Raw genomic sequence first — 60,948 nt, 5'->3', positions numbered from 1 at the left:
GGATTGATAAAAGTGACATTAAAGGTAACACTGACCTGAGTGTGTGACAACAAACCTCTAGAAGTCACCAGAGGAGGTGTAGGCGGTGGTGGAGGTCTGGAGTCGACCGGAGGGAGTGGAGGAAGTGGAGAAGGCGGCGGGTTGGCGTTGTTGAGAGGGCCAGGAGTAGAGGGCCCAGAGTGTCAGCGAATCGATTGCGATCGCGCCTTAATTTTAGCATGATTCCCCAATCGAGCTACATAATTATGTGATCTGGTTGGAGACAACAAACAAGAACGCCAGAGAATCAACAGACAGGCAGAAAATACGAAAAAACTTAGCCGTATGAAGAGCACAGGAACAGGAGTCATGATGGCTGCCGGAAAAAGAGGGCGCTAGCCAGCGGGACAAAGGGGAGGTTATCTACTTCCGGGAGGTTATCGGCCGTAGTTTCGTTTTCTCCACATAGGCGGATAGTAGTTTGCACAGGACAGGAATGTCAGACCCCTGCCGGAGTCTGCACTAGTTGGGTCACGGTTAAGTATGTGTAATTAAAACAAACTCCTCCTTTTGGTAATTCTCATTGAGGGAGATGAGAAGATGTCAGAAGAACGCCTATGGCGAGACCTATCCCAATAGTATTTAAGACACCGAACAGAGCAGAGATGCCTATCCTCATCTTGGGCAAGATTATCAGACAAAGGTCTGACCCTCAGAGAGGGGGAAGGGACCTCGGGGTCTTGGTTCTTAGCCAGGAACTCTGTGGATGACACTCTTGGACCTGCTGAGAGCATTTGCCAAGATGTTGGCCTATCCTGCTGTGTGTCTCACTGAAAGTACAATGCCTTTGCTGTGACAGCCTCGGTCCGCAGGGAGAGGTCTGACCAAATTAGATATTTCAATCCCCTTAGCTTATGAACACCTTGCTCTAGTGTATAACTTAAAAAGGTTCATTAAAGTGGCTTGTTTTGTGGTGATGGGTCGCATGTGTCATACATACTCATTTACTTTATAAATAATTTCAATTTTGTATCTCCCTAAAAAGATGTACTTACATATACATAGTTGCATGATGTCATCTTGTGAGATTTATCTCAAATGCTTTTCACACTCCTGTACCTAACTTAAGCCACATGTATCGCTGAAAGTGCTTAGAACTACATAGTAAGCACTGTATAAATGCACTTTCTTATCAACAAAAAGGTAAGTGCTAAACAAACACACCTTATAATTATCATTTATACACAAATGAAGCTCCACATACAACCACAAGAAATAATGTGAAAACAAAGATGTTGACTATTTTTGTACTGCCGCTACCTTCTCACTTCCACTCTGCACATTTCCCACACTGCTGAAGATCACAGCTTGTTCCACACAGGCGCCAGCATGCACACTTTAGTCACTGTCCTCTCAGTCTTCTCACACCTTGCGCACACGCAGATGTGGTCATTTGAGTAACAAGAGATCAGTTACACAGACAATTTTGTACTTTTTACAATCAAATCTCCATTTAAAAGAACACACACAAAATCAGTTACACAGACAATTATGTATCTTTTACAATGCACGCTCCACAAAGCCAAGCACACAAGATCAGTTACACACACAATTATTTACATTTCCCAATGCAGCCTCCCATTAATTAAAAGAATATGCACTCTTTTTCATTCAATCTCCCATTCACACACTCAATGTGCACTGGGCACCAGAAAAAAAAAAATTTCAGTATCATCTCCCCACCCACCCACATCGTCCAACCCACACACACTGAGCACCAGTCCCGTCAAAAAAATCAACTTGTGGTCACTGTCACAGTCTCCTCAGCTGCTTCCAAGCCAGCCAGTTGCTGTGTCAAGTTCTGACCATCCTCCTCCTCCTCACACGCCAGTTCCCGGTCTGTGGTCGTGGCCGACACGGTCTCTATCTCAGAAATGCGTTGAGTCAGCTTGGCCTCTTCTTCAGCCTTGAGGCGGAGCTGTTCTTTGTACTCCTCCTGCTCTCGCTTCAGGACCTGGAGTTGGCGCCTGAGTGCCATGCTCTCACTACCTGTCTCCTCCTGTGTGGGACAAACACCACTGGTTTGACAGTGACATGTTTTACTTACTGAGCTTCATATACACAGCTCTGTTGGTCCTTACTGCAGTCAGCTAAACAAACAAAAAATCATGAACCAGAGCTCTTGCTGCCTGTCTCCTCATGAGGGACAACCATCATTTCTGTTCAGTTTTTGATTGTGTGATGACTGACAGGACTTTCTCTGAACTGACAATTATTATTTTTCAATGTATTCATTAAAACAACAACAACAACAACAAAAACCACCTCTTACCAAAATATATCCCCCCTTAACCTCCTTTTTTCTGTCCACAGCTTCTCTAGCCTTCTGTCTTGCCTTGCCTTTCCAAACTTCTGTACAAATCCTGGAAATACCCTCAGCCCATGAGCAATCTGCTATATGCCCCCAGCCCAACAACCATGCACTCCCTCATCCCTCCCCCCAAAAACCAGGTCTATTAAGAGAGCTCACCTCATGTTCGTCATCGTTGGTGTGGGTGACGGTGATGGTGGTGCCGTCCCCTTCCTCAATGATGAGGGTTCCTGGCCCCTCCATGGCCTGCTGAAGGTCCGTGTCCACCTCCGTCACCACTGAAATACACTGTTCTCTCTGTCATGGGCACACTTTACTGCTGTACTTTTATTCTAATTATATATGGCATTGATATATTTTCTCTATACTTAGGGATATATAAGGCAATAATATATTTTGTTTACACTTATACATGGCAATGTTAAAAATGGAATGTTAAAATGATGCTGTGATGTTATTTGAAAGTAAAGAACCCAGCCTGCAAAGGGGAAATAAAAACATGAAAATCCCTGAACAACTATAAAAAATCTACTTCTTAACCATATCATTGCTGGACACTGCTCCTCTGGCCCTTTCCCCAATTCACTGTTTCCAAAGGCACTCTCTGGAGCTAACTCAGCTTGCTTTGACAAGTCCATTTAAAAACTAAATTAAATTTTTTTTTTCATGTTGAATGCAATCTTTTCATGTTCTTGTACTCTGTGTAAGGTATAATAATAGTCCTCATCACACCAAAAATACTGCAATTTATACGAGTTAATTTACAGCCACACACAGCACTAAATTTTTACTTATTTAATTATGATTTGTCTGTCATGTGGAAAAGGAAAATTGTTAATTAGCTCCCAACCCATCCCCTCAAATCAAATCATGTTTGTTTGTAGCCCACCTGACTGCAGGAACAGAACGAAACATGTACACTGTGCGTGCGTGCGTGCGCATGTGTGCGTGTGTGAGATCCTCACTACCTTCACCATCAGCGGCCCCGACAATCTGTGCCTCCACAGGCAGCTCTGTGCCGTCCTCAGCCACGGCCACCAACACCGGCCCCTCCTCTGTCAGCTCCTCTGCCCCCTGGTTGGACACGATGGTAATCACCTTCTGCAAACACCAGCACTTTTCAGTGTCTCAAGGAGGTGGCACTGCGTTGGGACAAATCCATTTGCACTACACCATATCTGCAAGGCAAATGCCTGACCAGCAGCAGCAACAAATGCACTGTCAGGCCTTGAGTGAATGCATATACATTTGTGTGCATTATATCTGGGTAGAGTTCTTTTACAGAATTTGAACAGGCACAACACTTACGTTGCCATGTGTTCTTTTTCAGTGTCAAGTGTGTGCTGCCCACAAGGACCTCGGTATATGCCTCATCTGATTTTGATTTTCCAGTCAAACTTGGGAGAAAGAGTGAGATAAGGATTTGAACCCCAACCCTCACAGACACTGTACTGAGTCAAGTGTCTCAAGCATTCTGCCACCTTCCTCCAAAAAGAAAGACATCCACACTTAATTGTATCATTTTGTTCTGTCACACAATGGATTTCTTTGTGTGAAATTTGAGCAGCTCTCTCCACTAAGAGCACATCGCCACAGAGCAGATGCCATCTTTTTCTTTCTTTTTTTCCCCTGTCTCCAAGTGAAACTATCAATGTCGATTTTGCTACAGAACTTTGCCTGGGACAACTTTTTTCTTGCCATAGGTTATTAAATGCACGCTATGTGCATGCTGCACATGGGACCTTGGTTTTACCGTCTCATCTGAAAGACTAGCACCCAGATCACTACTCAAGGTGTAGTGTACAGAGGAGTAAAAATCCCGGTCTGTGTGGGAATCAAACTCATGGACACTCACTTCCTAGACAGACACATTTCCACTGGGCCACTGCTCATGGCTACAGCTGATGAACTCATGCACTGGCTTTATGAGTATGTTGCCTACATGAACATGACAAACATGGTCATGCATACAAAAACCCCTAGTGAGAACTCAAGATCCTGAAGCACACCTGAGGTACCATTCAGTGACTGGCCAAAAAATAGACTAAAGTGACAGCCCTTCGTTGCAAAGAGGGCATAACAGCAGTAAAAGACATGAAAGTCTACTCATATGTAATATGTATACAAGTGAACGTGGGAGCTGCAGCCCACCCACACAGAAGAGAGAAGGATGCTGTGACTCACCTGCCCATCCTCTCCCACCACAGTCTCTAGCCCGGCTTCTTCATGGGTACCATCCCCCAGACCGTCTTGGCGGATGTAATTCAGCGCAATTTTCCCTGCCTCTGTACCAATCACACAGAACAAAAGACAGTCAATTACACAGAACAAAAGGCCGTCATGTATTTTGGTACAAGAACATCATGACAACACAATAAGACAGCAATGCATCCTTTTTTTTTCAGTCCTGCATTTTGGATTAATAACAACACTGTAACATAATGAAACAGTAATCCATTAAAAAAAAAAAAAAATCAGGTTTCAATTCTTCATGTTTCATTTTATCACTGATGTTGTTACACTTTGGATTTTTAGTTATGGATAAGTTTTAATCACACCAAGGAAAATTTAAAACACAGGACTGCACTGAAAGTTACGGAGTCATCTGGTTCACAAAGGAGATGATATCAGTTGCACCTTCACTGAATGTGCTCTGGGAAGGAGGGTGAGAGATAATGTGTGAGTGTAAAAGTGGCGCGCGAGTGCATGCACTAACGCTTATGTATGCATGAGTGTCTGATACAATAACCATGTACACTGGACCTACCTGTCAGTGTGATGGTCTGTCCGCTCTCCACTGCTGACGTGATCAGACCTCCATCTGCTGACGATATCATGGCTATCCCTTGGCTCTCCAACCAGTGAACTGCTGCTTCAGACGTCACACCTGTCAACACACCTTGCATCAGCACTGGTACACCACAACAAACACTCTCCACATTAAATATAAACTACATTTCTACTTACATCAGCACAACTTTGTCACAACAAACACTCCCCACACAAACTACAATGCTGCTCACACCCTGCATCATCAGCACAGCTACATCAGCTGAATCAGTGTTATAACAACCAAAGAGTATGACCAAGAAGAATGTAACAACTACTGAAAACACACAGTGACACTGTTGCTCAGCATGCTGCTGTTTGAAAACACCACACAGTGATTTGCTCCATGATGTTCACATGGGTGGCACACTGAACCGCACTGGCAAAGTGGTCATTGTCACGGACTGATGATAATGCAGGTTTGAATCCCAGTGGAGGTGGGTTTTTCGACCAGCTCCTACCCAGAGTTAAGTGTGCCACAGGCTTAAATGGGAAGACCGGGACCACATGGTTGAGTATCATCATCTTCACAAATGGGTCTTTGGGTGTGTTGCTCTAATTTCATGACCAACGTTGCAAGGGTCTGTATCTCTCGGGTCTGGTTAACATCGGGATATCACTATGACAGGAAGCATAGAGTACAGCCTGATCACTTAGTCCCAAACCTAAATGGACCTCCATTGCATCCCTCCTCCTTCGTCATCAATCAAAGTGACTCGACAACTTGCAGGGTTTCCTCTGGTGTGTGGCCTCCTGGCAACCTAACATTAATTTCCCTGCGTACTGCCGACATTGTGACAGACGAACCCAGGCGTGGCCATGTCTGGAGGACTCGGAATGAACAGCATGTGAGTAATACCACTGAAATGGTGTAGATGATGGAATAGCAACAACAACAACAGCAAAAGCATTTTTCTGTTGTCTCTCTTTTTTGTGTAGAAAGAGATTTCAGTAAGAAACAGACAAGAGCTGCACCCATGTAATTCTTTAGTTTTCACAAAGACAACAACTCACTGGCCGTGTTGATGGGGGCTGTGGCCTCGGCCAGGGCAGCTAGTGTGGCCAGAACAGATGTGCTGCTTTGTTCAGAGTCACTGGACACCTCTGTCTTCACTGCAACATCATTAGCATGTGTGCAGCACTCACAGAAACCAGCCAAACTGAAATCAAAGCCTTCATTCCTTGCATCAGATATCACCAGTTAATTCATTCAACACAGGAATTATGGGGGGGGGGGGGGGAGAAGAAAGAAAAAAAGATATACTGTAAAATGCAATGGGTTTTTATTAAAAAATTAAAAAAAAAAAAAGTGAACAGAGCTGTGACCTTTGATCTCCTTCTTAAATATTTACAATATGAATGAATCTTATAAAAACGGAGTGAGGGGGGTTGGCTGGTTGGAGGGCTGGTACAGATGTGACCAGTTTTAAAATTGTAATATTATTATTATCATTGTCATTATTTTTAATAGGGACTATTTCAGCCCAAAGTAGATACGCATTTTCTTTGCAGCCTTGATTCCTGATGAATAACAAGCACCACAGACAAATGGTTTATGCCTTGGACTTTCAATCTGAGGGTCATGGATTTGATCCTGGTATTGACGCCTGGTGGGTTAGGGGTGAAGATCTTTTCAAATCTCCTATACTGACATTATGTGCAGACCTGCTAGTGCTTCTATCCTCTTTGGGGAGTTGTACAGTGAGTTGGGAAAATAGGCTAGATGGAAGGTAGATTCAACAATGAACATTTCAATTAAACAGAAATGCATTTACAGAAAACTAGTTAAAGGACTTAAATGGGAAGGCATTAATTCTACATGAGAAAAATGACTGTAAAAAATCAAAAACATTAATGTTCCCAGCAACTGTAAATGACACATTCATGTAATGCTTCATTAGCTCACAGTGAAAACTGACAAGCTGATCTGTAACTAAAAACGGCTATCAGAGAAACTCAAATTACAGCACAGGCCAAGCAATACTACCTCCTGATGTGGTGACAGTCTCCGTGATGATTGGCTCTGTCGTTTCTATTGTGATGGTGTCGCCCTCTGCCACACCACCGATGTCTGTGTGTTGAGCTATCTGCAGCATCTGTGCGATGTCTGTTCGGCCATTGGAAATGGCAATGTCCAGAGGTGTGCGGTCAAACTGCAAATGCCAAATGATCATCAGGGTATACACGCTGGCTTTGCAAAGACATTATTATAACTACAGCATTGACTAGCATTGTAAAGTCATTGTTAAAAATGCAGTACTCACCCTAACATTGTGAAGTCATTGTTCAAGTTCAAAGCAATTCATCCTCGCTTCTCAGAAATAAACAAAACAAAAACAAAAACAAACCCCAAACAAAAACAAACAATATTCTTCTCTACCCTATCACTGAACAGGATGAAAGAGTAATTTCCCTTCCATTTTGGGAGATAATCAAACAAATGAATAAAATATTCTTCTACAGTGACAACAAGCAGACTTTCTTTGCTGAATAAATATGTGGACTCAAGCTATTTCTTTTTTCAACACCAGAACAGAAAAATAAACAAAACAAAAATACTGCCAACACACGATGAAACAATGGAATATCTACACCACATTGTATAATAAAAAAGATCAGGCTGTCACTAGTGAATATGATGTTGATGATGGCAACCAAATAAGGATGATCACTGTCATGAAGTTCACAAGCACTGCATTACCTTGTCCTCACAGTTCAAATCAGCTCCATGTCGCACCAGCAGGTCAATGATTGCCACGTGGCCCTTGTCTGTTGCCCAGTGCAGGGGGGTCATTTTTAGCTGGCACAACAGAGGAGGGGAAAAACCAACATTGCAATCACAGTTTCTCTATTTATGTACAAATGAATATTGATATCACATTTGATTTTCAAGAAGAGGAATAATAATATTCGCTTGAAACTGATTGATAAAATTCATCTGTTTTGAATCATGGTATTTTTCAATTCAATTAATTTTTCTGGAACTACGCATGCAAAAAGTATCAGTCCTTAGTCTTCTTATGGATGCACGAATTATGCATAACCCCTTACTACTGTTAGACCCCCTCCCCCCTCCCAAAATCCAACAAGTCTATGAAGAATGTACAGAGTTATGCAAAAAAAAACCAACAAACCCAAACAAAAGCACAAAGTATGCAATTTTAAAAAAGACTTGTGATGAAGTTATGAAGAAGACAATATAATTACCCTACAGCTTTTTGTGAAAACCATATTTCCTTCAGAAATGAATGCTGTTTCAAAACCAAGCTACCTTCCTCAAGAATAGGATACTCATGGACTTTGAACATACATAATTTACACAGCTATAACACTCTCACATACATGCTTAAGAACATACAGATATTAAAAAAGGAACTCACTCATGTATAAAAATTTACACACTCACAATACTCTCACACCTACGTGCACACACATCAAAAAAGATACACAGACTTTGAGCAAGCATATATATTTTCTTACTCTTACAAATAGTACACACATGCACACTAAAGTTAAGAACACAATTACATCAAGAAAAGAACAGTAAACAGTCACAAACTTTGAAAATGTATAACTTTATACATAATACTCTCACATACAATGCATGCACACTTATCAATACATGTACATCCTGACAGATTTTGAACATGTATAAATTCACAAACAAAACTCTCTCACACACACATGAAGAAATGAACACAGTCTTGGACAATACACATATTTACAAATTTAATACAATACTCTCACACATATACATACACTTGACATCCCACATCCACATGACGAGTGAAGTCTGCACTCACCATGTCCTTTGCCTCGATGTCAGCAGAGTTGGTCAAGAGCAGCTCTACAATGTCCAGGTGCCCCTCCTGAGCGGCCACATGGAGTGGGGTTCGATCCACCTTAGTGCGGGCATCCCGACTGATCCCTGAGCGCAGCAGGACTTCAGCCGTCTGGTGATGGCCAAACTGGGCCGCAAAGTGCAGCGGGGAGGTTCCCAGCTATAAGGGACACACCAGTCATCAGCAACCCCACAGTCTTACAAGATATTGACTAAGACTACTTTGTGAGTTAATCATCTCTAAAACAGTAAAAGAGAAAGAGAAATTGTTGATTTGTTTGCTGATAAAAAGGTGATACACGCATTAATTCCACAGATCAACACAAAGTCTGACCAAGCTCCAAACCCATTTATCGTTAATCCAAGTGATCTAGACTGCATAAAACAGAAAATAAAGGGAAATCAACAAATCATATATATAATAATAAAAGGCAAAATACAATGCAGACATTTCAATATATTCAATTCAATAATCACACATAACCAGTAATACATGCATTCATAATCATATACACACAGATGAAGGGGGGGTGGGGGGGAGAAGGAGTGCAGGAGGGGAGGGGTGGCGGGTGGGGGTGGGGGTGGGGTTATACAACATATATGTGAAATAATAAAACAGAAAACAAGATGCATGTATATTTACCAAATTTATGTAATTTGATATTGAAATATTCCATTTAACCCCTTGACTGCTGCTGACACATATACTTGTCAGCTCACTGAGATAAGACAGGTCAGTCATTCATTCTTCATTTGGACTTCTCCCACTTGAAATTACATTACTTTTGTTCAGAAAATCTATCAATCATTGATTCCCCCCCCCCTCCCCCCGGCCGCAAGTAGAAACTGCACTTGAATCTTATAACACACTGATCTCACTTTATTGCAATGCAGCAGTCAAGGGGTTAAACCAACCGAAGCCTGTTACTGCTCTCCAAAAATATTAATGTACATACATATGATAGTTGCGTCCGACTATGACAATCAGAACAGCAGAGGAGGCAACTGCTGTTCCGACTATTTGGGCTAGAATCTGATTATAGTGGAGAGTGTCTTGCCCAAGTACATCCCCACTCCCTCGGCAAAGAGGGTTTTAGGACAGTCGGCGTTGGGATGGTTCCCAAAGGCCAACCAGCCCACAAGGCTGCAACACTCAGAGCCAGTGCAATTTTGCCTCCTAGTTTGAGAGTCATAGTCCTTCACAAAAGACTAAGCTGTAAATGGTTTCCCATTGACTGGAGAAACCACTGATAATACAGCTTTCACTTTGCTGTTGGCCCAAATGTAAACTTCTGTAAATCTGTGATATAAGCCGAGTGTTGGGCGAATGTACATACAGAGAGTACATAAAAATATACAATCGAAATCTGGCAATAACACACTTGCTTCAATGTTCAAATCAAGTAAACTCGCGCAAATAAAACAAAACCCTGAATATAAAAGTCTTTTCCTCAAATCCCCCATTCTTCCACACCCCTCTTCACTGCTCCCACCATGCATATACCTCCCTGAATGGAAAAACACAACAACAAAAACAACCAAAAACTTGTTAACATAATAAGTGAGCAAACAAAAATGAAACTGAAATCTTCAAGCAATCTGTAGTGAACAGTCCTCTGAACACCACCACCCTGTAAACATGAAGGATAAAACCCACATGAATACAATAAAGACCCTCACCCAGTCTGTGGTGAAGGGCGCTCCGTTGGACATGAGGGCCCTGACAGAGTCAGTGTCTCCGCGCTTGGCGGCGTCCAGCAGCCGCTTCCCCAGGTCCACCAGTGACATACCTGTAGCTGGTGCCAGCACCTGCACACTGGCCAGTTTGGGTGCAGGCGCCGCGACTGTAATGCTGCACACACACACAGAGCAGGATGAGTGAAAAATCAACATACAGATGTGTGTGGGTGTCACTGTGTGTGTGTGTGGGAGGGAGGGGGGATGGAGTGGGGGTGTACTGCATGTGTGTCACACTCGAAGTGTGTGTGTGTGTGTCTGTGTGTGTCTTGTCACTGAAACATTCCATTTGTCTTGTTTGTAATTACTGATGATAAAGCCCTGTGCTGCTCATTTTTGTTACCATTCTTCCCCCACTTCATTTGTCTTGTTTGTAATTACTGATTATAAAGCCCTGTGCTGCTCATTTTTGTTACCATTCTTCCCCCACTTGTTGATATTAATTGTTAGCTCTCTGGATCTCTCTGCTAAGGAGGTAGAGGACATTATATATAGTTAAAATAACACAAAAAATAAATAAACAAAAAACAACAACAACAACTAAAAACAAAACTGCTGTCCAAACTTCTGTGCCACTTTAGTGACTTACGTAACTGTAGCAAACCTACACCACTTGTATGTATTAGGAGCTTCAGATTTGCCATCCATAGCCAGCATGGATAGAAGATGCTTGCTTCCTGATTTGATACAAGATGCTTGCTTCCTGATTTGGCTTGTGTAACAACCACTAAGGCCAAATGGTGCAATGAAAGTCACCAAAATACTTAGTTAATGCTACAACTAAAACCTCAAAATCTGCAGAGGAGAATTCATTATCAATGAACTTGTCAACAACCACTTTCAATTCAGTTTAAATCCCTGAGATTGCTTTTACCTTCCAAATACTGACTGAATCTAAATTCTAAGAATCCGTTTTCTTTTGAATACATCTTGCATGAAAATCTACTTGTCTATAGTATCTTCGAAATTTTATTAAGACTTTGAATGAACTGGTCTATTTTATCTTAGAAAATTTATGACCTTGAATTTGAAAGAAAACGTGTGAAGACAACTTTTGTGCTATGTACATCTGATGGATGTACATGCGTAATAATTATATTTATCAGTTTGCAATATTATTCTTATAAGTTATATGTAATAATTAAAACATATACTGATCTACTTGTGCAGAAATCCAATTTTCTTTATCACTTTATCACTATCAGTTTATGGTTTATCTATAAGTATAACTCTATTTCCTTACAATTTTCTTTGTGACTGTGTTTCTATAGCCTAAGTATCCTAAAATCTGGGACCTACTTAAATGAAAAATTTCAATTAATTTTCCATTGAAGGATCCAGCTCTGAAATTCCCTCAGGGGTAGCAAATGTAACAGGGCAGGGTAGCATTAGCAAAGACAACATCAAACCAAAACCTATTTCATACGGTAGGACAGCAACATCTCCATGAATTGAAACACAAGATAAGACTCCTGTGTACATCAGCATTCTGCTTTTCTAGTGAATGCATAGAGACATGGATACTCACAACAGATTTGGAACTTACACAAATTCAAATAATGGAAATGAGGTGTTACAGCAATATACAAAGCATCAGATACACAGATCACATCACCAATGAATAAGTGCACCAAACCATCAAGCAGCACATTGGACCTTATTAAGATCAGCTGACATCAGTCAACAACAGAAAGTTGTGCTGGTATGGCCAAGTAACAAGGCCCAAAGGCCTTGCCAAAACAGTCTTCTGAGGAATTGTTGAGGGACAGGAGATTGAGTAGAAGACAGAAAAAATGTTGACAACATTGCAGAATGGACAGGAAAACCATTTGCAGAGCGCCAAGCTTTGACACACAATTGACAGACCTGGAGGAATCTGGTGAACAGTTCTGTGTGGCACACCAAAGACTATTTACCGAGTTTAGGGAAAAGAAGAGAAGAAGCATGGTTTTGGGGACCAAAAACAGAAAGAGTAGCTCTCTGATTGGTACTTAAGCTGAATGAACACAAAATATGTCACTGAACTGAAATTTCCATTTGCAACGATAAAAAAAAAATAAAAATCTGGCAAGACGGCTGCATATAAGTACCGGTATAGTGACTGAATCTGTATCAAAATTAAGTACAATAGTCGAAAACTTCTGAAAACAGATGAATCTTTTAATTGTTTGTAATGTCCCTTCAACTAACACTGCTGTTAAAATAAGTCCCTTAATTTAGAATACTGAAAAAGCAAATTACACAGTATTAAGTCAACTAGTTGAACAACAGGCTAAATCTGTCACTTTTAATTGTAGTTGAGTTTTATCTGTCGGTTTCTTTTACAGCTTTCGCTATTATTAAAACTATGGTGAACTTTATTCCTCAATCCATTTTTTTTCCTGTGGAGTGTGCTTACGTGTTGAAACAACCTGTACTATACTAATATAGCAGAATAAGCTGTATCTTATAGGTTACAAACACACACACACACATATATATATATCACTCAGTCCAACTCCAAATAAACACACAGATCTACCCACCACTGATGAGCTTACATACCTGAGCAGTACTGTTACTAGAATTAGACACAACTGGGGATCAGGCAACTGATCAAAAGCCTCTCAGCAAGGTGAGAATTACCTTCAAAATTGTGTAACAATGTAACTTGTAAGGAAATCCCCCCAAATACAGCACCAAATGACCAACACCAAGCTGAGAATATATTCTTGCTGTGTATTGCGTATGCTATCCTGTTGTTTATTTTGTATGGCTCTGAAAAATCATAACAATCAATAATAATATTGTGAATCTATACAGCTCCTAATCTCTAAATAGGGATCTACATGCTTTACAAAAATGGATAAACATACACACACACACACACAAAGAACATGCGCACAGACACACACATATATATGCAAACACACAGACAAGAAGTACACAATGACAATAAAAGGGTGGGGTAGTGGTTAGAACTACATTAGTTAAAAGAAACGGGTTTTCAGGCAAGACTTGAATGAAGTTAAAGAAGAGTTCCAGATCTGCACAGGGAGTTGGTTACAGACAGTTGGGCCATGAAATGAGAAAGAATATAAACAGAAAGGTGAAAGACTGTTCTGGCCGAGGGGATGAGAAGCAGATGAGTATCAGAAGAGTGGAGCTATTGGGATGGGATATATGTGGATCATATAGATCTATAAGATATCTCGGGGTTATGCCAGAAATAGATGAGAAACAGCCTCATGTTTGCAGATGAATCTGTACTGAACAGGTAGTCAGTGAAGAGATAGTAAAAGAGGTCTCTGGCATGATGTGTTCCTATTAGGGTGACCTGCAGACCAATCTGGCGGCACTGTTCTGGACCTTTTGAAGATTTTCATAATTTCAAGATGGTGCTTCGATGAACCAGACTGTTACAATAATCAAGCCGAGACAAGACCAAGGAACAGACCGGTGATGAAGCTTTAGTGGAAAGGAAATGTGAATGGTACTGATTTTTCTTATTTCCAAGTAGGTTGCATTACACATATTGGATACATGATGCTTGAAGTAAAGTGTAGGATCAAATGTACCACCGAGATTACGGACTAACGAAGAAAAGGCATTATCATCAGTGCCAATAAAGATAGACCCAGGAAGAGAAGGGATATTCTAAAATCCAGATGCTGAGATTGATTAAATAAGTTGTCAACCTTCCACACGAAAAACCTTCGAAGAAACCTGCGAACTTTCTGGCTAAATACCATTTCCTATCAAGAAGTACCCGCCCACGGCCCAGTACAATTGAAAGAACATAGAGGCCATTATTATAAGGTGATGGATGGACTGGCAGAAAACAGTCGAAGGAGAACTAAAAACTCTGAAGCACACCTGAGGTATTGTTCAGAGACTGGCCCAAAACAGACAAGAGTGGCGAAGTGTGTGTTGATTTTGTACACGTGTGTCGATAAGGCCTGGAGTTTCATGTGCAGGGAGCAATAGGTGTAAACACGATTGAAAGTATGAGAATATATAGAAATCTTTTGTTTCGTGCTGAATAAAGGAACAATACCTAGAAAAGAAAGGACGTAATTTAATACACTGAAAGCGATATGAAGTCTCAATAGAAATTTTAATATATATTAGGCACGGAAAACGCCAACACGTGTTGATGCTGGAACAGGAAGATTAAGTCCGCCATGTCTTTCAAAAGGATAAACGGAAGTTACACATACTTAAAACGGTAAATGCAAAGATTATAACTTCCGCTCTTAGTGAATCGAAAACACAATGTAATTAAAAAATATTAACAATTTTACTTACGTGTTCTGCGCCAGTTTGGACGTATAAACTACCCGAATCTTCAGAAACAAACGACGTCTTTGTTCCAACAGTAAACCCCTCGCTTGCTTGATGCCGCAGCACAGGAAGTCACAGTGACGTACAACAAGTAGTTCTTCAAATCACATTCATTTCTAAATTATGTGTCTGAGATTTTTGCAAAAAAGGAAGAAATTTTTAGAAAGTGCAATACAATACAAAAATATCAAAGATATTTTGAATATGCAATTCGATCGTTACACGCGCGGAAGAATTGACAGTTCTTGGGTTGTGTTCCTCCACTGTGCATGTTGTGTGTATGTGTGCGCGCGCGTGTGTGTGTGGAGTCAGCAGCTGTGCAGTCAATAATACAGCTCTTTGTACGGTCATTGATGTTGATAATGGGCGTGATCTTCATGAAGAGAAGGTTTGACCCCAATGAGTTTTCATTATGTTAAGCCCATAAGTTTTATTTGCATATTAGCACAGTTGTTCTGTAAGAACCATAATGGTTCTGTTGATTTGAAAAGGACAAATAGATCGAACACACTGTCATTGCTACACTGATGGTGTTCTCGGCTGACGTACTGTTTAGGAAATTAAAAATGGGAGAATTGTCGCAAGCATGATTAGATCACCGATTTAGCAGTTTTCGTGTGTTGGTTATTACCTGTTACTGATGACCAGGTAGTTGTATTTGCAGAATTATTTTACCTTGGGGCTTTTCTGTTTGATTTTGTTTTCACAGCATCAGTAATGCACACACACACGTACACACACACACACACACACACACACATATATATATATATATATATGTGTGTGTGTATATATGTGTGTGTGTATATTATATGCACCAGTACATGAATGTTCACAGTGCCACATCCACACATGCATACACACATACAAAGAGTGAAAGTAAAGTAGTGAAGATACATAATCCAAATGTGCACATTTGTTATTCGCCAAAGCAGTCATGTGGTGAGAGAGTGAGTGGTGAGGGCAAGAAGTGCAAAGTGCAAAGAAACTGGTGTGAGGTGGGAAGTAGATTTTACTCTTAGTCTTATCTTGTGGCAAAGTTGCTCTGAATGCTGCCTAGCCTTGACAACGAGAACCTTGCTACTCTTGCAGCAATGTGAAAAAAATTGAAGCAGCGTGAAAAAGAGAAACATACCTTACTTCAATACTAGTGTGTAAAAAAAAAAAAAACATGCCACAGGTTTCCACACGGGAGTTACAGAACTACTAATCAGATCAGATAATACTTAATGTTATGTTTGACAGAGTTCTTATTTTGTCTTTGATGGAAGGACTGTCCAGGATTATCGATCGCAGGTTAACCCCTAGACTGCTGAATCTTGGTGAAATTATTAATGAGATCAGTTAGGCAGGGGTTTGAAATGTACTTGCAACTTTTTGTGTGCATACCAGTTTCAGTTTCAGTAGCTCAAGGAGGCGTCACTGCGTTCGGACAAATCCATATACGCTACACCACATCTGCCAAGCAGATGCCTGACCAGCAGCGTAACCCAACGCGCTTAGTCAGGCCTTGAGGGGAAAAAAAAAGAAAGAAAAAAAGGTGAATAAATAATAGATAAGCTTACATAAATAAATAAATAAATAATAATTATAAAATAAAAAAGGTAGTAGTAATAATAATAATAATTAAAAAAAAGGAAAAAAAAGACAACAATGATGATAAATAAGCAAATAAATGTAAAACATGAAGACACACATTCACACATACACCCACACATGCATAACAGATATGCACCAAACATGCAGTTTCACAGATATGAAAGCACAGTCAAATACATATAAACATACATGAGCTCCAGCACACACACACACACACACCACACACATTACCCTGCACCTCCTCTACCCCCCTTCTCCACACACTCATTTCTAGTTTACGTATCGCAGCTTCCACGGCACACACACACACACACACACACACAGACACACACACACACAGATGAACACTTACTTGTACAAGCACACACACATACGCCCATATCTCCCAACCCCTACCCCACACACATATATACAAAGATATATATATATATATACAGATACGTTCCAATATCCTGTTGCTCCCACAGTGTAGGCATGCATACACTCACATACCTCATCCTCTACCCCACCTCCCCACCACACCCCCACCTCCCCCTCACACACACACACACACACACACACACACACACACACACGCACATGCACAGAACTCTCCTGACACTTGTGTACACTTACACTCTCGCGCATGCACAAACGCACTCAAAAACACAGACCCACACATGCACACAAACACACACATACACACACGCACAGAGGCTGCCACTGATTGGCCGCAAGAGGGATGGGAAAAGATCTCTGATGCCAAGAACGTGGCGTCTGGTGTGTTGCTCAGTCTATTGTATTTGGAAAAGCCCACAGAGACTCTGTTTTGAAGAAATTTGCGCAATGTTGGTTTGGAAATGATGCCGATATTTGTTTGATTTGCAAAGCATCATGCTCTACCTTTCATGTTAGACTTACGGCCACTCCCTCTCTCTGCTTTTATTTCTTTGAGGCGATCGATGGTGTGATGGCCTTGTACCTGTTCTTTTTGATATTCTTTGACTTTTCTGAGGATTTCCGATTTTCCTAGATGTAGGCCGCTCGTTGGTGTTGCGTTACCAGCAAGTCTGTCAGCTCGCTCATTTCCCTAACACCTGCATGTCCTGGGCAGTATGACCATGTGAGTTTTTTAATCTGAAAGTTGCGCATTGCCTTATGCCACTCTGGGCTTCCCATTTTGTTTCCAATTTTCTGTACGAGGTTCATTGAGTCGGTTAGAATCATGGGATGTTGGTTTCCGGGCGAGTGGATGGACGATAGCCACTGGAGGGCATGTGTCACAGCTTCAACTTCCATCGTTAGGCTGGAGGTTGTGACTTTGTAGGCAGCATTCTCTTCCCTAACTGTTTTTCCATTTTGTTTTGCAGTGAATCCCCAACCAGATTGGTCTTTGGTGACTGAGCCATCTGTGTATATGTTAATGTCCTCTTCTTTACTGTTTTCTTCTATGAGTAGCTTCACTTCCGCATCAGTTTTGCCCTCTGGCCATTCCTGACAATGTCTTCCTAGAGTGGGTGAAATGGCTGTGTTGAATAGATGGTTGAGGTTTTCGGGGTTTTTCTCCCATTCTTTTGTTTCTTTCAGGTCTTGTAGTCGGCATACTAGCTGGATTGTGTCTTCTGCTTGCCCCATCCATGATCTTCCTCGTCCTAGACGGCTGCCTTTTGGTTCTTTGACTGCATCATGCAGTGGGTTTTGAGGGTTTTCTAATGCTTTGAAGTAGGTCTTGACCTGTTCTAACTTGTTTCTGGCCTGCACTGAAGGAAGGTCAAGCATGTATCGCATGTTTTCTGTGGGCGTGTCTTTTGTTGTTCCAAGGATCAGCCTCATAGCTTCATTTTGAACTCTTTCTAATTTTAGGAGGTTGCTTTGAGACGGTGTTGTTAGCCCAAGTCTGTAGTCGATCACACTGAGGACGAGTGATTGGTATAGCAGGAAGAGGTGGCATTGTTCAATACCTTTGGTTGCCATTGCTTTTAAGACTGAAAGCCCTTTTTGCATTTGAGAACAGTATTTTCTGTATGTTTTCTGAAGGTCAGCATCCTGTCGAAGTGTATTCCTAGGTAGCGTAGGCATTCAGTTTTCTCGATCTGAATCCCATCGAATGAAACAGAAGCTGGTGATTTGCTCGCGGTTCTGTTGTTGAGGGTGCACAGCAACGTTTGGGCTTTTGCTGTGTGCATACCAGTGGTGTCACACTGATTTTGCAGAACAAAAATAATGTAATCCCAGCAGGAAGAAGCCCAGACAAAGAAAAGTGTCAGACATCCTGACCCGTAAGCTCTGCTTCTGTTTTATCACAATGAGACAGCCCTTCACTGATGAGCATACTTGTCAGCATCTGTTATGGGGTTAATGTTAGCTGCAATAAAAATGTTCAGTCAAAGGTGTATATATGTTGTCTCTTGTGTGTACTTCTGTATGATGATGATGTTTTTTCCGTGTCCGTGGGCTGCATCTCCCATGTTCACATGTATATGTACAAGCATGCTTTTAATTTAAGGGTATGACCATTTTTACCTCCACCATGTTGGCAGTCATACTCCATTTGTGGGGGGTGCTGCATGCCAGGTATGTTTTTGTTTCCATAACTGATTAACTCACAGAATGCTGACATATCTTTTCTTATTTCTCTTTTTTCAGCTTACTTTGTATTATTTATTTATTTATGAATAATGTGAAAATTGGTTGAAATCACAAGTATCTGTCAGATCTCTCCAACACATCATCACCCTTCCATTAACATGTTCACCTCTTGCATGTGCTTTATGATTATGTGTCACATGTGCACAAATATTAATTATATTTGTGTAGACCCTTCCATGAAATACAGAGTCAACAGCAAATGTTTCAAGATATTTAATCCTAAACTAACAATATTCAGACATATTTCCCATTGACTTTTTGACAGAGAGCACCCTTGATCCTCTTCATGGTTTAGAATCCTGAAAAAATTCCTATTTTGTAGGGCTGTAGGTTTCATGCAAGTGTGCATACATTTACATTCTTTGAAAGAACACAGACTGGTACTCGGGTATAGCAATGTTGACTTGTACACATGCATTCAATCATTCATGCCCATGGATCATGACAACTGCTGTTGTTGCAGGCTGCAGACAGAGGGGAACAGACTGTGTGTAGTTGTGCATCGTTCCAGGGGATCTGCGGCCCTGGCAGTCTGCAAGTGGTATGGGTTCTTTTTTTTAAAAAAAATCAACAGTTGCATATTTTATTTTGGATGATATTATAAAAAGAGAGTTAAAGGTCCCATAGCCTTTTATGACCATGAGGGCAGTGAATTCACATCCTGTTCCACTGTGTCTAGGACTTGACTTCAGCCCAACACTCGGCTTATATCACAGATTGACATAAGTTTACATTTGGGCCAACAGCAAAGTGAGAGCTGTATTATCAATGGTTTCTCCAGTCGATGGGAAATCATTTACAGCTTAGTCTTTTGTGAAGGATTATGACTCTCAAACCAGGAGGCAAAATTGCACTGGCTCCTAGTGCTGCAGCCTTGTGGGCTGGTTGGCCTTTGGGAACCATCCCAATGCTGACTGTCCATAAAACTGTCTTGGCCAACAGAGTGGGGATGTAACTTGGGCAAGACACTCTCCACTATAATCAAATTCTCGCCCAAATAGTTGGAACAGCAGTTGCCTCCTCTGCTGTTCTGATGGTCATAGTCAGATACAACTGACTGTCATATAATATATATATATATATATATATAGAGAGAGAGAGAGAGAGAGAGAGAGAGGACTTCGGAAGGCAAGACCCTATCCTCTCCTTTCATTGTTTTAATCATCTCCAACTGAAGTCAAGGACCCATTCATACACGGCTGGAGTTAGGAAAATGAAAGTACCTTTCCCATAGACACGACACCAGGCCAAAACGGGGCCTCAAACCCAGATCACTGGTGAACATTGGATCAGAAGTTCAACACCCAGTGCCTGATTCAGTCACAGTGGCTCCCTTGGAGTGTATAGGTTCTCTGATTCTCGATATGGGAAGGAAACAAGGAGAAAGTTTCCTTACTCAGAACCAAAAGTTTGAACTTGTATGTATTTCAGTGATTTCACACCATCTTCCAGATCAAAACCTACAGAAGACAGTCATGGGTTGGACAGGCTGTGAGTGAACAAAGTCCACAGTTGCATTAAAGTTGGCTGGCCATAGGCACATGACTGTAGTGATCCAACAGACTGTCATCAATTAGAAGGAGTTCCAGGCTGGTGTCCTGGCTCAGACAGGGCCTTTCTGATTTGATTTGGACTTATTTGAAGTGTCTTTCACGATACTTGTTGCAAGTCATTGTTATCAATAAAAAGGAAAGATAGGTGCCATTGCCACCCATCCACTTGCAGTGATAAGCACTCCCATTCATGTATGCATCTTACACATGACACACCCTCCCAAGGACAGGTGCATACACACACACACACACACACACACACACACACACACACATATCTTTCTCTCTCTGTGTCTCTATCACACACACACACGCACACACAAAAACAACCACACACAAAAAAAACCCAACAGAAACACATACACATGAGTGCTACTGCACACACAGAGCTGCACACCACAAAATGAAATAAGATATCCCTTGTCTTAATAGCATCAAATGTATATTGGTGTAAAGGATCCACATTCATACACTACATTGAGGTACCCATTAAAACTTTGAGTGGCCTTCAAGAAGAACAGTTTGAGGGGGTATATATATATATATATATATATATATATATATATATATATATATATATATGTCTTTGCCAAAAGTTATGTGTGATTTATAGATGTCGCTTTGATTATTGAATCATATATACGTTCTTCTGCAAGAATGATAACAAGTTTAGTAACACGAATGAGAAAATTTTGAATGGTGCAAGATAGATCTGACTGCCTTCACTTGAAGTCAAAATCCCTGAACAATTCCAAGCATGAACGAGAAGACACTGAATGAACGATACATAATGGACATTGGATGGTGTAATGTATTGCAATGTATTTTTATTGAAACTGTTCCTTCCTAAAGCACTTATAGCAAAATTATTTGATTAGGCGCTATGTGAACAAAATTATTTCTGCACGGTTTCAGATTTTCCATCTGGAGTAGGTTCCCTTGATGGTGGTGGTGCTGCGGTGTGGGATGAGTCGGCACGATGGCCGTGAGGTGGTCATGCTATGCGAGGAATGTCACTCCAAGATGCTGGCCATGGGGGAACTGCTCCTCCTGTCCTGTGAAGCACGACCTGTCTTCACCTCCCCCTCCGACCTTGAACTCTCAAAGGGGACCTTCGTCCACTACCGTGACAAGGTTGTGGACAAGCTGAACCACATCCTCATCGCCTCGCGTGACGTGTCGTCTCAGGTGCACTCGGTGCACACGGTGCAGTGGAAATCCATTGCGGGCCGCGTTCAGGAGCTGGGGGGGCTGGTGACGGGGCTGACGGAGCTGAGTGCCCACATTGGTTACCTGGTGGCTGTCAACTTCCCCCGCTCACACTCCCCCCGCCTGGGCGTTGTCAACAAGTACAAGCTCCACCAGGCCAAGCTCGACCTCAAGTTCTGCTGCTCGCGGCTGAAGCGTTCGTGCGTGGACGACCTTGACGCCCACCTGCTGGTGGAGCTGTGCTCAACCATGTCGCGGGCGTTGTCATCGGTGACGGAGGTGTGTCGCCATGCAGGGGAGCGAGCAGCGGACGTTGACGATCAGAACCAGTTCAAGCTGTGTATCAAGAGCGTCACCTCCACCACCAGCTGCCTCATCGCCAGCGTCAAACGGTTCAAATCCTCCCCAGGCATTGACCATCTCCGCCGCATCATTGCCTTCTGTGACCCTGTCATGTCGACCAGCAGTGCCCTCGTGACCTTTGCCTCGGAGGAGGAGTTCATAGGTCAGCCTGCCAAGCTGTCGGAGAAGGCGACAGAGGCACACAAGTCAGTTCTAGGTGAGGAGGGGTTGTTGGTTTAAACAATATTTTACATAGAAGGGAGGTAATTTAGAAACATAAATAGTTTGCACAGTAGATGAATCAGACCCCTGTTGGAGTCTGCACTGGTGGGTCATGGTAAGTGTGTTAGATTAAACATAACATGGAACATTTCACAAGTCATGAAATAGATAAACAATAAAACAGGACAACAAGAAAATCTTATACAAAATTCTGTCCTGATATAAGTACATCTTAAGTATGTGACCTGTAACTTAAAAAAAAAAAAAATCATTATATTCATTATTATTATTATTTTTTTTTAGCTTTGTTTTTTTCTTCTTCTGTTAAAATACCCTCGCTAATTATTACCATGCTTGTATAATATGCAACTTGTCACAGGAAAATTGTCATCATGATGATGTTGAAGAGAAAATATAACCTTTTTTTGTTTCTTGTTTTGTTAATTTTTTGCTTTGTTTTTCTTCTTCTGTGAAAATACCCTTGCTAATTATTACCATGCTTGTGTAATATGCAACAGGAAAATTATCATGATGATGTTGAAGAGAAAGTATAACCTTCATTGCAAGGGAGGGAAAAAAAAGTATGTGAGATATGTTTATCATACAACAGATAATTTTTAACAAAGCAAATCTATAATGTGAATAGAGTGAAATGATAGTAAAGAGAATGAACATGTGGTGGAAAGATAAAGGCACAGAGAGACAGAGAGAGAGAGAGAGAAGAAAAGAATTGGACACAAAGACATGTTTAGTGAGACAGTCCGACCGAGCCGGACTGACAAAGCGGTGAAGGCCAAGGGTTTGTTATTTTTTATCAATTTTTAGACAGTGTACGCGTCCTGTTAATTAAATCACACATACTGATGCTATACCAATGCCTAGTGGTGCAGACTCCAGCAGGGATCTGATTCCTGTCCTGTGCAATATTATATATATGGTGGCAAAGAAGATGCTGCATATATTGTATGTAAACAGAATGGAGTTAATATACTAAGGGAGACTACTAGCTGCTGCTACTTTTGATTCTTCACCTGAGTGTAGTACAGGTACTGTAGTAGTATTTATTGCACAGGAAAGGAATCAGATCCCTGCCCGAGTCTGAATCAGTGGCTTAAAGTATGTGTATTAGATTTAACATAATTTTTGGACACAAATTTTCAGCACACTGCTTTGGCTCAGTTTGAGGTAAATTATGTTTATCATACTTGAGACTGTGCATCTATTATGTTTTATATTATAATTACTATACCTAATACTGGCTTGGCTCAGTTTGAGGTAAGGGTTCTTATTCATTCTTAAGACTAAGCATGCATTTGGTTTCTCTGATACTGGTTATAGTCATGACACCCACACTGCATGAGGCTTAGATCAGTTTCAGGTAAGGGTGTTTTGTTGTTTTTGTATCTGTAAGACTGTGTTATGCTTAGCTCTTCTTCTTCTTCGTTCGTGGGCTGCAACTCCCATGATCACTTCAGTGTGCATGAGTGGGCTTTTATGTGTATGACTGTTTTTACCCCACCATGTAGGCAGCCATACTCTGTTTTCAGGAGTGTGCATGCTGGGTATGTTCTTGTTTTCATAACCCACCAAAAGCTGACATGGATTACAGGAACTTAAATGTGTGTATTTATCTTCTGCTTGCGTATACACACAGAGGGGGTTCAGGCACCAGCAGGTCTGCACATATGTTGACCTGGGAGACTGGAAAAATCTCCACCCTTTACCCACCAGGTGCCATTACTGAGATTCAAACCCAGGACCCTCAGATTGAAAGTCCAATGCTTTAAGTTTAACCACTCGGCTTTTGTGCCCATGATTAGCTCAAATCCAAGGGGGGTTGTGGGGGGGAGGGGGGGGGGAGTCATATAATGACCTATAATTTACTGGTATAATGAGCATTGACGAAAACTGTTGAATTTGCTGAGAAAAGAAATCATCCATTCACACGTAACATGCATTTCATGATGTATTCAATGTTTATTTTGTTTGTTTTAATTTGATTTATAATTTTTTAGATTGGACTTACTATATAATAATATGCATTTCCTGATGTGGTCAATATGATGTTGTTTTTTGATTGGTTTGATGTTAAATTTTTCTGATTGCATTCCATCTATACACAACATGCATTTCATGATGTGATCTTGTTCTTTGTTCATTTGGTTTTTTACCTTTCTCACAGAACGATAATATGAAATATTGTTTCTGTCTGACAGGAATGACCATGAGCATAGTCTCGGCCAGTATCCAAATGTGCAAAGCCATTCGTGATCTAGTCTACGACCTCAGCAACGCCAGACACCGTGAACGCATCCGTCTGTGCGTGGATTCCATGGACAAAGCTTCCTCCAAGCTCAGGGATCTGCTTCTCTCTTGTGACTTTGAACCAAAAGCTGGGGCCACTGAGCCCAAGTCTGCTTCACCTGACAAGGGTGGAGCAGACAATGTGAAAACCGGTTCCCCCATTATTGCAACAACTGATTCAAAAGGTTCAGATGATGCAAAAACTGGTCCCATTACTCCAACAACTGATGCAAAAGGTTTGGCTGATGCAAAAACCAGTTCTGTTATTGCTACAACTGATGCAAAGAGTTCAGCTGATGTGAAGACTGGTTCAGACAATGCAAAAAGTTCAGTTGATACCAAGAATGGTTCAGACAACACAAAAACCAGTTTGGACGTTTCAACATCTAATGCAAAAAGTTCAGCTGATGCCAAGACCGGTTCAGATGACACCAAAGTCAGTTTGGACATTGCAACAACTGATGCAAAAAGTTCAGTTGAAGCAAAGACCAGTTCTACCACAGACGCCAATAACTGTTCAGTGGACGCAAAACCTGGCGCAGTTGATGCAGAGCAACAGCCCAGTCCCACTGATGCAAAACCCGCTTCACCAGAATCAGAGACTGACAGCTCTCTGGAATCTGGGACAGCTTTGGTGGAGGTGGAGTCAGAATCATCAGAACAGACTGTGGATACGGAAGTGGAGACAACATCAGCTGAAGAGGCTGTCCATGATGATGATGATGATGATATATCCAACGCCAGCAGCACTGACGCGGGGAACGGAAAGGCTGATGGGGAGGACCAGGCTGCTGCCCTGTTGGTGTCGCCCTCGGCAGAGGAGATCCCTGCTGTGATGGACGCAGTTTCCGTGGACGCTTACTTTGGATCTGGTGATGGTCACCATGGCAACAGGTTGGACCTGACAGCGGCTGACTCAGGGGACATGGAGAAAGCTGTGACGGCCTCAGGGCTGATGGCGTCGTCACCTGTCCTCAATCTCTCCACGTACTCTGTGGGCAGCTTCTCCGACGTCGACCAGGGGTCAGGGGTCACCGATTGATGACTGGAGCTGTCTTGTTTGATTAAATTATTGATAAAGTAACAATGTCAAGTTACTGTCTGGTTTTTGATTCATTGTTCAGAGTTGTGGAGTATTTTGCTGGTCTTAGTGGTGATGAAGAAAAGCATGTTTTAGTTTTACAGGGTATGTATGATTCTGTTTGTTTGTTTTTTTTTTGCTTGAGGGTATTTTCTACACCTGTCACAAAATTAAGTTATCTGGTTTTGATTGTCAAGAGTTCAGGGCTGGATTGCATGAGGGATCTTAGCAGTGCTTAGTTTGCTTAGCACTATGAAATGCTAATAATTTTATAGAATTGGCATACACATAAGAATTCGTAATACTAAGCAAACTAAGTGCTGCTAACATTGCTCATGCAACCCAGCCCAGGAGTATTTGGCTGGTCTGATAATGAAGAAGGGCACTTGATTACTCTTTTTACATAATATGTATTTGTTTAAAAAAATTGTTTGTGTGCACTTTTTGCTTTAGGCTGTTTTGTACTTCTGAAGTCACAAAATTATCTGTTTTGACCTTAGAGTTCTATTTTTGCTGGTCTTGATGATGATGATGAAAAGCATGTTTTGATTACAGGGTAAAAATGTTTATTTGTTTGCAAGTTTGTTGTTGGTTTTTTTGTTGTTTTTGCTTTAGGGTGTTTTGTGTATCTGAAGTCACAAAATTTTAAACTGTGTATGTATTACATTTCATGGTCAATCTTTGTCTAATATATATATCTATATTATTTGGGAGATTTCTAGTCATGGAAATATTGAGCATGCCTTTTTTTTTTTTTTTGTTTGTTTGTTTTTCTTTTGTGTTTTTCTTTTCTGTGTAAATAGACACTTTTTATTTAAACGAAATTGAGATTGAGCCGGGGAAGTGCTCTGATTGGTAGATCCCCTCAGTGTTATTGGCACAAGGTGACAAGGTCCTATTACCTGTAATACCTTCACTTGTTTTGGTGAATGGTGTCAAGTCTTGCTTGCATTGTATATATTCGTTTTTTGTTAGAAAGAAAATATATACCTGTTCTCACCAGTGCAAAAGTGTTTAAAAAGTAAATCCAGTCATTTCTTGTTCTTAGTCCCAACTAGTATGTGTAGTGCCACATGCACACGACATGTTTCTCTCTTTCTCACAAATCATCCACACTGACGCACCTCTCTTCTCATATGCTCCACTTCACTCATCACAGACAAAAGTTAACAAAAAGTTGAAATTTTTTTAGTAACCGTTGAACATTCTAGTCACATGTTCCTGAAAAGGAGTTGTTCAGTTTCTGCAACCAGAATTATTGTGTTCAGGTCGGTGCAGATGTTTACCAAACATGCATCGCATACCACCATTGATGTTCCGCAGTGCATGCATAGTACCCATCAGACCGTTTTATTAACATCTACTCTTCAGACCGTTTTATTAACATCTTCTCTTCAGACTGTTTTATTAACATCTTCAGACCGTTTTATTAACATCTACTCTTCAGACCGTTTTATTAACATCTTCTCTTCAGACCGTTTATTAACATCTTCAGACCATTTTATTAACATCTACTCTTCAGACCGTTTTATTAACCCCTAGGCTGCCTGCATGACGAGATAACTCGTCATGGCAAGCATGTATGCTTCGCTGCCTGCATGACGAGATAACTCGTCATCGAAATATTCTGACTTTTCCCTGGTTTGTATTCACTTCCTTGGCAAAAATAGTGGTAGCTTTAGCCTGGGGAATCTCTCTAGATTCTATTCATAGCTAGAAACCCCATCTACGTCATGAAGCAGTCCTTTATTTGAACGTTTTGGTTGGGTCACTGTCCAAGTGTTTGCCTGACTTCTCTCCTCGCTCGCTCAACAAAATGTCGGACTGACGCCGTGCTCAAGACATACGATCGTGACGAACTAAATCAACCATGATTTCTTTCTTTAGCTGATGCTCAGAAAGAATTGAAGCGTAAATTCGAAGGAGAAGATAGTGATGAACATTTATAGGACGATCTGATAGAAAATAAAGGGAGCAATCAAGAGAGTGGCCAAGATGCGACTGTCAGTGAGTGATGCCGGCTGTACAGATGTTAGCAGACGACAGATGACCGAATTAGCAGCAGAGCGATATTCTTGGCACGCAGCCAACGCGGTCTGATCAGAACTGAATCAAGTGACCGTGTGAGAGGGGTGAGGAGGAGGGGGTGGAGACTGAGGGGGCGTGACCTCACATCCATCTTATCACTTGGAGAAGTCACAATGTATTGTGTATCTATCTCTTAAAAAATATATATATATTGTGGTTGTTCTAGTATGATTTTGTGTTTGCAGATATCCATTTGTCCAGAAAATATGATGTTTTTGTGCAAATTACCTGACTAATGTTTGTAATGAACAAGTTGAAAATGTGACAAAAAACAAAACACTGATTTCAAAACAACAGCATGTCACTAAAAATATATAAAATGGGAAAACAGCATGTGTTTTGTATTCTTTATTCATTTACCTTTCAGAAAATATATACTTTTATGGGTCTTTCTCTAATAACAAAGAGCACAGAATTTTTTGAAAATTTATACCCGTTTTTTGTGAAAAAACCCTGGCAAATAGATTTCACTTAAATCTTATTTTCCTGGCAGCGAAAGGGTTAACATCTACTCTTCAGACCTCCGACCATTTTATTAACATCTACTCTTCAAACCGTTTTATTAACATCTACTCTTCAGAACAATTTATTAACATCTACTCTCTGACCATTTTATTAACATTACTCTTCAGACCGTTTGATTAACATCTACTCTCTGACTGTTTTATTAACATCTACTCTCTGACCATTTTATTAACATCTACTCTTCAGACCGTTTGATTAACATCTACTCTTCAGACCATTTCATTAACATCTACTCTTCAGACCATTTTATTAACCATTTTATTAACATCTTCTCTTCAGACCATTTTATTAACATCTACTCTTTGACCGTTTTATTGACATCTTTTCTTCAGACCATTTTATTAACATCTTCTCTTCAGACCGTTTTATTAACATCTACTCTCTGACCATTTTATTAACATCTACTCTTCAGACTGTTTTATTAACATCTTCTCTTCAGACCATTTTATTAACATCTACTCTCTAACCGTTTTATTAACATCTACTCTTCAGACCATTTTATTAACATCTACTCTTCAGAACAATTTATTAACATCTACTCTCTGACCATTTTATTAACATTACTCTTCAGACCGTTTGATTAACATCTACTCTCTGACTGTTTTATTAACATCTACTCTCTGACCATTTTATTAACATCTACTCTTCAGACCATTTCATTAACATCTACTCTTCAGACCATTTTATTAACCATTTTATTAACATCTTCTCTTCAGACCATTTTATTAACATCTACTCTCTGACCGTTTTATTGACATCTTTTCTTCAGACCATTTTATTAACATCTTCTCTTCAGACCGTTTTATTAACATCTACTCTCTGACCATTTTATTAACATCTACTCTTCAGACCGTTTTATTAACATCTTCTCTTCAGACCATTTTATTAACATCTACTCTCTAACCGTTTTATTAACATCTACTCTTCAGACCATTTTATTAACATCTACTCTTCAGAACAATTTATTAACATCTACTGTCTGACCATTTTATTAACATTACTCTTCAGACCGTTTGATTAACATCTACTCTTCAGACCGTTTGATTAACATCTACTCTTCAGACCATTTCATTAACATCTACTCTTCACACCATTTTATTAACCATTTTATTAACATCTTCTCTTCAGACCATTTTATTAACATCTACTCTCTGACCGTTTTATTGACATCTTCTCTTCAGACCATTTTATTAACATCTGCTCTTCAGACCGTTTGATTAACATCTACTCTCTGACCATTTTATTAACATCTGCTCTTCAGACCGTTTTATTAATATCTACTCTCAGACCGTTTTATTAACATCTACTCTCTGACCGTTTTATTAACATCTACTCTTCAGACCGTTTGATTAACATCTACTCTTCAGACCATTTCATTAACATGTACTCTTCAGACCATTAACCATTTTATTAACATCTTCTCTTCAGACCATTTTATTAACATCTACTCTCTGACCGTTTTATTGACATCTTCTCTTCAGACCATTTTATTAACATCTTCTCTTCAGACTGTTTTATTAACATCTACTCTCTGACCATTTTATTAACATCTACTCTCTGAGCCCCAGTTTCACTCACTCCTTCCTCTCTCTCTCTGCCTACCTCTCTCTCCTTTATTGAAGATAAAGAGTGAATTGAGGACCTTTAAGAGGTCTTTTTCATGTTACTGTCAGAACTGAGCAGTATTTTTCCATGTGTGTGTCATGAATCTTTTTGCTGTTCAGTGTCATTTAGATGGACAGAAAGACTGTTCCATCTCGTTGTTGGAGATGGGAGTTGATAGGTATTGGAAAATACCGACACATACTCTTTTGATGAATACTCATGAAAAAATAATGTAAATGTGTTTGTTTCCATAACAAAAAGAGTATGATATAGATATTATATAGATATAGAATATCTATCTGTATATATATGTAAGTGTATTAAATATTGATGTATTTTTTATGCCATGGTGTAAAACCATTGTGAAATTTGAAATTCTAAATTTGCCCCATAAATTATGACTCTGTGTGTGTGTGTGTGTGTGTGTGTGTGTGTGTGTGTGTGTGTGTGTGTGTGTGCGTGTGTTATACCTACATAACCTGTTAAGTGACAGGTCCAAAGCTATTTCTGGACCCACATTTTATTTCATTTTTCTGATTTAAAAAAAAATGTTTGTTTGTTGTTGGTTTGTTTGTTTGTTTGTTGGTTGTTTTTTTTTTTTTTTTTTTTTTTTTTCCAATGTGCACAGTTCTGATGTGTAAAGTAGTGGAGGTCTATATGTTTTCAGATTATCGATTTAAAAACTGATGTAACAGTGAGCATTGATGGAGTGATTACCTCACATTCTAGTGGTGATAATTATGATGGGCACTCATTCTGTCATAGAGAGAGAATTCTAAATCCATCTCAAGTGTGTACATGTATTTGTGAATTGATTGGATAATCTTACTCAAAATATTGAACGTATATCAGTGTATGTTAAAGAAGCAAACTGGATTTAATGAATTTTATTTAATGTAGACACAAATGCATGCACACAAAGTGACAAACACATAAAATACACACTCTTGCATACACACAGACACAAATACATGCGTGAGAACACAAAGTTTTCACATGGCACACAAACATTCAGACACAGGCTCAAACATAAAACAAATACAGAAGAGACCATGACAGTGTTGAACTGACTGAAGAGATGTCATGTTATCGAATGAAGCTTCACAGGTGCACTTGCTGTTGTCATCACTTTGACCTCTTTCCACGAGTTATATTAGACATATACATCATAAGTGTATATTAGATACATACATTATGAGTGTGTATTAGATGCACACATCATACATACATTATAAGTATATTAGATACATACATCACAAGTGTATATTAAACACAAACATCATACATACATTATAAGTGTATATTAGACATATACATGATAAGTGTATATTGGACATATATACATCACGCATACATCATAAGTGTATATTAGATACATACATCAGACATACATCGTAAGTGTATAAGAGACATATACATCATAGTGTACATTAGACACACACATCGTAAGTGTATATTAGATGCAAACATCAAAAGTGTATATTAGACACGTACATCATATTAGATGCATGCATCCCTCGAGGCTAAGTGTATGTGACACAGTGACAGATGGTGTTGATGGTAGTGGAGGGTGAGGAGGAGAAGAAGGTTGTCATTCTGTCATCGCCTTGCTACACTGGTTGGTCAGTCCAGTGGAGTTTGATGGCTTGTTGGAACGGAGCCCTGCAGGTACAGTTGTTCAGGGCTGAGGTCTTGGTTCGGTGAAGGTTGTGTTGTTGGAGGTGGGGGGTGGGGGACCTGGATATCTGTCTAGGTGGGAGGTCCATCTGGGTGGGCTCTGAAATCTCTTGTCAGTTTAATTCTGTCAGTATTACAATTATATATGTAGAGAGAGATATATATAGATATATATGTCTGTGTTGACTGCCCATTGAAAGAAGTGGAATGTTTGAAGAAGATGAGACCAACTCTTACAATTGAGTGATTGAAGTCATCATATTTTCAACAGGTGATTGCATAATGTTTTTAATTTGCTCTTCTTAGTTCTTGTGAATATTTTTGTCTAAGCAATTCAGACATTTTGTTTTTGTTGTTTGAATTACAACTGTTCAGTTCTGATTTGTTGTTATATTATTTGAATTACAGCGGTTCAGTTCTGTTTGTTTTTGTTGTTGTTGTTGATGATTTATTATTTGAGTGACAACAATTCAATTTTGATTTGTTGTTGTTTTATTATTTAAATTATAAGTATTCAGTTCTGATTTATTTTTGTTTTGTTGTTTCAATTACAACAGTTCAATTCTGCATTTGTTGTTGATTTGTTTTTTGTTTTTTATCACAGCAGTTCAGTTCTGAGTTTGGAATTTTGATTTGCTTAAAAATAAAAAAAATCATAGTTGCATATATCATGTGATGGTCTTTAAAAAATTTTTTTTTTTTAGGGTTCTTGAACCTTTTCCTTAACTTTTTTTTTTCTTTTCTTTCTCTGTGCTCAAGATTCTGTTGCTGTGTTGGTGTTCATTTCTATAAGATTATGGTCTGATGAAATACGTGGCAGTTTAGTTGAGAATCTTGCTTTTGACTTTTGACTCTATTTTTTTTAATATTTACCTTGGTATTTTTTGTTTGTTGTTGGCATTTGTGGCTTTTATTTGAGCAGACATGATGTGTGCTTTTTCAGGTTGTTGCAACCGAAGACTGAAAGAGTGTGGTAATTTTTATTTAAAGCGTTGGAGATTGGAGAAAAACGACCTCTCTTTCTTAGAAATCATTTTTAAATGCAAGTATTGCACAATAAATGTATGAAATCCATCTTTTTTCTTTAAAGAAAGACATTGATTATCATCATTTCCCTTTATTACCTGTATTTTTTTTGCATTTAGGATATTGGAAGTCAGGAACAGAGAGAGTTCAGCAGTACTTTCATCTGTGACTGTTTGCAATGAATGGTGCTTTGGGTTTTGTTGTTTTGTGTTAAAAGTGTTAGTTTTCAATTCATTTTATTGCATAATATATTGTTCCTCATAAATCATCTTTTGTTATGTCTTTATTTTATTTATTTATTTGTTTTTAAAATATTTTTGAAAAGATGAAATAGGAATTGCAATTATAAGTATCTAAAAATAAACAATTTATGTGTGCAAAAACATTAGATGCAAAACAAACATCACGCAAAACAAACATCATGTAGAATATCTCAAAACATGTGCACTGGTTGTTGATTGTTCGTTACATTTTAGTGCTTCACCTGTTGTTATTATTACACAAAAGAAAAAGAAAAAGATAAGGTGAGTACAATACTTTTTCTGATAAAAAAAGAGAAGATAACAATGGATATTAATGTAGCGTGTTATCCAGAAATCTGGTCTTAGTGCTTTACAAAACACTTTTACATAACACTTTACATCAGTGTTACACACACACACACACCAAATTGTGACTAACAAACTACACACACACACACACACACACACACACACACACACACACAAAATGTACACATTTACGTATGAGCCACCCTTCACACATACACACACATAGGCACATGGGCACACACATACACAAACAGATGCGTGCGTGCGCACACACACACACACACACACACATGCGTACACACACACACACACACACACACAAGCATGCATGAGAAAACATACTAACACGCAAATACATATTCATACACATGCATTTGTTTGTTTACACATACATATGTATACACACATAGTCAAGCACACCACACGCAAAGGAGTGGACTTGACACAACTTAACTTGTTGCTTAGGGAAGAGGTGAGTTTTGAGACCAGATTTAAAAGAAGCAAGGGAGTTCAAATGTCCGAGGTTATCAGGGAGCCTGTTCCACATCTATGGTGATTGAAAAGAAACTGATCTGTGTCTGTAGATCTTACTTCTGATGTGAGGTATCCTGAGAAGTCGAATATTAGAGGAAGTTTCAGTTTCAGTTTCAGTAGCTCAAGGAGGCGTCACTGCGTTCGGACAAAACCATATACGCTACACCACATCTGCCAAGCAGATGCCTGACCAGCAGTGTAACCCAACGCGCTTGAAAATATAAAAAACAGCAGCGCCCAATAGGGGACTCGAACCCCTGACCCTCAGATTAAAAGTCTGATGCTTTACCGACTGAGCTAACCGGGCTGCTCAACTATTAGATATTATTAGAGGAAGAACGGAGTGGGTGAGAAGAAGTATAGATGTGGAGGAGTTTAGAAAGATACTTTGGGCCAGATCCGTTGACTGCAGAAAAAGTCAGAGTGGATAGCCTTTAATAGTCTGAAGGAGAGGAGAAACATGGTCAAATTTAGAAGCTCTGCAAATGAGTCTAGTAATGTTAATCTGAATTCGTTAAAGTCTGTCCAACAGATATTTGTTATATAATTTCACCTGCCATCAATCCTTTCCATTAAAAAGTATATTATACCACAGTTAGGAACACCTAGAAATGTATGACATACATTTTTATTAAATGTGAGCGTGTTTGTGTGTATGTATTACTGTGTGTTTTATTTTATTTTTAAACTTCATCTTTGGAAAATATATTTCCGAAGCAAGTCTTGTTGTGTGCAATACATATGTGTATGTAACTCAGTGCTGAGGCCATATGCTGTTAAAGCATTAGAAGACTTATGGAAGATATACCAAAAGTGGTGCTCAGTGACGTTGTCACTGCCCAATTTACTGGAAAAATCCTGTCAGTATTTCATGAACCATTCTGTGCTAGAATTTTTTTCTTTTGCTCTCTCTCTTTTTTTTTCAATCTGTTTTTTTCCTTTCTCTGTCTTTCTGTCATTCTTCCCATTTTTATTGTCTGCCTTGCTGGCCCAATCACCTGTATTTTTCTCTAGAAAGCCTTGAATGTTTTTGTTGTCTTTTTGCTGGATTGGATGATTGGGCATTCTTACTAAGTTGTTTTTTAAATTTGTTATTTTTTACCAAAGATGTGTGAATTGCCCACTGGCGGTTTTGGTTTTGTATGTGCCTGTTAATGATGTATGAGTTTACGTATTATGTATAATCATGTTGTGTTCAGGTTGCTTTTTTTATGGTCATCGTCAGAGGTACGGCCAAGGTTTATGGATATGAATGTAACTATTTCGTTTCCAGGTGGATATGTGTATGTGTGTTTCCAGGTCCTTTGGGGTGGGTATTGTTTTCAGGCATGTCATGGTTCTGTTTGGTCAGCCGGGCGGTATGCACCATTGATAAATGATCAGTCCTGTCAGTGTTCCGTGAACAGTCTTGAGATAACAGTAAGCACCAATGTTAAATGATCAGTCCTGTCAGTGTTTCATCAACAGTCTTGAGATAACAGTCCAGAAGAAGTGACCCTTTGTGGTCAGCTTGGCTTTAGGTTTATCACTTATTATAAATTAGTGTATGCAACATTGATCTTTGGATGAAAGAACATAATCTGTAACCCAGTCTGGTGCACACACTCTAACCAGCCATCAATTTTATGTTGGGAGTTTCTTTTTTCTTCTTCTTTTATTGTTGTTGTTTTGTTTGATTTTATTAAGTTTTTGTGTTTAGTCAATGTAAATGAAGTGTGAAAGTAGAAATCTGATACACACACACACACACACACACACACATATATATATATATATATATGTGTGTGTGTGTGTGTGTGTGTATGTGTGTGTGTGTGTGTGTTAATTTGGGGCTCAGGGGACCCATATGTGTGTCAAGTTCCTTTGCTGGATACTATCTATCCCTTACAGAAAGCTGTACAGAAAGCTGTACTGCATGATAGTGATGGCTGTGAAGCTGTTGTGCATCAGGAGGTTCTTCCCTCTAGTTTATTTACAACTGTTACAGCAACAAGAGTCAGACATAGCATTTTCTTTTAATCGATTTTCCATGGGAGTAACTCGGGAAATGTTGTACATGCTTTTGTATGGTTAAAAGCCATTTCATTTTCCATAGAATGATACAGCAGTTTATATGGACAAACAGGTTTTATTGTTTGTGTGTGTGTGTGTGCATGCACATGCTTGTGTGTGTGTGTGTGTGTGTGTGTGTGTGTGTGTATGTGTGGTGTGTGTGTGTGTGTGTGTGTGTGTGTGTGTGTATACATGCTTCCCAAAAGCTCCTGTGTGTGTAGACGGATACACTCCTGTGTGTGCTAAGAATTTGATTGAAACTGGTAGCTATGTTTATCTTAGTATAAAGAAATATAGTGGGTGCTGATTTATGATGTGTACTGTGAGGGATTATAAGTAAATATAGATAAATATATGTGCCAGGATTGTTTTGTTACATTATTCCATCAAATAAAAAAACTGATATATATAGACAGACATATTTGTTCATTATTTTATTATTAGTTATTTTGTCATCATTAATGTACATGTACATAGACATGCTCATTATTATCACTATTTATTTTAGCACCAAATATGTTGCAAAATAAAAGGATTTTGTTGAATCCTAGGTTGTGTCCATACCGAAAACTGATCATACGTAATATACGTAGATCTGAATTTACATTGGCATTACGATCTGAATTTACATTGGCATTACAGATTCCAAACTGAAAAACACTACTTGTTTCCCACAGAATCAAAAACTGATGAGTAAGTGGCTTTTTTTTGTTAAGCATACTTAGCAACGAAATGTACAAATTATCATGAAGACTTTGAAAAACTGGCAGTAATATATATATATATATATACTAAAAAAAAAAAAGTGTACTGATGCCTGTACTTAATCAACTTGCAAGTTTTCAATGATAAACACACACAGGGGAGCACACGCCACATGTTCAAAACTTCACACATATAATATGCACATGCTGAAGGTGAGTTGGTTTTAAAGAGATTGATATTACATTACTTTATATTTCCCAGTAATATTTACAATTGTTATCCTCTTCAAGACATGTTCAGCCACCAGAGATCTCCACTGCTGACTGTCTGGTTCACCCCCCAGGTATAGCTCCTGTCTTGTGCTGTCTTAGCTACCTTCCCCAGGTATAGCCGTTCTCCTGTCTTGTGCTGTCTTAGCTAGCTTCCCCAGGTATAGCCGTTCTCCTGTCTTGTTCTGTCTTCCCCCAGGTATAGCCGTTCTCCTGTCTTGTGCTGTTTTAGCTACCTTCCCCAGGTATAGCCGTTCTCCTGTCTTGTGCTGTTTTAGCTACCTTCCCCAGGTATAGCCGTTCTCCTGTCTTGTGCTGTCTTCCCCCAGGTATAGCTGTTCTCCTGTCTTGTGCTGTCTTCCCCCAGGTATAGCCGTTCTCCTGTCTTGTGCTGTCTTAGCTAGCTTCCCCCAAGTATAGCTGTTCTCCTGTCTTGTGCTGTCTTAGCTAGCTTCCCCCAAGTATAGCTGTTCTCCTGTCTTGTGCTGTCTTAGCTAGCTTCCCCCAGGTATAGCCGTTCTCCTGTCTTGTGCTGTCTTAGCTACCTTCCCCAGGTATAGCCGTTCTCCTGTCTTGTGCTGTCTTAGCTAGCTTCCCCAGGTATAGCCGTTCTCCTGTCTTGTGCTGTCTTAGCTACCTTCCCCAGGTATAGCCGTTCTCCTGTCTTGTGCTGTCTTAGCTACCTTCCCCAGGTATAGCCGTTCTCCTGTCTTGTGCTGTCTTAGCTAGCTTCCCCAGGTATAGCTGTTCTCCTGTCTTGTGCTGTCTTCCCCCAGGTATAGCCGTTCTCCTGTCTTGTGCTGTCTTAGCTACCTTCCCCAGGTATAGCCGTTCTCCTGTCTTGTGCTGTCTTAGCTAGCTTCCCCCAAGTATAGCTGTTCTCCTGTCTTGTGCTGTCTTAGCTAGCTTCCCCCAGGTATAGCCGTTCTCCTGTCTTGTGCTGTCTTAGCTACCTTCCCCAGGTATAGCCGTTCTCCTGTCTTGTGCTGTCTTAGCTAGCTTCCCCAGGTATAGCCGTTCTCCTGTCTTCTGCTGTCTTAGCTACCTTCCCCAGGTATAGCCGTTCTCCTGTCTTGTGCTGTCTTAGCTACCTTCCCCCAGGTATAGCTGTTCTCCTGTCTTAGCTAGCTTCCCCAGGTATAGCCGTTCTCCTGTCTTGTGCTGTCTTAGCTAGCTTCCCCCAGGTATAGCCGTTCTCCTGTCTTGTGCTGTCTTAGCTAGCTTCCCCCAGGTATAGCTGTTCTCCTGTCTTGTGCTGTCTTAGCTACCTTCCCCAGGTATAGCCGTTCTCCTGTCTTGTGCTGTCTTAGTTACCTTCCCCAGGTATAGCCATTCTCCTGTCTTGTGCTGTCTTAGCTAGCTTCCCCAGGTATAGCCGTTCTCCTGTCTTGTGCTGTCTTAGCTAGCTTCCCCCAGGTATAGCCGTTCTCCTGTCTTGTGCTGTCTGAGTTACCTTCCCCAGGTATAGCCGTTCTCCTGTCTTGTGCTGTCTTAGCTAGCTTCCCCCAGGTATAGTCGTTCTGTCTTGTGCTGTCTGAGTTACCTTCCCCAGGTATAGCCGTTTTCCTGTCATGTGCTGTCTTAGCTACCTTCCCCCAGGTATAGCTGTTCTCCTGTCTTGTGCTGTCTTAGCTACCTACCCCAGGTATTGCTGTTCTCCTGTCTTGTGCTGTCTTAGCTAGCTTCCCCCAGGTATAGCCGTTCTCCTGTCTTGTGCTGTCTGATCCAGCTCTCCTCCTTTCTTAGCTACCTTCCCCAGGTATAGGTGTTCTGTCTTGTGCTGTCTTAGCTAGCTTCCCCCAGGTATAGCCGTTCTCCTGTCTTGTGCTGTCTTAGCTACCTTCCCACAGGTATAGCCATTCTACTGTCTTAGCTACCTTCCCCCAGGTATAGCCATTCTCCTGTCTAAGCTACCTTCCCCCAGGTATAGCCATTCTCCTGTCTTAGCTACCTTCCCCGAGGTATAGCCATTCTCCTGTCTTAGCTACCTTCCCCCAGGTATAGCCATTCTCCTGTCTTGTGCTGTCTGATCCAGCTACCCCCAGGTATAGCTGTTCTCCTGTCTTGTGCTGTCTGATCCAGCTTCCCCAGGTACAGCTGTTCTCCTGTCTTAGCTAGCTTCCCCAGGTATAGCCGTTCTCCTGTCTTGTGCTGTCTTAGCTAGCTTCCCCAGGTATAGCCGTTCTCCTGTCTTGTGCTGTCTTAGCTACCTTCCCCCAGGTATAGCCGTTCTCCTGTCTTGTGCTGTCTTAGCTACCTTCCCCCAGGTATAGCCGTTCTGTCTTGTGCGGTCTTAGCTACCTTCCGCCAGGTATAGCCGTTCTCCTGTCTTGTGCTGTCTGATCCAGCCACCCCCAGGTATAGCCATTCTCTTTCAGTTCTATTTCAGTGAACCTATGCTATGTCTCCCTTGGTTTTCCTTCCACTATTTTTTCCCTCTGCTGTCTGGCGAAGGTCAACTCTTGGGATGTAGATCTGGATTAGAACTGTTATGCAATACCCACGCACAATTCTGCGATGATCCGTTTCCCTTGCAAGTCCCCCCCCCCCCCCCCCCCCCGCCCCCCTACTCCCCTTGCCCTTTTTTTTTTTTTTAATAAAAAAAACAGGAACACATTTTTCTCACAGTTGATGGATATTTGGGACTCCAGTCTTTTAACAGTATGTGTACACGTCTGTCGACAATCCTGCTATCTGTCATCCTTATTTTGCTTGTCCCACATTGCAGTGAAATATTTTCACTGCTCAGTTGTTGAGAGCTCTTACATAATTGTCATTAGGTTTTTGCCTTGTTCAGATTCTATTTGTCACCCTTAGTTTACCGGTACACTGTTATTTAGATGTTAAATGCATTTGTTTCACGTCTTTGACATTATTTGTTGTTTTCACTGCTTATTCTGGTCAGGTGCTTTGCTCTGTTTGGAAGTAGGACAGTATTTCTTGCTTGCACCTGAATTTTTATTTTATTGAAATTATATCCATGATGAGTATGAAGTTAGATGTGAACATTCTGTCAATGAGGGAATGTTTGGAAGGTTGGTTACAATGTACAATGATAGTTTTGATGTGCCTGTGTCTTTTCTGAAAATTAAATGTTAAGATGTGAAAAGTCATTGCTGATTGAGGGAATGATTGAATGTTTTGGGTGATGCTTAGTTCATGTGTCTGCTACCAATCTCAACATCAGGTAGGCAGAGCAGAGCGGAGATTTACATGATTTTTTTAACTATTGACTTTGAAATCAATTAGTACAAGAAAATAACATCAGTTTTGGGAAATTTTATATTTCATGTTTTTATTTATTTTTTGTTATTGGTGCACTCTGGAAGCCATAGGAAAGATTGTGTTGTCAGAGTGTAGAGAACGCACCAGTGATTAACACCCTCACTACTGAGCCATGGTGAAATGAGATCAGTGAGACACCAGTTTGAAGTGCATCTGCAACTCACTGTGCACTTTGATTGATTGACATGGATACTTATATAGTGCCTAGTGCCTGTCCTTGGTTGGAGACCAAGCTCTAAGCGCTTTACAAACACGGGCTCATTTACACAACAGGCTGCCTACCTGGGTAGAGCTGACTGACGGCTGCCATCGGGCGCTCATCATTCGTTTCCTGTGTCATTCAGGCATGCACCCATACACACTCAGACAGACAGGTAACATTTTACATGTTTAACCATTCTGTTTATTTATCCCGTCTTGTAGGCAGCCATACTCTATTTTCGGGGGTGTGCATGCTGGGTATGTTCTTGTTTCCATAACCCACCGAACTCTGACATGGATTACAGGATCTTTAACGTGTGGATTTGATCTTCTCCGTGCGTATACACAGGGGGTTCAAGCACTGGCAGGTCTGCACATGTTGACCTGGGAGACTGGAAAAATCTCCACCCTTTACCTACCAGGTGCCACCGAGATTCGAACACGGGACCCTCAGATAAAAAATCCAATGCTTTAACCATTCGGCTATTGCGCTCTTCAACATCAGTGGTGTCACTGGTGTTGCTGATCAAAAGTAATGCAATCCCAAGAGGAAGAAGTTGAAATGAAGAAGTAATGGTGACTGACATCTGGATCTGGAAGTTAACCATGCAGGTGACCACCCTTCCCTGGTAGGTGGACTTGTCAGCAGCAGCCAAGGGGTTAATGAAAAGAACTAGCACCATGCCCTTTTTTCGTGTTTGTTTTTCTAATCTCTAGTCATAGTCCCAGTGTTGATCTGACTTATCTATTCTCATGTATTTGCCTCATAATTATGAGTTTATTGTTAAGAACTCCATACCTTTAGTAGTCGGTCTGTCTTGATGAATAAAGTACAAACAGAGCAAAATCTGATCTAAGAATTCTTGTGTCAGTTTTGCTTGTTTTTGTTGTTGGTTGATTTTCAGTATTGTGCTTGTTCTTCTTATGTATGCACAGAACATTGTCAGCGAGTTGTATGTGTTTGTGAGTGTGTGTGTTTGTGTGTGCCTGTGAGTGTGATAAGTGTGTGTAAGTGTGTGCGTGCGTGAGTGTGTCTACGTGTGCGCACACATGCGCATGCAACTGCATGCAAAATACACATTCACTGAAACAAACAAACAAACATAAAAGTCACACAAATTCACTTACATCCAGACCAAAAAAACCAGTTTGAAAGAATGACACATTTTGATTTAATCTACCACAAGAATACATAAACAACAGAGTAGTAAAATTCTAGAAAATATGTCATGAATAAATAATACAATATAATAATAAAGAAGGAAGAAGGGATTACAGAACATACAAACCAAAGAGATAACCCCAAAAAGCAAACACCATACTATGAAACAAGGCAGGATCACAAAATGAAAAAGGTTAAAGATGCTATAACCATTTACAGCCATTGGTGCAGTGAATTTTTATCCAATGTGTCTAGGGCTTGGCACAGGAAAGCAATGCCAGTCCTCTCCTCCCAAACCGATGTCAGGTACCCATTCACACTGGGTGGAACCAGGAAAACGTCTTTCCCACAGACTCCTCAACATGCTGAAACAGGGCCTCAAACCCTGACCACAGGCCGACATGGGATCACACGTCCAACACCGGACCAATTCTGCCCCAGTGCCTCATGATATAATTAATACACAACGATTAATAACATCAAAATATGTGAGGCTTGAGAAGAATGAAAAAAGCACAAACATGGAACGATTTCCAGAAAATCCTCAATCACCACTAGTGCATCCATATAGGAGATAGTTATATTTATAACATCCGCTGCGGAGTTCTTCATTCCTGTGAATTCTCTATCACATTTTCCTCACACACAAACTTAAGCATACACAATCAACATGCAGAAGACACAAGAAACCACCTGAGTTTTTTGTTTTTTTTGAAAAGTGGAAAGTGTTCGTTTTATCAGCATGGCGCCTCACCCTTCTGATTTATTTGACGGCAAAATAAACAATGTTTTTGTTTTTACTGATACCATGATCTCACCTGAACTGGATATAATGACATGTAATACACCCAAATCTGTGCCTTTTTTTTTTTTTTAAAGCAGAAAATGTTTGTTGCATTAGCATACTACCATACCCTTCTATCTGCAAGTAAGTTAATTATTCAACTGTAGTTTTGCAAGCAAAATACCCATTCATGTTAATTTTTGTTTCCACTGATATCATTTACTTACTTAGCTTCAGAATGTACCAAAACAGTTTCAGTTTCAGCAGCTCAAGGAGGTGTCACTGCGTTCAGACAAATCCATATACGCTACACCACATCTGCCAAGCAGATGCCTGTAACATAACAGACATGTAACAGAACAGCTTTATTTTGTTTCCAGTAATGACACTTAGGTATGTGGGAAAGGCAATTTTCTGGTTTGAAACTGGACAAAAAAAAGATACATTATTGTTGTAGTTATAGTAATTTGTGTTTTTAATCTGTTCTGTTCTAAATAATTGCCTGGGTAAAACCCTACTTCTATCAGAAATAAGAACTAGTGATTGTTTGGAATGGACATCATCACAGTATCATTGAAAACAACAAAAACAGTCAAAGGTCCCTTCTAAGTTTGTGACACAGTGTATGTTGAGTGTCAGACTCCACAGTGATGATTTAGCTTCAGAATGTACCAGACTTTTGGGTGGAGACAGGAGTGTATGTTGGGGGGAGATGGGAGGGGCTTGGGGGGAGAGTGGTGAGGGGCACAGTTGTGTAGGGGTGGGGAGGACGGGCAGAGTACATGCAGAATACCTGAACAAAACCACAGTTGTTCAAAATGAGGCGTTCATTTTTTGTTTGGTGTGTTGCGTTGGAACTTGGTGCCCAATGGAGAAAGTCTGGACAGCTGAACACGCTGTACTCAAATGCTCCCATCCGTCAGTGTTGCGAGACTGCAGCTGCACTCTGGGTGGTGACTGATACAGGGACAGGAGTGTCTGACAGGCCAACACAGGTACGATTACCAGGTAAAATCACTCATCATTCTCTGTTGAAAATGCTCTCACTGATGGCGAGCCAAAATAATGCTGTATAAAATGACACATTATGAAGATACAGCTGCATGACATAAACACATGTTTTCATCTGACCATCAATAAGGCAAGGCTAAAACAAATTTTCATATGGAAAGAAAAAAGTCCTCTTTACTTACTGTGAACATTTTTTAAATAACCAAACTGTTATGGGAAGCGGCAGGCAAGATTCATGGCTGTGGCAGACTTGCAGGAAGAAAAGAAATGTATGTAAGCCAGCAAATACACATGAAAACTATGGACATGACAGTAAATATGTGTATCAACTCATTTTGGATGACAAAGATGAAGAGAACAATTCTTGTTCCAATATATCCAATCTGCAAGTCACAATGAATGTTGTAACTGAAAAGACACACTCCTGTTCCACTGGTACAAGAAACACAGCTCAGATGTAAAGATGTTCCAGTTCTGATTTATCATATGTATGTCATGGCAATGGAAAATGGAAAGACTTTATCTCTCTTTTTTATGACAGCATCCACTGGTTGCCAGTTGTGTTTTTAAGACTGCAATAATACTTCTAGAGTGCGACAGTATTTCAAGAGTGTGACAGTACTTAGAAGTGCAACAGTACCTTAAGGGTGTAACAATACTTTAAGAGTGCGACAGTACTCTCTTCACAGCTTGAGTGGCCACACCAAGTTTTCAAAGCTGGTGCACGCTGGATGGACATGTTAGGTTTTCCATACAATAGAAAACACACAAATTAATGAATCTTCCAATGTATCCATTTGACCTTTTCCATGTGTTGCACATTCATGCGAAAAGGGTTAAGGCACAGACATGAAAATGTATTAGCACAATGATGAAAAAGATATATATGAAATGAAAAATGTCTCCACCTTGAAACCTGCTTGAACTGCAGAGATTGGAACCTCACAACTTACAGGCCCTCAACTGAAAATAATGATGGCCGCAATGAAGGAAAGATGATAGAGTGGGGTGCAGTGAGGAACTGAGGGGTTTGTAAGAGTGCATGTGTTTGGTTTTTTTAGCTAAATATGTGACTGGTTTCTGATGTTCGGATTGATTTTTGGGGTGTTGTGGTCTGGTTTTGGGTGTTGTGATGTTGTTGTTTGGTGTTGTGATGTGACATGACATTATCTGGGTGTTGTGATGTTGCTGTCTGGTGTTGTGATGTGACATGACATTATCTGGGTGTTGTGATGTGACATGACATTATCTGGGTGTTGTGATGTTGCTGTCTGGTGTTGTGATGTGACATGACATTATCTGGGTGTTGTGATGTGACATGACATTATCTGGGTGTTGTGATGTTGCTGTCTGGTGTTGTGATGTGACATGACATTATCTGGGTGTTGTGATGTGACATGACATTATCTGGGTGTTGTGATGTTGCTGTCTGGTGTTGTGATGTTGCTGTCTGGTGTTGTGATGTGACATGACATTATCTGGGTGTTGTGATGTGACATGGCGTTATCTGGGTGTTGTGATGTTGCTGTCTGGTGATGTGATGTGACATGACATTATCTGGGTGTTGTGATGTTGCTGTCTGGTGTTGTGATGTGACATGACATTATCTGGGTGTTGTGATGTGACATGGCGTTATCTGGGTGTTGTGATGTTGCTGTCTGGTGTTGTGATGTGACATGACATTATCTGGGTGTTGTGATGTGACATGACATTATCTGGGTGTTGTGATGTGACATGACATTATCTGGGTGTTGTGATGTGACATGACATTATCTGGGTGTTGTGATGTTGCTGTCTGGTGTTGTGATGTGACATGACATTATCTGGGTGTTGTGATGTGACATGACATTATCTGGGTGTTGTGATGTGACATGACATTATCTGGGTGTTGTGATGTTGCTGTCTGGTGTTGTGATGTGACATGACATTATCTGGGTGTTGTGATGTGACATGACATTATCTGGGTGTTGTGATGTTGCTGTCTGGTGTTGTGATGTGACATGACATTATCTGGGTGTTGTGATGTGACATGACATTATCTGGGTGTTGTGATGTGACATGGCGTTATCTGGGCGTTGTGATGTTGCTGTCTGGTGTTGTGATGTGACATGGCGTTATCTGGGTGTTGTGATGTGACATGGCGTTATCTGGGCGTTGTGATGTTGCTGTCTGGTGTTGTGATGTGACATGACATTATCTGGGTGATGTGATGTGACATGACATTATCTGGGTGTTGTGATGTTGCTGTCTGGTGTTGTGATGTGACATGGCGTTATCTGGGCGTTGTGATGTGACATGACATTATCTGGGTGTTGTGATGTTGCTGTCTGGTGTTGTGATGTGACATGACATTATCTGGGTGTTGTGATGTGACACGACATTATCTGGGTGTTGTGATGTGACATGACATTATCTGGGTGTTGTGATGTGACATGGTGTTATCTGGGTGTTGTGATGTTGCTGTCTGGTGTTGTGATGTTGCTGTCTGGTGTTGTGATGTGACATGACATTATCTGGGTGTTGTGATGTGACATGACATTATCTGGGTGTTGTGATGTGCTGAATTGGTGTTGTGATGTTGCTGTCTGGTGTTGTGATGTGACATGACATTATCTGGGTGTTGTGATGTGACATGACATTATCTGGGTGTTGTGATGTTGCTGTCTGGTGTTGTGATGTGACATGACATTATCTGGGTGTTGTGATGTGACATGACATTATCTGGGTGTTGTGATGTGACATGGCGTTATCTGGGCGTTGTGATGTTGCTGTCTGGTGTTGTGATGTGACATGGCGTTATCTGGGTGTTGTGATGTGACATGGCGTTATCTGGGCGTTGTGATGTTGCTGTCTGGTGTTGTGATGTGACATGACATTATCTGGGTGATGTGATGTGACATGACATTATCTGGGTGTTGTGATGTTGCTGTCTGGTGTTGTGATGTGACATGGCGTTATCTGGGCGTTGTGATGTGACATGACATTATCTGGGCGTTGTGATGTTGCTGTCTGGTGTTGTGATGTGACATGACATTATCTGGGTGATGTGATGTGACATGACATTATCTGGGTGTTGTGATGTTGCTGTCTGGTGTTGTGATGTGACATGGCGTTATCTGGGCGTTGTGATGTGACATGACATTATCTGGGTGTTGTGATGTTGCTGTCTGGTGTTGTGATGTGACATGACATTATCTGGGTGTTGTGATGTGACACGACATTATCTGGGTGTTGTGATGTGACATGACATTATCTGGGTGTTGTGATGTGACATGACATTATCTGGGTGTTATGATGTTGTTGTCTGGTGTTGTGATGTGACATGATGTTATCTGGGAGCTGTGATGTTTGGTATGTATTTTGGGTGTTTTTGTTGTGGGATTTTTTGGGTGTGTCCATGTATAGATTACTGTTGGTGTTTGGTTTGGAGTCTGTGCAAGGTTATAGGTATGAATGTTGTCATTTTGGTGTTTGAAAGCATGTTCTGCACATTGATCTGTATGCTGGACAGTGCATTTGGGCATGTTTTGCACAAAGGGGTGATGTATTGATTACATTATTAACACTGCATGTCATGTGTGTGAAGGCATACATTTCATATTTGTCTGCGAGAGTATGTGTTTGCAAGCATGCGTGTGCGCGCATGTGTGTAGGGGGTGGGCAGAGGAGGGGAGGGGCAGGGGGGTGTAGGGGGGTTGAACTGTGAAGCGCTTAGAGAAAGATAATGTGGTTAGATGCTGTATAAATAAAACTTTTTTTTTCTTTTTCTTTTGCAATAAATTTCTGGGATCCTTATTTCTGCCACTGGTCTTCTTCCCATGGCAGACATTTCCATTCAACATCAGCATGAAAAAATCCAGGTTGCTCACATAAAATGTAAACAGTGGGCACATGGATACATCACAATGTTGGACAGAAGCAGTGCTATCTGTACTCCTGTGCAAGTTCTGCGAAAGGAGCATGTCTAAAAACAACACAGCGCTCAGTGCTGTGTGCTGGAAGAAAGCAAAATGCAAAAAAACTGACAGAGACTGGCTGGATGAGAGTCGAGGACAGAGCTGAGAGTTAAACAACACACCTGTATAATGAATCAATGATAGGCTTTGACAGTGACAACTGATGTTGAATTTTAATGATAACTTGGTTTTGTTGTTGTTGTCTGTTTTGTTTTTTTTACTATGGAAAAAAGCTTTGTTAAAAACCACCAGAATTTGAAGAAAATGATAAAGACTACAGAACTGCTGAAGCACAAAAAGCAAAGTTGAATATCAAAGAATAAATAAAAAAAAAACAAATGATCTAGGTGAATTTAACATGCAGACATTTTGATTTCTTGAGTTTCTGAGTTATGTCTGCTCTTTTTTTTTTCATATCATCATTTTTTTTTTTTTAAAGAAAGGTTTAAAAAAATTTAAAACTATTCCATGGAAATAATGTGAATGCGCTGACATTTTGATTTCTCAACTCTTGAAATTGAAACATACACTTAGAAAAAAATCCATTGGATTCTTTTTTTCTTTTTGAATTCTTTTAATTTGCACTTTTCTCACAAGAAACTTCAGTGAGAGCAAATACGTTTCAAAGAAAAAAAGAAATGTTTTAAGGACAGGGGAAAAAAACAACGGTGAGGAAAAATCTTGAATGACTCAGAGGAAAAAAAAAGGATTCGGATCCTGCCACAACATCATTTTAATATTAACAATAAAATTAACAAGTGATGCTGACTGAAGCTTTGACCTATACAAACACTATCAAGTCCCCATAAAATGTATCCCACCATTAAAGCAAATATACTTGAACCAAAAATCTCACAGACTGTAAGGATGAAATAAAAAGGCTCTCATAACACACACTTGTAACCTTGTGTGAGAGAAAACTAGGGACAGATGAGAGAGTGTGTTTGGACAGGTGTGCTGCATATGGTAGTGTGCCTGTATGCCCTTCTCCACAAGGAATGGACAGCTGACTGAGGCAGTACACTGTTGTGGGAAGTGTGGGACAACCAGTCCAAACCAAAACAACGACAAGCAACCCAACCTGTCCAAGAAAGAAAGATGAGCCAACACAAATACTGATGATACAAACACAGTTAAAAGTAAGTACTTACAAAGTCTACTTATGCATTCCAGAATGTCTCAAAAGAAAAAAACACAACCCAAACTATTCATAAGTCTGAGTACATACAGAGAGTGGTATGAAAATGATATTCAAATATAAAGGTAAAGCCAGTGAAAGACTTTTTCCAATTAATCTGTACTCTGTGTGTGTGTGTGTGTGTGTGTGTGTGTGTTTGAGTGTGTGTGTGTGTGAGTGTGTGCGTGCGTGCGTGCGCACTTGGATGTATATAAGAGAATACTTGGCATTTGCAGGTTTGTGGAAGCAAGGCAGTTAAGCACAATGACAGAATTAAGTAAGCTTTTTTGTGCACACAAACACTCCCATACTTGCATTTCAAAACGTATGAAAGAGTATATGCCAGCATATACACTAATTTGGCCTCCAAATACACTCACATCCCTTCCCTTTCCTCAACCCCTTCCACCATCCATGATTAAAACAATAAAGTAATCTACAACAATGATAAAGAATACCTCAAAACTGTATACAAAATCCCACACAATAAGCAAATCATAAAGAAGCAGGAATATTACATAAAAAACTATGTACATTCATTCCTTTCATTTCAAGATGGGATGAAAACCAAATCACACCAAAAAATACTTCAAACCATATCACCACTATCACTACGAAAACCACACATATAAATTATATCAAAAAGTATATTACAATCCACACCGAAATATATATATTAATATACATAATATTGATAAAGATCTTGATGATGTGTACAGTCTAAAACAATCATAACGGACACACAGGGAAGGAAAAAATGCAAGATCCCCAAAAAGAGGAAGTCATAAATATTTATCATAATTCACTTCAAGAAAACTGAGAAAAGAACGCACCCAGAAAATTCATTCAAAACTGATCACTTTTGTACACACACACACACACACACACACAGCGCCATCACCACCATAACAACAAAGATCTGTGATATGTCAATTAATTAAGAATGACCCTTCAGATTAAACAAAACTGCACAAACTGACCACAAGCTTGATTACATGTCACCATAGATAAATACAATGAGAAGAAAACTAGTACAACTACTAAAAAAAAAAAAAAAAAAAGAAAAAAAGGAGAGAATAAAGTAAAACCATCAACAAAATCAAATTCCAAGAACAAGATCAAAGTATTTCATAACATGATTTCAACAAACATATCAGTAACACAAATAAATTCTTGTTGATAAAAACAACAACAGATGTTCTTTCTCTCTTTTTTTTCATCACACACAAAAAGAATCAATGACACCCATGTTCACATACACCAATACAAAAAAAGAACATGAACTATACCATAGCGAAAAGTGGAGGGATGATGAAGTAAACAGTATATGATGATATGATCAGTTGCAGTGTACCATAAACTGTACACTTGACAAGCAGAACAAGCACAAAACAATTTGCAGATCACTTGTGGAGACTGTAACCACCCACACAGGCAAAATTCACAAACTTTCATGACATTGTTGCTTTAAGCCCAGCTGACCGTGCAGGGCTAGATCAAAAATATCCAAGACCTAGAAAAAACACACCACCCCATTCCTCAAAAAATGCCTCCCAAACTTGACCAGACTATGAACCCTGTATAAACACACACTTCTATTTCTCCTCCTCATCACTCTGCATGTTTTGAAGGTACAGAAACTTCACACGTTCATGTCTTCCCTTTGTTCCATGTTTGTGGATACCTTTTCCCCCCTTAACCTTCTCCCATGTAAGCAGGGTTCATCACAGAACAACTTGAACATTAAAAGGTTAAAGGTCCCATAGTCTATTATAACCACTGTGCAGTGAATTCATTTTCACTGAGTGAATTCATATTCACAGAGTCTACGGCTCAAAAAGGAAGGCAGGGCCCAATTCTCTTCTTCTGGCAATCATCACTTTCCCAAAATGAAGCCAGGTACCCATAAGAATTATGTTAATACCTAAAATTTACCTATATAAACAGATAATGTGGACACAATTTATCTGTTTAAGTTGATATTGGATGTTGACTTTGATCTGCAGGTCTACATTCAAGCTAATACTGGATACAACTGACCTTCCCACTGACATCATGCACACCGAAAGACTGAAAAAATCAATCTCTGCTATCTTTTCTTTTCAATTACGAAAAGGAAAAAAAGGTTTGGAAATAACCTTCAGTTAAATCCATTACCAGGGTATAACCACAACCTCCTAGAAACCATGGAAAAATCATTCCTGTATCTATGATGATAGATGCATATACCCCTTCTCTTCCTTGTCTCCCAACCACCCAGCTTTCCAGGCACACACAATGTCACTGACAGACTCAAAAGGCACAAGTGCAGAGATAAAAATCACACACACACACACACACACACACACACACACACACACAAACAGAGAGAAAAACTCAGGTAAAAAAATCAACATCATGTATAGACCATCACTCTGCTGACACTGAAAAAGCTCAGCATTAAAACCGACATGTGAGACTGACAAATAAAAGGCTGTAAAGAAGAAGCACTACTGGTGAGAAAGAGAGAGGGAGATGGAGAGATACAGACAGACAGACAGAGAGAGAGAGAGAGAGAGAGAGAGAGAGAGAGAGAGATACAGAGAGATAGAGACAGAGAGAGAAGGAAATGCTCTTCTGGATGGCATATTTAATGATCACAACAAAAATTGCTCGTTTGTGTGAACACATATGACTTGGTTATGCACATGAACAACTGACAAAAACAGAAGTATCTGGACTGTGACCGAAAGCTGGAACACTCTATACCAAGTGAACATTGGGAATTCCTGATGATTAGGGCTGTGTCCAAGAACAAGAACTCTCAAAACCAAGTGAAACATTGGAAATTCCCAATGATTCATGCTGAACCAATAAGAGAGAATCTGGGGTCTGGTTAAGTCCAGAAGTGACCCTGAACTGACAGTCCTTGAACTACACAAACTCCCATCAGTCCATCACCTTCACTGCTCATACTGAACTACACAAACTCCCATCAGTCCATCACCTTCACTGCTCATACTTACTGAACATGAAAAAAAAAGTCATGATAAGCTCGGCTTCTGTCTCAAGGGCAGACAATCTGCGGATATGTGTGTCATGTTACCAGTTTTAAGTAGCATAGCGTATACGTATCATCATTCTTGTGAAACAAAAACAAGAACAAACTCCTCATTCGTGACAAAAAAAGACACACACCCGGTTCCTTTACAGAAAAGTATTCTGAATCAAGACATTCTCTCCCTCCCTCCCCTCCAACACTTTCACTGAAATGAATCACTACTATATCCCACTGACAGATCTTCATCAATTGTGTCAAACATTATCAGTCAAATGATTCATTACTGTGCTGTTGTATACAAAACTGATATACTTCTGTCAATTGTATCCAACACCTTTCACTGTAACATGTCTACAGTCACCAGTATACATGTCACTGGACAAACAGAATTCCTTCCTTTTCACTTGCAGGAATCATTACCTCACCAATATACCTTCATCAGTTGTATCCAATACCATACTGTATTGTATTCCATTGTATTCAACAGACTTCTTTCTGTGGAATTTGGACTGCTCTCCCTGGGGAACAGTTCGTCGCTACAATGCAATGCATCCTTTTTTTCTTCACTAACCAGAATCATCACTGTGTTACAAACCCAACCGACATACCTTCCATCGACTGCAGTCATACCAGCACACACCAAGATCGGTCTCTCCCGTCCAACAAAGCATTCCACTTTCCTGACCCTTGACCTTTCTGCACCTGGGCAGTGTCTGAGTTAGAAAGTGTTCAAAACCCACACACCAAACAACAGTAACGCCAACATAGCGTGAGAAAGTCAGCCATCAGTAAAATGGACAGCATTTGTCAAGCTGTGTAGTTAAACTTAAAGCCCAGCTGACCACACAGGGCCATGTCAGGGCTGAACAACTGTAAATATCAACACCAAAGAAAAAAAAAAGAAAAAAAAGAAGAAAAAAGAAAAAAAAAGAAAAAGAAAATGCAGTCACGCTCATGCACTTAAGTCTGTGACATGCCTCGGACTGTCTATTCCATCATATATTTTTTTTATAGAAGATAAAAAACCAACATATCTGACCTGTAAACATAGCTATACAAAATACACAAAAAACTACCACCAACCAACAGGTACACAAAACCAAAAATTGCCAACAGCTGTAAACTAAATGCAGTTTTTAAAGTGTCAAGCATGACCAGCTCAGTTTTTGGTAAACTTGTGAGGTGCTGAGAGTGATATGACAGTGATATGTATCCACTCATACATGTACAATGCAACAATCCATTAAATCTGAACAGATCTATAACACTTCATGCTTCTTCTTCATCAAACCAAAGAGGCAAATACTTGAAGTAGCTCTGAACAATCTGGAACCCTAAGCCCTGTAGCCTATCATGTACATACTGGTAGTAACCATACACACACCTGTACTGAGTAATGCAAGATTAAAAGTGAATAGATGGATGCCGATATGATTTAAACAGTCGCTTGTGAACTTCGCTGTTTTTCGATGGATGTATAACCCCTTGAATGCTGCTGACAAATATGCTTGTCAGTGAAGGGCTGTTGCCTGAGATGACAGAGCTTACATGTCAGGATGTCAGTGAAGGGCTGTTGCCTGAGATGACAGAGCTTACATGTCAGGATGTCAGTGAAGGGCTGTTGCCTGAGATGACAGAGCTTACATGTCAGGATGTCAGTGAAGGGCTGTTGCCTGAGATGACAGAGCTTACATGTCAGGATGTCAGTGAAGGGCTGTTGCCTGAGATGACAGAGCTTACATGTCAGGATGTCAGTGACGGGCTGTTGCCTGAGATGACAGAGCTTACATGTCAGGATGTCAGTGACGGGCTGTTGCCTGAGATATGACAGAGCTTACAGGTCAGGATGCCAGCCACCATGATCTATCTGGACTCTTTCCTGGAACTGCAATACTTTTGATCAGCATAATCCATACTACCACTTAAAAAAGTGTTCAAAAACAGGAAGCACATTCCAAATTCAGGTTATGCTGATTTCAATTAACTGAAGTTGAGCAGCCAAGGGTGAACTGCCAATGGCAACATGATGCATCCTAGCCAGTGCCTGTCTGTTTTGTTCTGCTCGCTCAACAACTGAAGTATTTCCAAACACAATTCATTATCAAGCCTCTAGTACAGTTTGCCTGATGAATATGAGTATGTTATATTTGAAACATCATTCATCATAACAATTTTTTTTAAAACACCCAACGAAGAAAACCTCTTGTACTTTATACTTGACAGAGACAAGGAACATAGTACTATTTGCACATGCAATCCATTATCATAAAAACCAATAAATAAAAAAGAAGAAAAAAAGGAAAAAAGAAAGAGGAGAAAACAAGCAAGCTTCTTGTGCACTGTGACTGACTGATGAAAAAAATGAAAAAGTGAACATTCACAAATATGATTCATTATCAATGATACAAAAAACATAACAAAAAAATTCAAAGAAAGCCTCATTTATGACATGCTGAAATAAACTGAGAAAGTTAACATTTGCACATTTGATTCATTATCATTATTACAAAAGTCAAATATCAAAGACAGCCTCTTGGTAAGAAAAGTCTGACAGAAATAAAGAAGCTACCATTTCAAATTGTGATTCATTACCAATAATGAAAAAAACAAAAAAACAAACAACACAAACTCTACAGAGTCTCCTGTGCCACATACGTCACAAATATGAGGAAAATGTTATTTGTAGATGTGATCGATCCACAACCAACAAAAGAACAAAGAAAACTTCTAGTGCACATGTAAAAAGAGAAATCTACTTTCTGCGGAAATGATTCAGATCGCCATGATCACTTCAAAACAAACTGACAAAGAAGCATTCAACAAATCATACACACACACACACATATATATATATATATATCTTTGTGTGTGTTTCCACCCTTTTTAACTGTATATTCCAAGCAGACACATGTGCACCCACTCACAAAAGCCAATTTTCTCTGTAAACTATTCTTTTCAACTCAGATCTATTTCCAAAAACAACAACAAAAAACAAAGAAAAAGAACAAAAACACACACACAAAAAACAAAACAAAAACAAAAACAGGAAAAAATCAATATGGTGCCAACTTTAAACACAGTTAAAAAAAAAAATTTAAGGCGCTGATCAAAAGAAAGAGCAAGCAACAAAAACTAACACCTACAACTTCCTTTACTGGGCTCAACCCACTGAACAGTAACAAAAAACAAGCACACAAAAAACAACAACAACAACCAAACCATCCATCACAAAAAAGGAAAATTATTTTTCACCTGACAAGAAAACCCATGGTGATACTGACCACAAAAAAACGTAACGAATGAATAAGTTATCTGACATTATTGATAACATAGTTCATCAGTCATCATGTCAAAACTGATGTGCAATAAGCTTTTAGCTTGTTGATGCTCTTTCGTTTTTGCTTGTACTATAATCATGTGTACTGTTGAACAACTGAAGCTTATTTAAACAAAAAAAACCACAAACAAACAAACAAACAAAAAACAAAAAACAAAAAAAAAATGCAAAAGAAAAAAAAAAGAGAAGTAACTAACAGACACAGAGCTAATGGAGTTGACCGCAAAAATACAAAAAGAAGCATCAAAAGAAAAGTGTGATGCTCCAATATGGGGAAAAGATTATAAAGAGAAAACAAAATCAGAAGAGTTTCTGGCTACATTTCCTGTTTCTATCACCACAGAAAAATCAACAGTCATGGAACACCAAAGCACCAGCCAGCCAGGTGCAGAGACGTGTGCAAGGCTCAGACTGCAATCACAGATGATGTTCACATCTGGCATGATTTAATTTTTAAATTTTATTTTGGGGTGTGTGGGGGTGGGGTGGGATGTGGGGGGGGGGGGTGGGGGGCAAAATACAGATAACAGGTTATAGGCCTTAGCCTTTTGCAGCGAATGGGGCAGTGATTTCATATCCACTGTGTCCAGGGCTCAGTATAAGGTGGGGCCCCAATTCTTCCTTTCTGCCATTTTAATCTTTTCCTGTCTGAAGTCTGGTTCCCATTCACACCTGCATGGAGTGAGGAAAATCAGAGTAAAGAGCTTTTCCCAAGAACACACACCATGCTGAAAAAGGCCTTGAACCCTGATCACTGGTGCACACTGGATCACAAGTCCAACCTCTAACAGATTCCGCCATGGCACTGCCCTCTTACATATATAAACAATTCAAAATATCATGCCATAATCAAGGATAAGAATTCCACAGCACATTCTCCATTCAATTAATGTCTATACTGTTGCTATATTAGTAGAGTTAAACTGGCGTCAGAGATAAAACTGGTTAACCCACACAACAGTTTCAACAATAATAACATCAATTATATATATTGTATATATCTGCAATTTACAAATGGACTATTCTCTTAACAATCATAACAATGAACAGAATGAAACACTTCAGGTCTTTCACTGCAAAACTTTTCCACCACACACACCAACCATCCACACGCGACTACCATTAAAACATGAGACAAATTTTGTTCAGGATCAGACCTAAGTACATCCCCCCTCCCTCTCTCCTGCCTTCACCCGTACCACCACACCTTTCTTCATGCCATGGCAGTCACATGACGCTGTCTCCTAATGAACAACCAATCAGAAGGGTGGTGGTGGTCAGCTGAAATGATACTATCTATTGCCATAGTAGACATTCCATTGTCTTTGCTGTCTTGTTGGGAAAAGAAGAGCTTTTCTATCAGGAGATCTGTTTGGTACTCTAAATGCTGGACACTGTTTCCTGCTAGAGCAAGCAATGAGAAGGTGGCGAAAGCTGAATTGATGGTATCCATCACTGTAGTAACTGTCCCTCCACTTTCCCTGTCTGTCTCAAAGGAACAGTCATTCCCTTGCCTTTGGAGTCTTCTTTGAAAAAGCAACGCTTTCCAGTCAGGATTTCCATTTGGTACCTTGAGCAGTGGACACTGCTTTTTTCGCAAGGGGATGGAAGTGAGCTGAACAATACCTGAAGGGATGACATCCCTTTCTTCCACCTTCTCTGTAGTGTTTGTAATGAACGTGATTTCCTATCAGATCTGTTTGGTAGTGACAGCAACAGGTCTGGCACCACATGTTCAGAAAAGAGATGAAGCCAAAAAGGTCAGTGTTTCAGTGTAGGAAGCAAGACAGTCATCAGCTGACCAATACCATTCTGAATTCACTTTGTTCTTGTGTGATGAAAAAATCATGTTCATTTCTACAGGAACAATGAAGAATGACAAAAGTTTGCAAACCATTTAGCAGAGACATGGAGTGACAGGATGGAGGTGAGTGACCTGACTTTGTTCCCTTCAGACTATGAAAAAGCTGAACAAAGTATTTTTTTTTAAAAAGAAAAAAAAGAAGGTAAACAAATCCCGACAGTTTGCCCACATATTCACTGAAAACAAACATCTCACAGAGATCACATGCTGCAGAAGGAAAAGAGAACAAAAACAAAGAAACGGAAAACAAAAGAGCCCCCAAACAACCTGGAAAAGTGTCTTGGAAATGCAATAACCTGACTTCACCTGGCGCCTAATATTCCCCCCCTCCTACTCCCCTACCCCCAATCCACTCCCTTTCCAACCCCCCATTTGCTCTCCCCTCCCCCTCCTTTTCAGCATGAACAGCCCCCTTCCTGGCCCTCGCTGTCGGGTCGGGCGGGCACTTCAGGCACGTTGAGGCTGTTGTTGTTGGCAGTGGAGGTGGTGTTGGGGGCCTTGCCTTGCTCCTCCACCTGTGTCTTGAAAATGTCTGATGACACACAACAACAACACATAGACACACACACAGACAACACACGTAACACACAAGCACAAACAGCACACTCATATGATATATACCCACCCACACATAAAACACATACAAAAAGCTTGTATCAGAACACTTGCATCTGTTGTACAAGAAAGAAAGTGTTGTACCTTGTGAGTGGGGTAGAGTGAGTCGACCGAAGTACATGACATGTTCTTTGACTTGTTGAAAAAACATGTGAAAGGATGAAAAAGTCAAATCCTCTGTTTTTACTTGAGGACATAACAGACTGTATGTATGACTCACTGATGCAGGGTGCAACAGCTAGTTCTGCTGAGAACTGGTAAAAATGTTTCTACAGGATATATTTGAAATGTTCAAACTTTACCAGGAATTGGATGCATCTGAAATTTTCAATTTTTATCATGTATTCCTCGACTAGGTTATGTCCCCTTGACCTTCAAGTCATGCACCATCTTAAAATTATTCTTATTGTGATCAAACCTGAACCATATTCAAACAAGAAAGGAGAGGCAGTGCACAGCGCATGCACTTTGCCTGGGTGAGCAGGTCAGCTGTTAGACAGACCTGTAGAAATCACGACGTTCATCAAACCATTCTCATCAACAGCTTCCCTGTGCAGTTAGTTGGACAAGTGCTCTCATCAATACAGTCTCCCCTTTACTGTTTTGAGATAGAGCAAAATAAACATGGCCACAAACGTACACACTTAATACTACAGTCATTAAGCCATCAACCAGTCTGCAAACAAGTCATCATTTCCATCTTCACTCACCCACTAACAAATTGTTGAAAGCTTCTCCAACATTGGTAGAATCCAGTGCCGATGTCTCAGTGAAAGAAAAATTCTTCTTTTCTGCACACACAAACAGGAAACAATGTGAAGGCTCCATGCCAACTGATGTATTTTTGCAAAATATATTGTTATTTTCTTGCTATGATTTCTCCATGTCAAATTCAAGCTGCTCAAGTGGTTAAAGCAAGTGATAGTTGTCTACCTGACATAATTTGGAATCATGTTTTTCTTTATGATAAATGATGAGGAAAAAGAAATCATTCAGTGGGTTTCCATTTTTTTCCAGAGACCATATAAATGGGACATATTGTGCATTGCACACACACACACAAAGGAAGAGGTTGTTGTTTTGTTGTTGTCCATATTACAGTATGAAAGCTGTGAAAATTATTGAATAAAACTACGAACACCATTTATTCCCTGTCCAGGCAAACAGCTAACATAACTACCAGTAATACAAATAATGACAACATCTCTCTCCCGTACCAAAGCCACATGCAAACCATGGTTTGCTTTTTTAATTCACTTTCATGTTTGAAGAGGATCATCATAATGTGATCAAGCCTAATATGCTTTTGCACCTTATTCTGTTATTTCTTGTGAATTAAATCATTTCATCAGAAAATCATGACATTCACACCAACACTCAACACATCTCCCCACCCATCCACACACATAAACTGACCCGCCAGACTGCGACCCTCCTCCATGGTGACGGCACGTAGATGGCGCAGGTCAGTTTTGTTCCCCACCAGCATGATGCGCACGGAGCTTTCCGCGTGTTCCTTCAGCTCTTCCAGCCACTTGTCCAGGTTCTCAAACGACTGGGGCTTGGTCAGGTCATACACCACCAGTGCCCCCACTGCTCCACGGTAGTACCTGAAGACACAGTACTTTTCCTTAAACACTTTGCACCCCATCAGTGCAGCTGCACCGCAGTTTCTGAGGACCAGCCCTATGCGTGCACTGTTGAATTCATACTTCATATACAAAACACACACATCATGCTCAATTCCCTTGAAAACACTTGCGAGTAACTTCGGATGCTGAAGCCAACAAGCTAAAATCAAAAAGTGATAATACCACTGATTGAGAAAGCGATACTGAACATGCCCACTAAAGTGTGGAAGTAGTGATATTCGGTCCAAGGTAAGCAACTGGGATGGATAAATCAGTATTTGGGGTGCAAAGATTTAACTCATTAAACCTTGCACCCAAACACTGCTCTGGCATCAACATTTGTCTCAATCAAATGGTTTTTATATTCCTACATGCATGAACTGCAAAGAAAGGGAATCAACTTCTACAGTACTTCTGGACAAGGCCACACATAATTCACAGGAAAAACAGTATACTTTCTGCATCAACATGACATGGAATCCTGCCAAGGCTGTAAACTCCCCACGGCTGAATGGGTTGATTCTGATCTCTATTATCACACACACACACACAAACACAGAGGCACACTCACACCCCAGAAATGTGAAATATATTGATCAACTAAACAATGCATTTCACACTGACAAAAGTGACATGTGAACACACACAAACACACACACATGCAGAGGCACAACTACATAATGGTGATAGGAAATGTGCTAGTCATCTAAATGTCACATTACACTGGCATATCAACACACACACACACCAACACAGACAAAGACACACACAGAGACCCACACACACAGTCACACAGAGGCAAACTTACACACTGGTGATGGCGCGGTAACGCTCCTGACCGGCTGTATCCCATATCTGCGCCCTCACCATCTTTCCCTTGATGGTCATATTTCTGTTTAACAAAAAGAAAAAAAAAATGAAGAAAAAAAAATCATACCGAAATTAAGTCCTTGAAATAATATGTGAGTTATCTATGAAACACTGAACAGTTCTTCTGTGCAATGCCCCAACGACACTTCACAGAGATGAGGGAGGAGAAGAAGATAATAAACATACTGATTATTCTCTTTTTTATATCTAAACATTTGATTTCTTTCTCATATGGGAAGATATTTCAAAATTCATTTTTACAATGTGAAACACGAAAGTCAGTCACCATAAAAACCAACCCAAACAATTAAATTCTTGCAAGGCCTTCAGTAAAAGCAAACATCTAGCAAATGACACCTCAGTACCTGTTTCTAAACAATCTTTAAAATATACACCTTTCGACATAATAATGTCTTCAGTTCTCTGGAAAAAAGAACTGAAGCAGCATAGGTCACTGATGATGACGAAAGAATACTGAATACTTTATTATCTCCAATGAAACAATTAGTGGTGTAAAATACATAAACAACACATTAGAATCGCAGTCATTCAATATATATACAAAAAATACATAAAGTGTGTGTGTGTGTGTGTGTGTGTTTGTGTGTGTGTGTGAGAGAGAGAGCGAGATAAAAATCCCTTGCAACCAATGAATGATACAACTTCTGTGAAGTGATCTTGTCAGCGTTTATGTATACTCCTTGAAGTAGATTCTACTGAATAATGCTTCGCTGGTTTTTGGTGGAATCTGATTATGCGTTTTGCAATTTTGATGACCTAATGTGGAATTTTATTACATGTGTTTTCTCAACAAATATAACCTTAAGGGGGGGGGGGGGAAGCATAAAATGTTGAACTGTTAAAGTAAACCAAACATATACAATAACAGCACCGAACCACTTGCAACTGTGCTTAAAAAACACGACTGTCTGCAACAGGTGACCAGTGGTGATGAGCAAGTCATT

At 40.1% G+C, this 60,948-nt stretch overlaps 3 protein-coding genes and 1 non-coding gene across 5 annotated transcripts in view; 1 reads left to right on the top strand and 3 right to left on the bottom strand.

Moving 5' to 3' along the window:
• Positions 1-487: 487 nt before the first annotated feature.
• On the bottom strand, positions 488-15,139 carry LOC143277881 (uncharacterized). The gene is made up of 11 exons (XM_076582830.1): positions 15,045-15,139; positions 10,701-10,872; positions 8,983-9,180; positions 7,881-7,979; positions 7,167-7,332; positions 6,194-6,292; positions 5,118-5,237; positions 4,535-4,635; positions 3,319-3,451; positions 2,510-2,628; positions 488-2,038 (listed from the first exon to the last, which is right to left on the bottom strand). The coding sequence occupies exons 2-11, from the start codon at positions 10,806-10,808 to the stop codon at positions 1,775-1,777; spliced, it is 1,407 nt and encodes a 468-aa protein (XP_076438945.1). The 5' UTR covers positions 10,809-10,872; positions 15,045-15,139; the 3' UTR covers positions 488-1,774.
• Positions 15,140-15,351: 212 nt separating this feature from the next.
• On the top strand, positions 15,352-28,111 carry LOC143277943 (uncharacterized). Its single transcript, XM_076582923.1, has 4 exons — positions 15,352-15,468; positions 19,771-19,848; positions 21,776-22,628; positions 24,850-28,111. The coding sequence occupies exons 3-4, from the start codon at positions 21,803-21,805 to the stop codon at positions 25,977-25,979; spliced, it is 1,956 nt and encodes a 651-aa protein (XP_076439038.1). The 5' UTR covers positions 15,352-15,468; positions 19,771-19,848; positions 21,776-21,802; the 3' UTR covers positions 25,980-28,111.
• A 6,147-nt stretch (positions 28,112-34,258) lies between these two features.
• Trnak-uuu (transfer RNA lysine (anticodon UUU)) lies at positions 34,259-34,331 on the bottom strand. Its single transcript has one exon. It is a non-coding gene; the product is annotated as a tRNA-Lys (tRNA).
• A 12,230-nt stretch (positions 34,332-46,561) lies between these two features.
• Positions 46,562-60,948, bottom strand: part of LOC143277938 (ras-related protein Rab-11B-like) — a 21,480-nt gene continuing 7,093 nt past the window's right edge. For both annotated transcript variants that reach the window (XM_076582918.1, XM_076582919.1), the window contains exons 4-7: positions 59,922-60,005; positions 58,899-59,092; positions 58,193-58,273; positions 46,562-57,399 (exon numbers count right to left, since the gene is read on the bottom strand). In XM_076582918.1, the coding sequence (XP_076439033.1) occupies positions 57,263-57,399; positions 58,193-58,273; positions 58,899-59,092; positions 59,922-60,005 (496 nt within the window). In that variant the 3' untranslated portion in view covers positions 46,562-57,262. The remainder of the gene's footprint in view (positions 57,400-58,192; positions 58,274-58,898; positions 59,093-59,921; positions 60,006-60,948) is intronic.

This window comes from Babylonia areolata, chromosome 35 (assembly GCF_041734735.1).
Source record: "Babylonia areolata isolate BAREFJ2019XMU chromosome 35, ASM4173473v1, whole genome shotgun sequence".
Classification (NCBI taxonomy): Eukaryota; Metazoa; Mollusca; class Gastropoda; order Neogastropoda; family Buccinidae; genus Babylonia; species Babylonia areolata.
Note: the sequence above shows the minus strand (reverse complement) of the source record. Positions and strands in the feature narration are given on the sequence as shown.

What these genes read in the sequence shown, in the direction of transcription:
- LOC143277881 (XM_076582830.1), bottom strand. Translation starts at nt 10,808, where the DNA reads ATGTCACTGGTGGACCTGGGGAAGCGGCTGCTGGACGCCGCCAAGCGC. An exon ending in ATTTGAACTGTGAGGACAAG is followed by an intron (nt 7,333 to 7,880) that starts GTAATGCAGTGC and finishes TGGCATTTGCAG; the next exon opens with TTTGACCGCACACCTCTGGA. An exon ending in ACAGACCATCACACTGACAG is followed by an intron (nt 4,636 to 5,117) that starts GTAGGTCCAGTG and finishes TGATTGGTACAG; the next exon opens with AGGCAGGGAAAATTGCGCTG.
- LOC143277943 (XM_076582923.1), top strand. Translation starts at nt 21,803, where the DNA reads ATGGTGGTGGTGCTGCGGTGTGGGATGAGTCGGCACGATGGCCGTGAG. An exon ending in GGCACACAAGTCAGTTCTAG is followed by an intron (nt 22,629 to 24,849) that starts GTGAGGAGGGGT and finishes TCTGTCTGACAG; the next exon opens with GAATGACCATGAGCATAGTC.